This window comes from Thalia democratica, chromosome 1 (assembly GCF_965202585.1).
Source record: "Thalia democratica chromosome 1, ktThaDemo2.hap1.1, whole genome shotgun sequence".
Classification (NCBI taxonomy): Eukaryota; Metazoa; Chordata; class Thaliacea; order Salpida; family Salpidae; genus Thalia; species Thalia democratica.
This window is the reverse complement of record NC_139165.1, coordinates 45,522,212-45,594,300: the sequence shown is the minus strand read 5'-3', so window position 1 is coordinate 45,594,300 and position 72,089 is coordinate 45,522,212. Positions and strand designations below refer to the sequence as shown.

Below are 72,089 nucleotides of genomic sequence, written 5' to 3'. Positions count from 1 at the left end.
ATTTAAGGCTGTAACCATTTTTATTTAAAAAAAATAGTAAGTAGTAAAAAATTTCACATTGAGCCCGGAAATAAAAAATCATTTTGGAACTTTTGTTTGAAAACTTGGGAAAAGGAAATATAGATTGTAATAAATTTATAACTTTAAACCATAATTAAAAATTTTGTCTACAACTCAAGTTATGCTAGTTTTTGCGAGACCGTTTGAAGTGTTTTTGCTTCAAGTAATCTTGATATATTTTAAAACAAGATTAAAAAAATGTTAAAAAATAACCATTCAAACACTACCTTATTTTTTTTCAAATAATATTTCAGAGTATTTTTCTAATAAAAGTTAGTGATATTATTGATTTTTTTGGATTTTTTATTAAAAAAAAATATTAATCATGTTATAAGTTCTTTTTTTTTCTTAACCTGGTGTGATGGAACATCAAATTGTATTTGAAACCGTTTTGTGTTTAAGGGGAAATCCCAAAATGAAACGCTTGAAAATACTGATGAAATTTTAGCTCAGTTGAGTTATGGAGAAAATAATGAGCAGATAAGAAATTCTTGATGCAATGTTGAATAAAGTTAAGAACATTGCTATCTAAACAGGCCACATATAGTGGTTGGGGCATTCTAGCCACAGCCTAGTGCAGTAAACATGTTATTCCAAAATGCACATTTATAGCGCTTGATTGTTTTGTGTAAAGTTTTTAGTTAAGAATGTTTTCTTCTCATAAGTGTCTTCATAATTTAATTTTCAAGCAGTTAATTTTCATTTTTATTTAAAGATTCCAAAATTGAAATTCTTTAATATCTAAATTTGTGTTTCCAGGTTTCAATAACATTCAAAGTATTTTTTAAAGCATAAAGTCTTTAAAATTTACATGGTTCTTTATACTTGTTAGTGTTTGCAGTTGTTCTTTAATAAAATATGTTCATTCATTTGTTACGCCCAGTTTTATAAAGAGTAGCCTTAAGTATTATATATAGTATCAGCATTTAGTATTAGTTAAGTACAAATTTGATTATGGTTTTTGTGTGGTTGTACACTACACTATAACCCTACAATGGTAAACCTTCAAAAGTTGTGAAAAAACGGCCCACATGGACTTAATTAATGTATATATCGATAAAAACTTTGATTAAGCAGATTCTAGTAACACCAACATCTAAAACCAACAACTCATTTTTGTTTTAAATACAGTAATTTTGGAAAATTTATGTTTAATTTCATCCATTTTGAAATTATATAAGTTACTTTGAATGTGGTCGTACTAAGCAAAAAATTTGTATATAATATCTACTAAACATCTACAGCTGTTAAAAAACTAAAATACTTAAATAATGAGTTTAACTTGCCTCTTTTTTTAAATTAAAATAAAACTATTCTTCAATACAGAAAAAGGTATAAAGGAAATGCATTCGAGAAAACTACTTTTTTAAGTCTGATAATTTAGTACTAAAAGGGAATTTTTTTAGCTTGAAAAAATATAATTGATATAATCCTAGGCTACACCGTTCTAAAAGAGATTTACTTATATGGGATTCTGGACAAATTTTATTCCTTATTTCCAGTTAAGCGAAATTTGGGCCCCATGTGTAATAGTACTTATATAAAGCAATACATAAACAAAAGCAACCCACCTTATAAAGTCCATTTTTGGTGAATTCATTTTCTTTATTTAACTTCCTGCGAATTGAAAAAAAAAAATCAAAGCTAAATAAACAACTAAAATTAGCATACACAGAATGTAAGTAACATAAAAATATTTTTTATAATCATCCAAAACAAACACAAAACAGTTTAAGATATCCTTTAAAACATTTACTTTTATAATCTAAACAGCGTTAAACTAACAACAGCTTATCAAGTTGTTCGTACAGCTCGATTGAGTTGTAGAAATATTCCACGTCAGAATCGAGCGTGTGCTGTTGCACCGCACACGTGCCGTACTTCTGAAAATTGTGGCCCCTAAGATGAAAACAAAACGCATTGAATTATGAATCTGAAAAACTAAGCTAATTCGTTTTTTCGGAACAAGATAATTAACAACTAACATTACGCCAACTAATGAAGTAATTATCTACATGTTATAATAAAGATACACGTATGTTGTGTATGAATATGTAAAAAACTTTACTTGAAGTTTGGTGATGAGCCGTGAGTATATGATATCGGATCCCATAAAACACTTAAATTTAAAAAGTTGATCTTAATTTATAAAACAATAAAGGTAAATGTAAGAAAACAAGCAGACATCTGTTGTGAAAATAAATACCAAAAAAAATCATGTGACCATATATCTGACATCCTTATCTGACAGATTTTAGACAAAAAATAGTAAGTATAGAAATCAATCACCAATTAAAAAACATAATATTAAGGTCATATGCTCTTTTTTTCTTCTTATTTTTAGTTGTAAGGTATGTATTAGTTCAAGTCAATTTAAACTTATTCATTTACTAAATAGCCTAATGTATATAGGTTTTTTTTCAATTATATTTTTACTAAAATTATTTCCAATAAAAATAGGTCACCAAACTAATAAACAGCAAATATGTATTGTGTAAATAAAGATTAAGATAATAACATCATGTAGCTATGTTATTAAATAAAAAAATAAATTTTAATTTAACTTTTTTGCTGTGCTAGACACAGCTAGCTTTTAAGCCTAAATTTAACACTTAGACACACCTAGCGTTTTGATAAACACAGTTTAATTAATAAATATAGGAGATAACTTTAAGTAGTAAAATGTTTAAAAAATACTGTTATCAAAAAAAAACTGGTTATTTTTACAAATAAAAGGAATAAAAAAATACTTTTGATATGAAACAGCGTTTATTTTTATTTAGTTTTTGATAAGCAATTGTCAAAACTAATTGTTTAAAATAACTAAATTCTTTGAGGCGAGCTGGTCTTATCAAACTCTAAGAAATTTAAACGCAACATTACTTTCAAACCACAAACTCAGAATACTATCAGAATGTATAAAATTTAGATACAAAAATACTCTAGCAATGTTAAAAACAAGTTCACTCAATTAATCAGTAAAAAAAAGTGCAAAAATAAAATACACATAAGTATTTCATAGAGGAAATTTTCTACTTGCTTACAGTTTTACATTTATAGGTTTTTTATAATTTTCTACATTAATGTCTTAGTGTTTATTTAATCACTGTAATTTGTTTTTTCTTTTTATGTTAGTGTCTTTCAGTTTAAGCGGCTTAGGTTTTAATGCCTAGGTCCTTCGTTGGACAATAAACTTAATAATAATAATAATAATAATACTAGATTGTTTTTACTGCTTAAATACTATTCAAAGTAGTTTGTAATTTATAAGAGGTTGGTTTTATTTTAATTTATAATCACATACAATTAATCCTCCTTAAGTTTAAACAGTTTATTTTACCAAAACATTCCATATTCTACAAATGTATGATTTTTAATTTTGAGTACACGTATCCTTTTATTTTTGAAATTTTGGTTGTAAAAACAATAACCTTTAATATTTTAATAAACGAACATTCTTATTTTTTTAAAACTGTTAAGTAGTACTTATAAAAACTATTAAACTTTTAGTATTTAAAAAAAGTTTTATCTACCAAAAACGGAGAGAAAACTTTCAATGACTTCTATTTATGATAAAATTGACAATGTAAAAACTTGCACCTAATGCTTTAAGAAAACTAGTTATATCTGATAAACTTTGTGCTTTTTTTAAATTTTATACAGAATAATTTACAATATATTCTTAAACCTTTCATATAAAATTTAATTTCAATATTTTTAGAAAATGACTCCCAAATGGCAAAAATTTGACTTTAACTAGTAACAGGGTTGCCACTAGTTTTTGAGAAATTTCTTTCAGGTTTTTTAAAGTACATGTTGTTGGGTCTATTTTTAGTTTAAATTTAACTTAAAAAACTGTGTTAAATAGTATAACAACATTGAAAAGATACTGTAGAGCTACTTTAGATAATTTTTTAGTTAAAAATTTGATGGTAACAAAAATATTATATCTAAAAGATATATTTTTCGTGTCAAATGAAAATTTTACTACTTAACGTTAACATGTAAAATTTTTTTTCAATTCCAGGTTTTTTAGTGATTTTTGTTCAAAATACCAGGTTTTTTTTTCAAAACTTCTCAAATCCCAGGTTTTTCCAGGATTCCAGGTTTTTTGGCAATATATTTTTTTTTTATATCAGAAAACAAACTTAATTTCGTTATTTAATTCTGATATAACAAAATATTTTTCTTGACTAGCTTGTTTAGTATTTTAATAGAGAAATGTATTCATTTACCATTTTTTGTACATTTTTTTACAACTTTTAATAATTAATTTTGCTAAACAAACCTGCATTATGCTGACTATCATCTTAATAGAAATATTAACATACAAAAGAAATAATCAGTATGTAGTTATAATTTAGACATATAGCAGATATCAAATCAGAAAAATTATTTCTTTTAAGTTGAAAAAATAAATAATTTTTCCTAAGTTATAAATAGTTTCAAAAACCTAAAATATTTAACAATAAAACTAATATTACAAATATTTATAAACTTTAATTTCCAATAATATATGCTACTACAAATATATACTTTATGAAAACTCCATAGAACTGCATAACTTAAGATAAAGAAGCAATATTAGTTTTTTTTTTTAATTAATACTTTTCAAACTATTGTTAAAATTGTCACCGTTAAACATAAACTTAAATATTGAAGGTAAACATTTAAGATTAATTTTGTTTGATAATTAAAAACTTCGAGTTTAGAATAGATGGTTATAATTTCTTGACTTACAGCGTTGTAACATATCTCTAGCTTCAATATATTTGATGAAAGAAAAACTTACCAAAGCTCTTTGATAGTAGTGTTACTAATAGAAGGCCAAAACTTTAACATCTTTTGATTGAGTTGTGGATTAGACTGCGAAGTAAATTCTTAGGTAATGTTACAAAATAATAATTTATTAAGCTTAAAAAACTTAACAGCATACATTTATAAATTATTTAAAGTTGTGCACTTTATTAATTAAGTCAACTCTGCATTAATATTGTTTTATAAAATAAAGTTTTTAGATACTAATCGTTATAAACGCTAGTAAAACAAAAAAGCTAAATATTTAATGTAGTAATTAAAACTATTCTAAATTTATTTTTAAAGAACAAAATCTACTTTATTTTAGGTTGAATTATTAGTTGTAACTTGTTTAATATAAATATGATAATGAAATAATAATGAGACAATTAGACTACAGCACAGAACTTGTTTATTAAATTTTGACTTTTTTATACTTTTTACTAAACAATCTGTTAGAATTTGTACATAGATATTTATTGAAAAACATTTTCACAATTTCATATTTAAACAAAAACTTTATTTTAACATTATTTAATTATACTTCAAAAATATATATAGTGACAATAAGACCCAGGATAAATAATGTTTAAAATTTAATCGTAAATATACTTGTATGTAACAAAATTTTAGTGTTCATCATCTTTTTTGCATAGCAAATACATTCAATTAAGCACATGTATAGTAAATATTTTAAAAACACTGTACCATACAGCTTGTAATGTATGTAAACAATCTTTTTTTAGAAACACTTACTTGAATGTTTCTGTGAATAAACGGATAACGATCATCACAGTAAGTCCTCACATGTTTGTTTTTAAAACCTCTGTAAAAAAATTACAATTGTTTGAAAAACAACACTTTCTGATACAACTTTATCAATATTTTAAGTACAAATTATAAATTGGTGTATTAAAAACTTACAGTATAAAATAAACATTAAGTTATTTAGACATTACAACTATACTTTTTTGATACTTAACAAAAAACCTTTCTTGTTTGAAAATTAGAGACATCATTTAAAATCTTAATTCAACAAAAAAAGTGTATACCAAAATTCATTAAGCATATGCTATCTTAACTGTATCAATCTTGTTGTGATAGTTAACCTTAATTTTAGACACCTTAGTCTTAATTACCTTATTTACCTACTATACTTTTTTTTTTAACATTAGATTTAAACCTATGGAAATAGGGGGACTACCTTTTTTTGCAAATTAACCTTGACTTAATTTTAAATAGCTATCAAACAGTTTTTACAACATAAGAGAATTTTTAAATACAAGGAATCAAAGTCAATGAATTTAAATGTTCCTTATGAAAGAGGGTCGGCTGCAGTTGTAAGTTCTAGAAATGTTTTCATTCATAACGTTATGCAAACAAGGTAAAGTGATAATACAGTATTGTATTATAAACATCTATGCCCTTATCCTCAACCTACCTTTCCAAAAAATTTTTAATTTATACCCTTATACCTAATCCACCTTACCCAAATATATATAAAAAAAACAAAAAAGTTTTATTATAAAGTAAAAGTTAGCCAATCAGAATTGCCTTAGATCTGCAGTTGACACAATGAAAGACGCAACCTAAATAGATTTTAAAAAAACCTGTTCAATAAATATATACTCTTTATTTTTATTCTAAGATATTCAAAAAAAAAAATTATACAACATAACAAGTAATATAATTTAAAGTTCATTTAGTAACAAAAATAAGTTTCCTATATCTTCAAAAGACACAAAAAAACTCTATTTGCTGCAATCCTGATAAATAAGACAAATTTCAAGTTTAGATATTTTCTACATTAAAAAAATGATATTATTATGAAAAAACGGTTAAAAGCAACTTTTAACTCGGATAATATTTTACTTAATAAAATTAACTTGTTAAAAAAATTAAAATAACCCCCACCCTTTGGTAAACTTATAAAATTCCAAATAAACCAACATTATTAAACTTCACTAGCTGAATTTTTGTGAAAGCTAGGAAGCTATTTTCTCTGCTGCTTTTTTACATGATTTAACCATGCTGATTTTTTTTTATTGCAAACCTCCAAGGTTGTGGCATCAGATGCACCCTACTGATCAACCAATTACTAAACATGTAAAATACTGAAGAAAAAGAAATTACAGTAAAAGACAAGCATGTTTATGTGTTGGTGGTTTTGAGAGAAAGTCATGTGCCTTTGCCAAAAGATAAAGTGCACAAAGGAGGTTTGGAGGTGAAGTAGATAAAGAAAAATGATAAAACTATGAGACTTCCTGATTGACCAAAATAGACTTATAGATATTTTAAATTTTCTTTGTGCTTTTTCAAAGCATTTAAACAAAGATTGTACTTATGTTTTGTTTATAATTTAACTATGATAAGACTTTGTTTAAATGTTTCCAAAACTTAGTTCTGTGTTAAGAAACTTAACTTATCTATTTCCTCAAAATAGTTTTAAAAAATTTGTCCTTTAATAAGCTAAAGGTGATATAGAGTTAAGTAGCTCATTATATTGTATTTAATAAAGTACTATTATTTTTACACATTGTTTATTACTTAATACTTAATAAACTAAATAAGGAGCTTTTCTTGAGAAATTAAATCTTAAGTTGTAAATACAAAAACGATTCCTTTTATCAATATTATTTCTAAAAAAGTTAAAAACTTTTGTGTAAATTGTACAATGCAGTCTCACACCATTCAAAAAAAAAATTCAATTACTTTTAGCGATAAATGTAATATAATTTTACTAAAAAAATCAAAACTCCATAGATACAAACTATTTCTAAAGGATTAGAGATCATTATGACAACTTCAACTACTAAGAACCAAGGTAATTTATTTTCAAGTGCATATAAGATTTAAAATTTTAAAATGATTTAAACATTGAAAATTTAAAAACAAAATATTATCTAAACCAGGGTTTCCCAAAATGGGCCAAGTGGTCCCCTTGGGTGCCATGACAGAAATTTAGGGACCATGAGCAGTAAAGAGGCCACAGGGGGGCCATGGGGTCATAATTTGAAACTTACACTAAATATTCTGGAGTTGATGATGAAGTGCAAAAAAAAGCTCTTAGGTGTTTTTGATGGTAGTTTTTTGAGTAAACTTGCTGTAGGGGGCAATAGATTTTATAATGTCTTTAAAGGAGGCTTTCTGAAAAAAAGCTTGCAAAAACCTGATCTAAATGCTGCTACTTTATTTCTGTATGACTAAAAAAAAATAAAACTTTGTAAGCAAAATTTTGTTCAATAAAAGTAGTATGTTTAAAAAATATACTATGATTTTTTACATAAAAAGTTTTCATATGTAACAATTCTTTTTAACATGTTCCAACTAAAAAAAAAAGCTTTTTATTAACAAACTTACTGAAAACTTTGAATGATCCAAGATACATTGGTTATAGATGAATTACATGAATTTTGTTCAGCTACCTAAAACATTAAATTAGCAGTTTGATATAGCTTATTAGGCCTTTAGAAGACATACAGAGTCTATATAATTTAAGCTAAAAAAAGATTACAAAAAAAGAATTAAAGAAAAACTTATCATTTTTGTTTTATATATAACATATAATAAATTTCTACATGCAATTTTGGTATTGCCACACATATATGAGTAATTTTTTTTTAATTCCTACCCTTTTTATGTAGTTTAAATTCAGCTAGGCTGTACCTAAAGTATCTGCTGGCTAAGACTAATTTTGTTTACAATTTACACCAGTCAGTTGTCTACATGCTGTCTACAATTTAAACTAGTTTGCTAAAATAAGTTAGTTCTAAAATGGTAATAACATTTCACTAAAACAGTCTAACAGTTACTTAAGATTAACAAACTAACCTATATAATGAAAAAAAATCATGAATTTATATATTAGTCAGCTAAAAAATCTTGTAAAAAATTAAATTATTTGCAACCTAATTAGTATAGATAATAAGAATATAGAAATCAATAAAATAACTAACATTTAGTTCAGCGCATGCATTAGGAAACTGCCGCAGTGTAATCATCATGAAGTCATTGTAAGAATTATTATAATGGTACAACCCAAAACTTAGAATAACTAAAAGGAAGATGATACTTTGCAACGCAAACTGAGTATTCATTACAAAATATATTGCATTAACTATCTGTTTTTTTATTAAACATATGATATCAAAAAATATGCAAAAATCTTAGTTATTTTAAACTTTAATTTAATAAAATTTAATTTGTGTTTTAGTAAATATTTTTAGCCAAACACTTTATACCAATTAATTATTATTTTTTAATTGACTTATTCATCTCAACTTATGTTAGATTGAGTATGCATTAGTAGTACAACAGCTTAATTTTAACAAAAGGTGAATTTTTCAAGCAACATCTATTGTCTACAATTAAAATACAAAAACTAGAAAACAAAACTTTTATAATTTAGATTATTATTGTTTAAATATTTATTTATAAAACTGCTACTAGTTTAATTTTTAAATTTTGTTATAAACTTTGTTATCAAAATTGAACTTTAAAAAATTATTAAATCTTAAAATGTTATAGCCGTCTGATACAACTAACCAATAAACAAAAAAATGGTGCATACTAATCAATTATATTTTTAATACAATAACTTTCTAAATAATTGCAGGGTTTCCAAATATTTTCAGAAAATTTTCTCCAGGTTTTCAAAATTTCTTCCAGGTTTCAATATTTTTGGCAACCCTGTGATTGAATTGTATATATATATTAGTATATAAAACACTAAAACACCAATAGTCTTCATTTTATAATTGTCAGACAAGGTTTACTATTAGAAGTCTTTTTTAAGGCTAGATTTGTTAGAAAAAGTCTTTGCTTGCTGCTTCAATCTTGAAAATCTATACTGACAAAAAACAATAATTGTAACAAAGCTTAACTATAACAAATTGATTAAGCAGTATTGTTTATTACAGGGTTGCCACTTGTTTTTGGCAAATTTTTTCCAGGTTTTCAAAATTTCATCCAGGGTTTCAAAAGTACACATTTTTAGGTCTATTTTTAGTTTAAAATTAAGTTAAAGGTAAAAAAATGTGTTAAATAGTATAAAAACATGGAAAAAATACTGGAAAGCTACTTCAAATGTGTTTTATAATAAAAAAAAAATTTGACAATGACAAAAAATTTTTATCAATATGGTACATTTTTTGTTTCAAATCAAAATTTTCTACTAAACATGTAAAAAAATGTTTAAAATTCCAGGTTTTTCCAGTTTTTTTTTTCAAAATTTCTCAAATTCCAGGTAAAGTGGCCACTAAGTTATTAAAAATAAAATTCTATTTGATTAAGATTTTACTATTAATTGATGATCTCTTTTTTAGAGTGAAACATAAGTTTGAAAATAAAATTTTAAAATGTTGAAAAGTATAAAAATAAAATTAAGAGCAATTTAAAAAAAATTATTCTGAAAAATCTTAATTTCACCAAAACAGAATCAAGTAAATAAGTCAGTTGCAGGCAAGATATTTCTACCTGGGAGTCCAATGCGCTAGTTTGCTAACCCCTGTACTAGCTATGAACTATCAAAACAGTTTTGAAAACAAAATAAAACACAACTAACAGCTTTAAAAAAAACTTTTTACTCATCCAAAATTTTTGAGTACAACAAAATAAATGATTTGCACATTCTTAAAATATTCATAAAAAACATTGTTTTAGCCCAAAAATATAACAACTGTTTCAACTCAAAATTAAATTCCTTTTAGTACAAAAGTTATAAGACTTTAAATAGTAGCTTACTAAAATTAATTTGCTTTATGTGAGCCTTTTTTTTCAGAAGTAGGTTTTTTATAAACACAAAAAAGAATCAATTTAATTTGTACTAATTAATTTTTTTTTGTTCTATCAGCTTGTTGATGCTAAGTATATATGCAAAATTATTATGTCATTTCATATAATGATACTGTTTAAAAATAAACTCTATCTAATCTGTTTTTAAAAAAATAATAAGGTTATTTTCAGTAAAAAATTTATTTAAAACAAAAAAATCTTGTTCAATAAAAAAAAAGCAGCACATTAAAGTAGATCATTTTCTATGAGTATATTTATATATTACAAACTCAAAGCTTTATATAAACATATTATGCATCTATATAGAAATGTACATGTATGATCATTTCTAACAATCTTGATGGCTTACCAGGGTATATTAAGTAAAACTTTTAATCAAAACTTTAATTTTTTTTTCTAAAACTATGAAGAAAGATATAAAATATTTTTATGATCTCATTATGGTTGACTTTCTTATTTCAAAAAAATCCAAAATCTCCTTAAGCAACAACTCTTCAATCAGCTTTGCGCTTATTGAAATTACTTCAGTTATAAAGTTTTGTAAAATTAAAATAGTCTTAGTATTTAAAGTACATTTATTAGAGAAAAATATTTTTATTTTGTTCTTGCGCTTTCTCCTAACTCTTTTTCCAAAGCAAAGCCACTAAAAATAAATTTTTATTAAGTCTACCTTTTTAAAAACTTCTACTTCTTTTGTTCCTAACAAGTCAAAACTATATGCTAGTGTTAGATAATTTAATTTTAAGAAAGCATAGCACTTACAAGTTCTACATTTACACCATACTTGAATTCTGGCAACTACTAGTAAGAGTGTGTGGCAACCCTCTTTATTTAAAAGAAAAATACTTTTTTGATAAAGCAACCTTTGAAACTTGATTGAAAATTGACACAAGTACCAGGATTTACATCAAAGTGTGATGTGTTTTCCAGCCTTCTTGGCCTCAAAAAAGAGATCATTGGCAAGTCTCAGGATCATCAAACTGTTGAGCAAAACAATCCCTAGGCAAAAGGTTGACCTGGAAATCCATTAAGAGACATGGTTAGAGTTCATTTAAAGATGAGAGGTATTTTAGATAGAATCAATATAAGCACTAAAAGTCCTGGAATTCTTTTGTATCTATATATTATAGAAAAACTAAGGAGCTTTACTCTTGTTAATAATTATTTTCTTATGGCAATTGTGAAATTTTGTTGCTGCTGAATTAATCGAGCAATAGCTGTTATTAAAGTTATTGGTGTAAGAAGAGCACAACTTATTAGCCTACAGCAGAACCACAACAGTCCTTTCATAACGTGTCACTTGAGTATAAAGTAAAGTAAAAAATAACAATTTTAACACATCAAGTGCATAAGTTGAATGTGAAAAATTACACTAAAAGTTCTAAATAATGTGATGCTTGCAGGTGAAAGAAAGAATGAAATTTAGAAAAAAAATTATTAGCACTGAGGATATTTTGTCTAGGTCATCATTCAAGTATTTTAAATACTTTTAAAAGATATTTTAAAAGTTTGAAAAAGGAAAATTTATATTATAAAAGTATAAAAATAGGTAGGTATGAAAATGTTATAGAAGTATAATAAAGTTTGAAAGCATATAATAGGTTACGTTCTTTGTCTCAGATGTGACAAAATGTTTTATTCTTTCATTAAATATAATGAAAAAGATTTTTTTTCAGATACTGTCTTCCTAAATGGCTCAACTAGCTTGAAGAGTTCTAAAAGGAATTTCTAAGATTGTAAAAGATGGATAGAATAGAGTCGTAAAGTTCAGTTAAAAAGAAAAGCAAAACCCTTACAACATTTATCACCCCATTCAGAAGGATATAATATACTGCAGAATCTCAGGGTTGTGCACTATCTAGCAATGATTTCAATCTAAACTTTTTCAATTTCAAAAGGTAAAATGTATTGATAACACCTTTAATATTTAATTAGAAATAGAAAACTATTAAATACTAAATAAAAAGTCATGAATGATTTCAATCAATCCTAAAAGATAATCAATGGTGCAACAAGAACTTTTATTGAAACTTTAGACTTGTGAAAACTAACATACCTTAGACCAGACTGGTCAAGTATAGAGAAATAGATTCTTCTTTATGCTCAAAACCTGTGAACAAAAAAGCCAAGTTACTAGACTTTGGCACCACCAGCTGGAAAATGACAGTTATATATTTAAGTTTTTTTGGTCAGAGCAGAGGAGTTAAGCTCATGGTTGACACAGATTAAGCTGAAAAAAATTTCCTGAATTTTAACTAAAATTTTCCTGACTTTTCTAAATCAATACTCTCAAGTTAAACTTATTCTAAAATACACAATCAAACACTTAAAACTATATAAATCTTCCAATCTTATTATTATCCAGGTTAAAACAATTTTGATTAATTTGATCATCTAACTTCCATTACATCACTTTAACAGGGTTGCCACTCGTTTTTTCAAAATTTTTTCCAGGTTTTTAAAGGTACACATTTTTAGGTTTATTTTTAGTTTAAAGTTAAATTTAAGGTAAGAAACAGTGTTAAACAGTATAAAAAGATTTAAAAGATACTGTAAAGCTACTTAAAATTAGTGATGTACCGGACCCACAATTTCGGGTCCGGCCAGACCCGGATCCGGACTTTTTTTTCAAATTAGAATCCGGCCGGAACCGGATCCGGACTTTTTTATCAAATTTGAATCCGGCCGGAACCGGACCCGGACTTTTTTTTCAAATTAGAGTCCGGCCGGAACCGGATCCGGACTTTTTTTACAAATTAGAATCCGGCCGGATCCGGATATCAGACAAAAATGGCGATATCCGGCCGGACCCGGATAGTGAGTGCGGTACATCACTAGAATAAACTAGCCTGAGTCAGAAAGAGGTTTTTAAAAACTGTAAAAAAAAAAAACTTTAATCTAATAATAAGTAGAACAGCTAGCCACAAGGTTTACAAATTTAGGTGTTATCTACAATTAATCTGAAATCAAGTTCTTGAACAAAATACACTAGAAAATTACAAAATATTCAAAACTGGATCAGCTCAAACTCATTCAAAATCTAAATGAAAACTAGCCTGAGTTTTTATATAAAACTAAACTAGCCTGAGGCAGTCTAAGATTTTCTAAAATTCCCAAAAATTTTTAAACTAGCAGGGTTGCCACTGTTTAAGTCAATAAAATTAGCTAGAGTGATTATAATAAAGCCTGAGTCAGAATGAGGTTTTTAAAAACTTAAAAAATTACTTTAATCTAATAATCAGTAGAACAGCTAGCAAAGGTTGACATTTTGGTAAAGTTGTGGACTGGTTGTGGTACACTTAACTTATTAGTACTACCCATCATAGTTAAATCCTACCTTGTTTAATTGATATCTAACAAATACTAAATTATAACTGAGACTACTTTCTATGATCAAACACGACAGTTTTGAGTGATGAATCTTTTATATAAGACAACAAGAAATACTAGCATATACAAAATTATTAATTACTTAGGTAACACTTTAAAAACTGGAAGGTATTTAAATCTATATCAAAAGACTTAAAACAAAAAACTGAAAATTAAATTAAACTATTAGTAAACAAGAAACTGTAAAATTTTTAATAAAATATTAAACTATAAACCTGGATTAAATATTTAAACAATTAAACACCTGTTGAAATATTCACTTTTAAAACAAAACACTACTTACAATAAGCATTCACAAAAACGTTCAAGATATTTTGTTGCTTCAAGCTACACACCAAACTAACTAACTGCTTACATATGAACTGCCTGTCATGTTCTGATGTTTTGTTGCATCAGTATTTAGTTTAACACGTTTCGTCATATGATTTTCATTGGCTTGTACATTCAACCGTATTAACTCTAAATATTCTCTGAGCTCAACTTTAAACAATAAATAATGCAAGTATTCATTCCAAAGTTTTCAATTTTACAACATATGTAAAGAGTTGCATTTCATGAAATGCTTATTTCATAGTTTAAATGTAAACAAATGTAAATTAGTCACGTGAACAAAATGAGCCAATCACGGTAGGTGTTTAGTTTTAACTGACGAAAATGACTCTTATTAATTTACACACGGCTTGTTTTTGAAAAAATACTTTTCAGTATGCTCTTGTTTACTAACTTGATCCAGGTCCGGCCGAATCTCTGTTAGGATCCGGCCGGATCCAGACCCGGACTTTTTTTTCAAATTAGAGTCCGGCCGGAACCGGACCCGGACTTTTTTTTCAAATTAGAATCCGGCCGGAACCGGATCCGGACTTTTTTTTCAAATTAGAATCCGGCCGGATCTGGATATCAGACAAAAATGGCAATATCCGGCCGGACCCGGACCCGGATAGTGAGTCCGGTACATCACTACTTAAAATGTGTTTTTTAATAAAAAAATTTTTGGTGATGACAAATTTTTTTTATCTATATGATAAAATTTTGAGTCAAACCTAAATTTTACTACTGAACATGTTAAAATTCTTAAAATTTCAGGTTTTTCCAGGTTTTTGTTCAAAATTCCAGGTTTTTCCAGGTTTTTTTTCAAAATTTCTTAAATTCCAGGTTTTTCCAGGTTATTTTTGCCTAAATTGTCAAATTCCAGGTTTTTCCAGAATTCCAGGTAAATTGGCAACCCTGCTTTAACCATCTGTGTATGATTGATGTATTTGCAATAAACAGCTCAAACAGCAAAATACTTGTATTTTCTAACTTGATACAGTTCTAGTTTGTATGCATACATATAATCTTTAACTCTTCTTCTGGTTGTAATAGTTTCTCATTTCATACTGTTTTCAAGCAGAGCTTAGTTAATAATTAATCTAGTTCAACCTCAGCCTGGTCATTGTGCAACACAAATAATGGTTGCAACAACTTTTCGAGAGAAGATTTGGCAAGAAATTTTAATCTTTCAAAATAGAACTGGTCCAAACAATCTTCCTTTTACTTGAAGCTCTTGAACTTTAATGCAGTCATTGGACAATTTACTAAAGTTCTAAATTGTTCAATGCTAGTATCACCTTCAGAGTTAGAGCACATTTTTCAAGGCTATAGGGATTTAGGCATGACATACTTTTTATAAATGTACTTCCAATAGCCATTCTGCTCAAAAGATTTTCAACCGCTTTTATAACAAACAATAAATATTTGTTGTTGAAATTTAAGAGATTTTGTTCCTCAACTACGTCTTTTTTCCTCAAATTTGCAAGCAAATTGGTTGCAGCATAACCAAGATCAAGAGCAAGTTTTAGGGAAGCTTGATCATTTAATTCAACCTTGAATAACTGGTTAAGGCTGAGGTTTCTAACTATCACGTCTTTCATAATGATGAACAGCAATTTAATTACCAAGCACAAAATGTTCTTATGCATAAAGGAAGCAACAGGCTGGGTACTCTGGTACAATGTCAAAAAAGGCTGCATAAGAGATATCACATAAATAAAGAAATGCAAAAAAAAATTTGTGTATATATCACAGTTTCACTATGATAGTGTTCTTGCCACAGATCATCAATACTAAAGAGCATAAAAACTCCTTGTTCAAGTAGAGTAGTCGTTCAATATGTTAATAGAAAAATTTTGCAATTTTACAAAGGATATTTTATTAATTTATACCAGATGAAGGCATTGGAAATTAAACAATACTGTAAATTTTTAGGAAAATTTTGTAATTTTATCTGACTTTAAAGGATTTTTATGTAATTTTTTACCATTTGAAGGCTTTGAAAATAAGGAATTTAGTGAATTAATCTGATAAAATCTGACTTTTTTTGTCAAATTTCCTGACTTTTACTGAATTTTTTTCAAAAACCCCCATTTTTTCCTGACTTTTGTCATTTTTTTTAGTTTTTCCTGATTACCTGACTTTTTCTGACCGTGTGGCAACCCTGTAAGCTATACTGGACAAGTTGCTGTTATTGATTGGTAGTTAGAACAAATGAAAAATTTCAAAACACAAACAATGTTTTGCTATTAGACAAGATAAACTTTTTTTAATAACTTTTTATGGTTATATATACCTGTAGTAATTTGAGAAGCTGTTTTTTTATAGATTTAATTTTAATAGGGTTTGCTATCATGTAAACACCAATTCAGAGTTTTAAAATATTCTATTTTGAAGTTTTTGGAAAACTAGTTCAAGATTACTATCAAAAAAACTCAATAATTTTTATAAAAACAAAGTAATATTCTTTATATATAATACTTAATAACTTGTTGTAATACAACTTTTAATAATTTAGTAACTTTTAAAATTGTATGTATTAAAAGAGTCATAAGTAGAGTTAGTAATAGATAAAGTTATGTGTGACCTGATGGTCTAGAAGTCCTACAACAGATTTAAAAACTCTCAAGGTTGAATGTTACAAGAATGAAACTCAGTGGTTGACGTATGTACAAAAAATAACTGTAGTACTTAATATTTATATAGTAACCTTATAATTGAAGATGACCTTTTTATTTTTATTTTTTAAAACCTTATGAGAAATAAAAATATTTAACTATATGTTTATTAATACTACTTATTTATATTTTATGACAAATTGATAGATGTGAATTGAACTTGCTACATGACTGGTAAAAGTTTGTATGTATAATTTTTTATTTGCTTGAGTAATTTTTAAGTATTTTAAAAATCCCCTTAGTGAAAGAAGGGGCTATTGAAATATTGAAACAAAGCTGCCAAAAAACATAAATGACATAAGACAGAGTATTGAGTTTGACTTTTGTTTGCATTTGAAGATAAAAAAAAACAACCATGATTCCGTTCGTTTGGTTTTATTAGTGACAAATTACTGTATTTATAACAAAAAATAGTTTTTTTTAATAACTTTTTTTTATTTTGATATGAATTTAATAAAAAAAAATTTTAATCAAAAATTTTTTAGGGGCTAAGTCTGATATACTTTCTAAAGTCATGAAAAAATATATATATTTTAATACATAAACAATTTTAGAGCTAAAGCTTTTTATTACTTTGATAAACCATGGGACATAGGTGACCATCAGTGACGTCAGCTGTTTACAAAAGTATATACGCAAATCCAGGCTTAGGATCTGAAGACTTTCAAGGATGTTTTCTTTGATATTATTTAAAACAAGTGTACCAGCTATCTTGCCTAGTAGACCGACAGACAGCTAGTATACTAATAAAACGTTGCAGGGAAAATGACAAAGCTGACGTCACTGATAGTTATAACAAACAGTAGGTCGTAAAACGTTAACAACCTTTTGTAGAGCAACGACTACAGGTTTTTCAGTTTTGACTGACTGATAAGTTTCAATAAGAACGAAATCCAGACCTTTGTCTTTTAAAAAATTGTGGTCTGATGATCAAACCTTTATGATAATTTACTTTGTAAGATTTAGAAAAAGTAGATAACAGTTTGAAAAATTGTAAAAAATTACGGATAAGATATACATTTATTAATTAAAAAAATTGAAAAGTTCTTAAAAAAATGTATCAGAATAAGAGTAGCTAAAGTTTTTATTATATTGTACATACTATTAAGTTTTAGCTATAAAATGTTTAAAAAACGTTGAAATTTCTTTAATTGCTTAATAAGTCAGCTTTGATAATGTTTCAAAAATATTTAACAGCTTTTTAAATTTTTAAAGTAAGTAGTGTTGTGTTAAAATATATAAATATATATCTGTATAAGTTGACTTTTACATAAGTTGTTTTTAAAATAGATTAACTAAAATTATCCAATTATAGTTGAAACGTCACGTGTTTTCTTTGTGTGATTGTTTAAAAAATTTACTTTGTTCTTTATTTCGTTCTGAGGGTATGCACTAAGCATTAAAACTAAGTAAACAATTTGAAAATTAGTTGGTTTTTTATATTATAAATAAATATCTATAGATATATATATATATATATATAACATTATATAGCCTAATGCAGATGAAAATAACCATGTCTGTTGGCTGTGCTTAAAAGAATTAACTGCTGCTTTGTATGCGTTGAAAAAAGAGAGTTGCCTAAAGAACAGCAGCGAATTCATATCGTCTTGTCGACATATGAAAAAACTCCCTTAAAATTCATTAAATTTTAAAGTTTTTAATGTTATACTCACTTGTTTGTAGTTTTGTGAACTTTAGTTTGTAGTTTAAAACGAAGTTTATTTTTGCACTGAAATTTGTCCTCTACGAAGTTTTATAATTACGTCTTATTATTTTTAGTTATTTTGTGGAATTTTTTTTATTAATTTTAAGCACGGTGCAAATCAATTTGAACTACAGCTGAAGATTAAAATAATTCAACTTTTTTATGCAACATATGTACTGTTATTTTGAAATTCAAATATTCGCAATAAACTACACATAATTTATTAAGAAAATTTGAGTTTAAAAGTGACAGAACATATACTTCATACCAACAATAAAGTTAAACTTTTTACGAGCAAATGAAAATAAAATTTTTGTAATCAAAATTTTTAAACCTTAAGAAATATAACAATTAATAAAATAAAAGAAAAAAAACTAAGTTATGTGTTTATCTAGGAAAGTTTTATTCGTTAGGTACTGAAAAATTTGTCTTATAGCATAAGAGTAAAAAGTCATTTTAAGCCTAAAAAATAAAGAAAATCAAAATATAAGTAGATGACATTTTTAGACTATAAAAAAAACTATAACTTACTTGATAAAACGAGATATACAGTACTAATAGCAAAAAGGAAAAAAAAAAGAAAATAAGTCAACTCACAATTTCTTTAAAGAAGGTAAAGTTGTAACTAGCTGAAATATTTTTTACCTTGAATATTATCAGCACTTTATGGTAAAAGTATAATTTTTCTTATTTTATTTAATAATCTGGTTGAATCAGTTAAAGAAGTTAAAAAATAAGTAAAAAACTTTATAAATTTTTAAAACGTTTCAAAAAAGTGAATTTGTCCATATACTCAACTTAACTTTTATAAATTAAAATACAAAAACAAGTACTGTAGCATTTATATACTATGCTTTTAATGAGAAAAATAAATAATAATGAATAATAATAAATAAAGGCAAAAATAAATCCTTAAAAAAAAATTTTTTTTTAAGTCTAAAAATGTTTCTGAAAAGAAACAAACAACATTTGTAATTATAAAAAAACAAAAATTTTTTTTTAGGTTTTCTAATAAAAGTATATCAATTTGTTATAAGTGTACTTTAAACAGTAATTTAGCTTACAATTTATTTATATATTTAACTCTCTCTTTAAAAGTACACCCATAACTTAGTGCATCTATCACAAAACTTTTACTTGGGGACAGTAGAAAAAAAAAATAAAAGGAAGTTTATAAATATTCTAAAGTAACTCAAAAAAGCAATATTCAAAAATTATCTAAAGTTGAGCCAGATAGAAAATGCTCAAACTTAAACTGAACCACTGTTATTGTAACCAAAAAAATCAATTTTTGAATTAAAGTTTTTTGGATATGAACGACAATTATTGTTAACTCCTTAAACAAAAGAAAATATACGAGTATAATGATTACTTATGACTTTTATAATCAATATTTAATAAATAGTTTTTAAGTTCATCCAGGAACTTTCCAAAATGACTTACATTTCTTAAACATAATGGTAGCTTAGTCCATAATTTGCTACATTGGTAGGCTAGCGTTTTGTGACTATTTTCGTTGTTGTATCTAGGTAAAAAAAACATTTGTTTCCGAAGACATCGTATGATAAATATGAATATTTTTTACACTTTCAAAGTAATCATTAATGAAACCTGGTAACAAACTATTGTTAAATTTAAACATAAAAAGATTTAGTTCGTATAGATATTTTATACCTTTTTGTTAGTTCTAAATTTTCTAACATATATTTCATATTATTTATAAAGTATGCATCTAAGTGCTCTGTTTAAGTATCATTTATGCTTTTTTTTTATTTGCTCCTTCTTAGCACAACAAATCACATTTAACATTGCTCAAAAATAAAGAACTAAATATGAAATATAATGCTTTTTTATTCAAGAAGTGTCTTGTCTTATATACCACACCCAATGCTTTTTGTAATTTTGTTTTGTGGTTTATATATGTTCTTAACAGTTTAAACTATTTTCTACAATTTTTCCCAAATATATATAAGTATTTGTCTTTTTTATAATTGTTTTACCTATTTTCACATTAAGATCTATATTTTTCTAAAAATATCTTTTTATTGATGTAAAAGCATACTTCTGGTTTTACCAAGGTTTAGTTTGAGTTTGTTTACCAGAAGCCAATCTGATACCCTACTAAGTTATGTGTTAAAGTTTTTACAGTCATTTAAGTATGTTTCTTTTGTGAATGTTTGTTTAATATTGTACCATCTGCAAAGTTGAGGATGCTAAGATTAATATTATTCTGTAAGTCATTTATATGTATTAGGAATAACAAAGTAACTTAACACTGAGCTTTGTGGAACCCAACTCCACTTTTTTTCACAGGTTGACTCATATTCTCTAAAGCTAAAAACTGTTTGTCTTCCATCTAGATTTGAACTAATTAGTAGATGCATAATGCCTGTTGAACAATAACACTCCAATTTCCTTAGTAAGATACTTCTATCTATACTATCAAGTGCTTTGTTTAAATTTAAAAAGACTGCAAAAACTGCGTCTTTCTTCTTAAAATTGGACAGTACCCCTTGAAAAATTCAGACAAAGCTAAAGTAGTTGATAACACTCTCTAAAACTAAACTGAGAATTATTTAAAACATTATTTTTAAGAAATACATCTGTACAGGTAATTGTAGACTACTTTTTTAATTAATTTATTTAAATAACAAAAAAAACTTGGTTAATTAATTCACTGAATACCTAATGAATTGGTCGACAAAAAAACCTAAACTGACGATCTGATCACAAACTATACCCTTTGCAACAATGAACGTTTTTTGAGCAAATGCGAGTTACAACATGTGTAATAAATCTGATCTTTGTTGTCTTTATTTAATGTACACCTAACCATTTTTGCACTCCACGTTTGGCGAATTTTGAATAATTGAGAGACCTTTTGTTTATTGGCTCGTGAAAAATTAGTTGGCGATCGACAATAACTGAGCAGTAGTGTTATTCGTTCTTTTAATTAAATTTGAAGTTATTTAGTGGTGACATTATATAAAGATTGACAGCCTTTTCTAGATTTATTAAGTAACGAGCTTTTTAAATGATACAGGTGTTAACTTGCTTAGAGTTTTGAGCAACATTTTAACATCAACAAAAACAATTATACAACTATTTTATGATAAACGTACAGCTAATTGTAAGACGTGGAAAATTTTCTAGCTAGCAAGCCAGATTTACAAGAATAATTCTTTTTCAGGCTAGAAATATTAAAAAAAGTCATGGCGATCAAGACAAATTTTAAAATAACTCAATTAAAAAATATTAAGCTTTTAATTTTACTAATATACTTATTTAATTAACACTAATTTTTGTACTTTATACTTTAAAGGTGGCAATCAAAGTTCTCAACTTAAATAAAAGAAGAATGATCAATAATAAATTTTATTATTAACACTAATTTTTACTTAAAACCAAACTAGAAACGCATTTAAAAACTTTTTTTGTAAAAATATTCAGTTTTATTTGTTAGTTATTAGTAGCATAAAAGAAATATACACTGATGGCCATATTTTCTGCTGGCAAACCTTAGCTTAATACTGCTACAGAAAATAAATTTAAAAAAAACACTATTAACAAAGTTTTATCCGATATTTTTTGAACTTAAAAACTCACTTTAGATATTAAAAAAATAGTTTAGATCAATTTTTTTGTTGTTTTTAGCACTACTTCAAATCTAATAGAAACATCTCATAAATAATAAATGTCTTATAACAATTTGTTAAGATAAATATTCTATTGTAAAAAGATAAAAAACAGTTAAGCAAAAAATTTTATGATGAAAATTTCAGTTTGACTGAAATAATACTTCATTCCCCTTTTCTTGAGTAAAGTTTTTATTTCAATGCATATTTTATTTGCAACATCTTTATCATGACTTTCTTATTACAATGAACAATAGCAATGGAAATTTCCTTAGAAATAAGTAGTCTTTATTCATTACTTTTACTATTAACAACTTATTAAATATATACTGATGGTAGGTTCTCAAAAGCGATTGGATAAACCTTAAAACATATTCTTCGCTAGTTTTAATAAACTGAGTAAACAAATGGACTTTAGTCCAATGATTCGGTAGAAATGTCTTTATTTGTTCAAGTCTATTAGAATCAACAGCTCAGTACTTTAAAATTACAATTAAAAATATTTTTGAGTCAAAATAATCTGTTTAACAGGTAAAATATTAACTTCGCTCCAAACTTTTTTTCCAAACACCAGAAAGAAGTTATTTATGATAAATGTTTAACAGCATTATTACAAATTGAGCCTTATTTTCATAGATTGTTTGTATTTATCTCCTCGAACTCAATTTGAGAATTCTAATTGCCGCACTTAAAAACGTAAATACGCTATATTGTAACCAACTAAATTACGTGCTTAATCAAAAATCTGAAAGGTTAAAAATAAAACAATTTAAAGCTTTTAAAACAATTCTTTCGTTTTAAAACAACGTATTTTTGAATATCTATGCGTTTTAAGCGAGGTCAAGATAGTTTTAAAACCTTTATAATCATTTTGAAAAATTCTTACAGCTTATATTCTGTTATTTTACCAAATTAGTGTACTTATAAAATAAAATCACTTAATAAAACATCTAATTAAGATACAATCGCAACATATTTGATACAAAAATCTAGCAAAAATGTTTTTGCGCAATCGTTAATCAAAGCTCAGGTTTTTTATCGCTCATTCATGCTTTTTCAAAAATTAATGCTGATAGTCGTAGGGTGCAGTCTAAAGCTAGTTATATATAAATAACTAACGACTTATTCAAGTATATTATTTTATATTTTTTTTTCAATATTTCACATATTATAAAACAGTATACTTTCTAAGATATCAGTCATACTTGTGAAAAAAAATTGAAAACTTTTATAGACTGCACAAATTTAACAAAAGTTATAAAATAAATTTTTATTTTACAAAATAATTGACTTTGTAATAACTACAACTTATTGTATTCAACAAACCAGGTTTTATTTATTTTTTTAAACTATTTTTTTTCATTGACAAAACGTATTTTTAATGAAAATAACTTACTACTTTTTAAAATATTGTTTAACTAAAAAAAGTTATACTTATTGCGTCAAAAAAAGACAACGTTTAAACTTTTCTATGATTTGTTGAAAATTTAATTTTATCACGTTAGTCTTAAATAGTAAAATTCTAAATACTTTTGTAAACTAGAAAACATGTTATGTACGAATACAGCAAATAAGCTTTTATCAAAAAGTATTACAAAAAACAATTATAGTTTGTACTATTTTTTTAAAGTAGTGATTTTAAAAAGTCGACACAGTGTAATATAAACAGTGGTCCAAGCTTGAAAAAAAAAACACAGTGCGCAGAACAAGTGTGGCCTAACTTTTAAGCGAAGTAACTTTCGAACTCCTCGATGGACTGCTCGTCGGGAAAGCACTGTCCGAACACTTCGAGTAGCAGTGGCTCCTCGCGCACTGATTGGTCGAAATCTGCCAGCGACACGCGGCCGTCGTGGTCCTTGTCCTGGGGGAGTTTGGCATCAAGTTAATGTAAAACAACAGAGCGGTACGAATAATTTCGGTACGAACAAACCTGCTTTGTTTTAGGAGGCATTGAGAAGAAATTATCATAAAAATATAAATAAAAAAGCAGTTCTAGATAAAAAAGAAAACTAAATTAAAACTTTTTTGTAAGTACTACAAGATTTTACTACAAAAGCATGTCGACAACAGTTCAGTTTTAGTTTTGATGATATTGTTTGTTGGTGTTACAAAAAAGTGTTAAAAACGAGTCAGTAGTATTAAACCTACAACATTCTATAATTACACTTTTGATATTTTCAATAAGACTATAGTTAGTAGAAAGAACACATATTATTTACTAAAATGTATAAGCGAACTGGTTTCATTATAAACTAAATATAGATAAGTTATAAAAAGGTTTTTAAAACAAAAGCTTTAACTTAAAAATATTTTCATTGCAAAAGTTATTTCAACACTAAAACAACGAACAAAATAAAAACTGTGCAATCGTTTTAATTTAATAGTTTATATAAATAGCTCTAAAAGTTAATTATGAACGTAACAATTACTAATGAATTAACAACGACGGACTAAGAAAAAAAGTATAAAAGGTGTAAAAACTTTTGAACTCACGCAAGTACACCGAAAACTTCAAAACAAAAACTAAACAAGGGTAAAACGCAAGGGTGGCCAATGCACACTTCACCAACAGAAACCTCAACATCCAATATAAGTTACAAAAAAGTGAGCGTTTTGTTAATTTTTAGTACACAGCAGTGTTTATTGAATTAACATTTCATTACTAACTGGCTTTTGTATAAATTTTTATTCAGCTTGTATATTGTAATTTTATAAATTACACTGACTGCTAATACTTTTTTCAACACATCTAGCCTGAAAAATGTTAAAGTAATTTATAAAAAACAATACTATTTATACAATATATACTAGCACAATGATATCACCACTAATGAAAGCTGTAAAAATTAAAGCCGCATAATAAGATAAAAACATTTAATTAAACCTGAAAACTATAGAAATAACAAGTAATGAATTAAAATAAATTATGTTCTGTAAAATCGAAACTTTTTTTATGTTTTTAGTGTTGATAGCATCATTAAAGTCTTAAACTGAAAAAAATGATAGGTTTACATCAAAAGTTTTATTAAACTTAACTTAAACTTTTAATTTAAATGTTTAAATTTAAAAATAAAATATGATAAAGTACCTAAGAATAATTTTCAACTTTGCTATCTAAACTGGAAAAAAAAAACCTTTGAAACCATCATGTAACAACATCAAATGTTTTCAAAGACGATATTTTTCCTAGTGACCTAGTGATTTGAAAACGGTCATTCAAAAACAAAAACATCAAAACAGGAAAGAGCACCATTTATAGAAACAAAACTCTCGCAAAAACCATTTAGAAAGTTCAACATATAACTCCATATCAAATTCAACCTACCATTTTTTTCAGGGTGATTTCAACGATGTCCTTGATGCCCTCATCCGGATCCTCCTCCGAAGGCTGCTTGATCAGGCACGACTTGAGCATCTGGAACATTTCCTCCCTTGATATGTGCCCGTCTCCGTTCAAATCGAACACTTCGAATGCGTCTGTAACGGGTTTAAAAAAAATTATAATTAATTTTCTACTGGATGCAAAACAAAAACAAACTGTAATGTTGAATAATGTTTCACTTATGTCAATAAACTTGTCAATGTATGAAGTTAAAATTAAAAAAAAAATAACAAAAAATATACTCTAAAAACTAAAACATATTTATAAAGTTTCAGTATATCCCAAGTTGAAAAAGTTCTTCAAAATTCAATATATTGTATTAAAAAGTTAGTTTTGTGTCAGTAGATCAAAGTTTTTAATTAAAAAAAAAGTCAGAGAAGTTTTAATAAATTGTAGTGGTTTGGTGGATTGAAATATCTTTAGTAATTATAAAGTTAAAAGTCAGTTTTAAATACAAGTACTGAATATCTTAAGATATATTAGATACAGTTTATAAGAATTAATTAAAAAAATATCTGATGGAGTTTATAAAAAATTCAAATGAAATTAGTTTAAAATTTACAGTTTTTTATCATTCACGTAAATTAAACTTTAAAAACTAACTTCTCCTAAGCATTAAATTAACTTTTAATACTTTAACAGTTATAAATAAAAAAATAATACCTTTAAACTCATAGCTTAGACAAATTATAACTTAATTTAAATTCTTTTAAATAAAAATAAAGGATGGAAATACTTTGAACCTCAAGTAAAATGTTTGAAATGCAATTCAGTTGGTTAGAAAAACTTTAACAAAAGCAAAGACTTAACTAAAAGCTAATATTTGAAAACATACTTTAAAAGCCAACAAACAAGCTAACATTGTATTTTTTCAGGGAGTGTTCCACGCAATATGACCGCTAAACCTTCAACCCATTCGTTTAAACCCACAATGGAATCACTGTCCTTGTCAAAAGCCTTGAAAACTACAAAAAAATATTTGTATATTGCGTATAAAAAACATTCATACAAGTTTAAAGAAAACAATATGCTAAACTTTTTTAATTCAAAAATAAATTACAATGCTGTTTGAAGAAGAAAAGTTTGATTTGAAAAACGAACTACTAATTTAAATGTAATCTGTTTTGAAAATAGTTTATTAAAGAAACGGATACAAAAGTAAATGTTAAATTTTAGAAAAGAACAAACCAGCATTAGTTAACTAAAAACACGTGCCAAATGAGACTAGAGACAACAATATATAGAGTAGTTAACAAACTAGATCAGTTTATGTATTACATTTAGCAATAATAGTTTGAAAAAAGAACTAAGATATTTTCAAACATAAAAAAGTATAATGGAAGTGTTAATCTTAAAGTTTTAGGAAACATTTTTAACAAACTGAATATAAAAAAATTTAAATTATTAAAGCTAAACTTAAAATAATATGATAGGAATTCTTTCAAACAACAATTTTTCATTGCTACTATCTATAGATATACTTAGTTAAAGAGTATGTTAGAAATTAAAATTATTTAAAAATCTAATATATCTTAATCAAAAACGTATATCAATACTATTCCAAATTAAAATTACCTCTGTCCATCAAAATATCTTCAGTCATATTAAATTTTTGATGCAATACATCACGGAAATGGCTTCTTTCCAGTTTTTTACCATCATTCCACTGCAAGTAAAAGTTAACCAGCATTTCAATTTCATCTTTGTTGACTGTTTATATTAAATGTCTTTTTTAAAACTAAAAGTTATCTCTATAGGATAGGTACACTAAAATACATGATATGTTATGTTGTTACAAGCACAAAAACTAAAAACATTTAAAAAATAATTTTAAAGTACATATAGTAAACATTGTAAATTTGTGTAAAATATTTAGTAAAACAGGGTTGTTATTGTTTTTTTGATTTTTTTTTCAAGTTTTCTAATTTTTTTACAAGTTTTTCAGACATTGTTCCAGGCTTTTGAAAGTACATACTTTTCAACCATTTTTATTAGAAAGATTCAAATATTAAATGTTTTGATTTTTAGAAAACAAATAAAGAGACTCAACTACTAGAGGAGAATTAATACATTAAAACAGTTTTTTTTTTTAGTTTTTTTGTTATAAAATTTACATGTTTTATTTTTTTTAAACTCTGTTCCGACAGAATTTTTTAAATATTGCAAAGAACATTTTCTGAAAATTTGAGGTCGTTATCTCAAAAAACGTAGTAGGAGATCGATTTTTAGTGATTTCTAGTTATTTGCTGTTTCAGTTTGCGCCTCCCATAAGGATCCTATTGTTGCCTCCAACTTTGACCAACTATATCTCAAAAATTATTTTGAATCTTTTAAATCTGTAAAAAGCAACTTGTAGCTTAATAAAAACTATATAAAATAAGATCAAAAACCAAAAAAGGGTGTTTACCCCCCCTATGCCCTTAAATATAATAAAATGGCACTATAGTATATTTTCTACCTCGCTTGATTATGTTCTGTTATTAAATTGTGCATTTTGATATGTGCCTAATGTGTGTAGATTTGCGGGAGGTAACTGTACTTTAAATGCTAAAATTATTTTTTTTTTTAAGTTTAAAAACTCAAATAAAAAAAGTCAGGTTTTTCTTTGATTTATGTATAAAATTCAAGTTTTTTTTTTATTTGCAAATTTCAGATTTTTCCAGGTCTTTTTTTGCTTAACTTGTCAAAATCCAGGTTTTTCCTTGTATTTCTAGATTTTCTGGTTTTATAGCAACCCTGATTAAATAACCTAATACTATTTAGTAACAAACAAAAATTAAACTAACTCTAACTTATAGTAATGTATATTTTGATAAATTTTAACTGAATATCTTTTAAAATATTTTTTTAACCATTAAACTCTATAATCATACTTTGTGTTAGATTTTTATATACAAAAACTGTACATAAAAAATTGTGTTCTACTAGATCCAGCAATGATCAACTTGAAAATAAGTTTGGCCAGATCCAGATCATTTATAAAAACTAATAAAGTTTCCAGCCAGAAACAGATTTGAATGGATTTTATAAATGGTAGAATCTATTTATAGCTATGGTAGAACACTAAAATATATAAAATTTTTACTTAAAATACAGCTTATGAATGTAAAAAAAAACAATACATTTTTTAAATCACAGCTTATGTCTAGTAGAAAATAAATCAGTAAAAGCTTGGTAAATTAAATCAAAAAACATTTTTTGATAAGTTAAAAAAGTTAAGTGTTTAATTTTAGAATTAATTTAAGTTAGTGTCTACTAAAAACAGAAAAAAATTACATTTAAAGCTTATAGTAAGTATAAGAAAAACTAACAATGGTTTTGTTTCACTGATCCAAATACATGTTCAACAATTTTGTTATTTCTTTTATCCCGTTTTGGTTTCATACTAGTAATGTACTTGCTGTAAAGTAATATTATCTGTTTCTGTTTTCTACCTAAAAGTTATATCTATATAAGACTGTAATTAAAAATGTGCATTTAAAAAAGTTTTATTGGGTCCAGAGAAAAAATACCTATATACATTTTTTAACACTACATTTTTTGATTTAATACCAATTGACTTCTAACACAAACAATTCTTTGTTTTAACAACTAAAAATTTAAAGGAGTGTTGTTTAATGTCAAATTTTGATAAGACTCCTTAAAAACTTGAACTTTACTAAAAACAACTCATACAATTACTTTTTCAGAACATAAGCTATTATAAATTGATATCTTATACAAACATTTGTTATATAAACAAATAAAAGTTTTAGACATTTTGTTTAAAGTTATCACTTAATAAAAATATTCTATTTTTCATTCTTATTTATGTATTTTTGAAGTAACAACCATTTGAACTTCTATTTAAAATATTATAAATAGTAACTTTTGAGTATAAGCTTTAATTATTAAAATCATAATACAAAAATAACATTACATAAATACCTAAAATTTTGCATTCAATGTTTAATCTTAATGAAACTTTATTATTGTGGTCCTAACTAATGCATAATAATGTTTTTATTTATGTAACCTTATGACTTAAAACAAAGGTCTACAAATTGTAGCCTAGAAAATTTAGCCCAATAGGATACGAATTTGTTAAAGATTTATAAGTATATCAGTGTTTTTTAAGATACTTTATCACAGAAAATTTGAAAATGCTGTACTTAGTTCTAAAACAGAAAAATTGTATTTCTAGTACATTTATACACATTGGACTATGTAGTTAAAGCAGGGTTGCCAATATTTCCAGGTTTTATAAATTTCTTTCATGTAGTTAAAGAAAAGGTTTTTTGGTCCATTTTAGTTTAAAATAAAATTCAAGGTACAAAACTTATAAAATAATATAACAATACTAAAAAGATACTATAAAACTACTTTAAATGTGTTTGAAAATTTTTTTTATAATATATATCTTTTATACATGATGGATTTGTTGTATCCAACCTGTATTGTAATATTATTTAAACATTGTTTACCTTAAATTATATTTTATACTAAGATAAACCAAGAAACCTGTTCTATAAAAAACCTGAATAAAATTTTAAAAATCTGAAAAAATTGGCAACCCTGTTTTACCTAAATAGATTATAGTTTGAAGTGTTAAAAAGCATTAGAAAATAAAATATTTCTGTTTTAGAATAAATAACAAACTTTTTCTAACCTTTTTTATTACTTTTCATGTAAAAATTGTTTAAGTTCAAGGATTTTTGGCAACCCTAGTAGAGATAATTGCTCCTTATGAACAATAGTTTTGTATATAAACTAAGTTAATAATTTTTTATACACCTAATTTTTAATTAAAAGATATACTGCCTTTTTTTAAATTTTGATAATTGGTCTAGTTCCCTACTTTTCTAATTGAAAATTTTCTGATTTGAATGATTGAAATCTAGTATTTGACAACTTAAATATATTAAAACTGATTAAAATTTATTGTTTTTGCTGTTTTTTAGTTTTGTAGTATTATCAAAAAAAAAACTGTTTATCTTCACAACCAACGAACATTATGGTAACTTTTTATATAAATTAAGATAAGTACAGGTGTAGAAATGTATTACATATATTATTATTTTATAAGTAAACTTTCATATTACACAATTGTTTTCTTCATCGTTTACAAAATTTATACACTATTAAAAAAAAAATATCTTACATTAATTAAAAAACGGTTACATTGGAAAACTGAAAAATTTTAAATGTTATATTTTACCGGAGTAGGTTTCTACACATATTATATATATATATATATATATATTTAATATGTATTTAATTATGTATCTTAAGACGCGTATTAAACGCAGAAACAGCTGTCCCAAGCAAAAGTTTATTTTGTGTATTTTAGTTCTATATATATATATATATATAAAAGCACTCAAAGCATTTGGTCTATAGACTTGAATCAAGTCACTTGATGTACAAAAAACCCTTCGGTTATTGAGACGCACACCACGGGTACCTTTTAACGTTATGTCCAGGAAAACGAATACCATATTTTAAAGAATTGCAGTATAAAACAATGATTCACGAAGTAAGAACTCTAATTAATACAATTAAATTTAAAGTATAAAATCAGTTTATCTTAATTTTTTTTTTTTTTAATGTTGTTTAAAGCTCTGATTATAGTTGCAAAACATCTTAAATTGTTAAATAAAGTGCTAGTAAGCTCTATAGTTTGTCAAACATAGATCTTAAACTGTCCAGCTTCAGCAGCTGGACTCCAGCTAATAGTTTTAAAAAGCTTAATTTATTAAATATTTATTTATTACGGCTCGGAAAAACTAAAACTAAATAATTTATATAATTTAAGCTTATTGTGCATTTATAGCCTGTAAGGTCGAATGCATTAGTTGACACCAGAGCGTGCTTTGACTGATTTCCTGTTTCCTTATGTTATTATTACTTATTATTTGTATTATTTCGTTACAAAAAAGTGGTTTTGAATGATAACACAACTTGAAGGAACTTTTGACGAAATTACATGTAGTTTTAATTTTAAGAACATAAAAAAAACCGTAGTTTTTGAATAGTTTAGTATAATTTTTTTGAACCAAGTTGTTAAATAATGGTTTACATTTGTTGTTATGTGGTTTTCAAAGAAAAAAAAATTGATCTTTAGTAAAATTCAGTTTTTAGCTAAATTATTTAAACTTAAACTGTTTAACTAAATGTTTTCTTTTTTGAATATTTTTAAATAAATTTTTCTATTAATGAGACAAGTAAGTTAATAATTTTCATCAGTACTTTGTTTTAAGTTTCTTATGTATATAAAATACTTTGTTTTTATGTCAGCTTCACAATGTATTAGCAAAATTTTTACATTTTTGATAAAAACAGGAACTAGGTTTATATATAAGTTTGTGTTTACTAAAAATAAAAGATCTGGATTACATATTAAGACTTTGCATTTTGTTTTACTGATGTTTTATAACTGTTTAAACTTTTAATTTTTTATTTACCTGAGATTTTTTAGACAGTTATCTAGTAGAGAGCTTTATTATATTTCAATGCACTTTACTAAAAACTTTTACATGAAGTACTCTACTATTGAACAAAAAATTGTGCAATCCCACTGAAAAAGTCTAGACACACCCCTGGTTGACACATATATTTACATAAAATTTAATTGTAGTTATTTATTTTAATTAAGGTTAAAAACGTTTACCTCTCATAAAGGAATTTGAAAAAGTTTAATTTAAATGTTTGTCTTTCTGAACAAAAACTTTTTTTAATACTTTTGAGCGTAGTTACCAAGTTTTCGTTAAATAAAAAGAAATATTAATTAACAAAAATTTTCACAGGCTTTTTACCAAGTTAACTTTTACAAAAGCATTAAAAATTAGATTTTTTTTATGTAAAAATTACTTCAAAAAGAGCTAAAAAAATAAATGTTTCGAACCTTAAACACTTAAAACGAAAAAAGTTAGTTTTTTATTTTTATTATTTAAATTATTTATTTTAATAAATTTTTAATATCTAGTATAAATAGCTGGTACTTAAATCGTTTTAAAGTTTTAAGAGAAACAAAAACAGTGCATTAATTTTTATTTATAAGCAACTTTGTTAAAGTTTTTAGAAACTAACATGCAAGCGAATAAAATAGTTTTTGTACTTCTTGAGTTTGGTTGTTTTATAGTAATTAAAATATTTAATATTTTTATCAACTGAACAAGAAAAAAACTTAATGAAAAGGTGTTAAAAAAAAACGCTAGGTCCTAGTACACTTGTTAAATAAATGTAACAATGTTTAAATGAGACTTTTATTTATTTTATTGAGTTATTTATAATCATCAACAAATCTAGATGCAACATAAATGATACGTTATAGAAAAAAACTACAAAAATTAAAATTAAAGTTTTATAGAATAATTAACTTGCTAAAGAACGCGTATTAAACGCTAAAACAGTTGTTTGAAGTAAAAGTATAATTTGTTAACTAAATTGACCTAAACAAATAAATTTAATTTTCAATTAACTAATGTCAAAGTTCTTCTATGTAAATTATGAGCAACGCTTAGTAAATCTTAAATAAAAGCATCTCTCTTTGGTTTTGCTAACAAATGATTCAGTATAATTTGCACTAACTAGTAAAGCAAAATAAAGTTTTTTAGCCAATTTTTACAATTTTTTCAAGTGTAAACATTAAAACGAATTAAGCAACACTAGCTTTAGACATTCAACTTCTAAAATAATAATGTACAAGAGTTTTATTTTTCAGCTTACTTTAAGTTATTAGTTTTTGATTTCTTTGAAGTAAATGTTTTAGTTTTTAGGGTGACGTTGTTAGTTTTCCTTTGTTTAGCTTGGCAATATTTTTTAGATAACTGGTTTTAAATGTTTGAGGATTAGACAGAGAAATCAAAGATAACTGCAAGGAAAAATGTGTAGTTAATGACAATTGTTTATTAACAAATGTTATTCTTAGAGCGACCGTAGTAACAGCGGAGAACATAAAGCAATACTTTGGGTCATCGGGTTTAACGTATAAAAGCAGTCACAAGAGAAATTAATGTTCGTTTAATAACAGAAATTAAAAACTTAAAGCAACCCTCTAAAAATATAAATAAATTTAGACTTTAATATAAGCTCGAAAATTTTTTGACATGGCTGGACTACTTTTAATATAAAAAAAGTGAGTGCATAAGATTAAATATAAATAAAGCTTTTAATAAAAAAAACTTTTTACTAATTTTAAAGCATTTTTAAGTGTTATTTAAAATATTTTTTTTTTCAGAACAAACTTTAACTAATAAGTAAACTCAACAAAGAAAACTTTTAAACGGCATGCTGCTTAAAAAAAATAATCAAATCTTTTTTTTTTTGGTAGTACAACAAATTTTTTTTTGTATAACTGCTTTCATTAAGAATTACGATATTCAAATCAATAAAACTTGTTTTAATAAAAATTTAAATAAAAAATATTCAGAATAAAAAAAAATATCTCTTATAAAAAAAGTATAACTTTTATAACAAATTTTCATTCTAGTTTATATAGAATCAGTAATTTAAAAATAACATAAAATTTTTAAAAATGTCCTTTATTGCCTATGTAGTTTTCAAATAAAAAAATTAAACAATTATGTACAACTCTAGATTATAAACATAACCTACTTTTTAAATTCATCGCTGATTAGTATAAATTAAATTAAAATATTTTTGTTATTTGAAAAAAAAATATTTAAATAAAATATATAAAATAACAAGTTTAAGAATTTTCAGATATTAAAATTAAAAAAGCTGTTTCGTTTATTCAATTTTGTTTTCGAACGAAAAAAAAAGCACTAAAAATTTTGGTCTAAGGACTTGTACGAAAATACCTTACGGTTATCCAATCATAAACCACAGAAAAAGTTTAGTTTGTAGTCCAGAAAAAAATGTTTAATTTCTAAGAACAAAATTAATAAAACTGAAAAAATAATTATCAATTTTAACATCAATAAACTTTATTATGTTTTACACTAATACGTTATGATTTGATAAAAAAATTTTTTTTGTTGCATACATGTAGACAACATAAAAGGTTAATAATCTATTGCAAAAAAAAATTAAAAAAACGTTTAAAATGACTTTAAAAAAAAAAAAAAAATTTTTACCTGAAAATTCAAATTTTTTCAAAGCTTTTAAGGGATACTGTGTTTATTGGTCGTAGTTTTAACAATAAACTTTTCTAAAAAACTACATCTTTTTAAAACAGATAGTTTTCAACTGCAAAGCAATGAATTCAGTGATACAATAAAAAGTGTTTAAATGTTTCACAAATTTTACTCGTGTCTAATCGCTTAGAGGCAAATAGTTGGGAATCTTTTGCGAAGAGATTAATTACTTGCGTTTAGATTGAATGGAACTTCCCTAACGGATTTCGAAAACCACCTAAGAAATCACCGAAAAGAATGTACGTTACGATGACATTACGGTTATAAAAAAAATGTTCTTAGTCTACTTTAAATTATTTTAAATTTGAAATTTTTCGGTTGTAGATTTGTTAATTTCATATTTATTTGTATTTTGTTTTGTTATTAAAACCAAACTTATTTAATTTAATATATCACATGAATTTTTTAAATGTTACTTAAGGAAATAATCATTTAAGCTTAATACAAAGATTGTATTTAAGAACTAACCTTTTAAAAAAAGTAATTCAAACTGTATGTTAGCTAACTTTTGTATAAGCTTTACTTTTAAATAATGATTTTATGAACTAAACATTTTTACAGCTACTTTTGTTAACATTAAATGTGAGTTACAATAAAAGAAAAAACTCTGAAAGATATTTATCAAATATAGAAGGTCTAGTGGTTAAAAAAAAAAAACTTAGAAATTATTTAGAAACGTATAAATTTTAGACTAACGCAAAGAAAATTTTTTGTTATAAAGTTATGTTCATTACTATTACTTTTACGACATATAAAAATTTCACAACATAAAGTTGAAAATTTAGTTTTTTTAAAACCATCAAAACTTTAAAAACCAACTTTGTAAGTTAAATTTTATATAATCTAAGCGGTAAAAACAAAAAGTTTACGTATAAAAACAACAAAATAAAAAAATGTAATTAATTAAAATTAGAATAGAAAAATTATAACAAAATTAAATAAATCTAAAATAGGCAAAATACTTTATTTTTCTACTGAAAATTTCCCCATCACGATATATATTCTCTTAGGTAAGACTCGACGCCTTACCATATGGTTTCCGAACAACTTTAGGGATTTTTTTTCAAAATTAAAACCACTTAATCATGAATTGCAATGCGTAAATTTCCTAACCATTTGCCCTTAAGCGTGTGAAAAAGAGTATAAATGAGTAGGAAATTTTAATATTTTTCATAGTATTGATGTTTTTACCGTTAAAAAATTAGAAACAATCTATGTATTAGAGTGTGTTTGTTATTTGTAAAATGTTTAAAGTAAGTTTTGCAAGTTTGAAGCTCTTAAAGACTACTAATAAACAAATAACCAGTTTACATAGGTAGCTGTCAAATTTGCACGAGCGTACAAAATTGCACGAGGGGACAAAATTGCACGAGTGCACAAAATTGCACGAAGACAATTTTGCACGAGGAGATAAATTTGCACGAAGATAAAATTGTACGAAGACAATTTTGCACGGAGACATTTTTGCACTGGTTGAACTTTTTTTTTTTAAATTTTTTTATCAATTTTCATTTTTTTAAATTAGTTTAAGCTTTCATTGTACTATCACTGTTACCCCTAACCCTTACCCTCGGTCGGTAACTTATTTTTTCATTCTTTTTTTTACTTTTTATTATCACTTTTACCTCTAACCCTTACCCTCGGCCGGTAACTTTTATTTATTCATTGTTTTTTTTCTATCACTTTTACCCCTAATTCTTACCCTCAGTTGGTAGATTTTTGTAATTTAGATATTTTTGTTTATTATTCATTTTTAAAAACTTTTTTCAATTATTTTCTATTTTAATTTTACTATCAGTGAAACCCTTACCCTTAACTATGGTCGGTAAATGCTTTATGTTTTTTACTAGTTTAGTTTTATTTATTTTTTTCAATTTTTTATTAAAAATTTTTTTTAATTATTTTAATTTTTTGTTATTTGTTTCTATTATCACTGTTATCCCTGATCGTTACTCTCAGTTGGTAACTTTTGTTTTAATAAGTTTATTTTTTTATTTTCTTGTTTTTTTTTTATTTTATTTTCATTTTATTAGTTTTTTATTATCGTGCAAAAATGACCCTTCGTGCAAAAGTGACCCTCTGTGAAAAAAAGACCCTCCATGCAAAAGTGTCTTCGTGCAAAAATATCTCTAGCTTCTAAAATTCTTCCTCTTCGTGCATATTTGTCCCGTTCCCTGTTATTTGCTTTCACTCAAAAGTATATTTTTACAGTGATTATCACTTAATAAAGTTTAAGTATAAAAATGAGGGTTTTGTTTTCGGTTTTTCTCACGGCTATATTGCTTCTTGAACGTAAGTTGTAATTAATTATTTTAAGTTCTATGCAAACCTGTTTAACGCATTTTAAACTTACCAACATTTTAAACATACAAAACGACGGTTTTAATTTAAATGTTTTTTTGAATTTGATAAGTTAAAGTTTGTTACTAACAAATAAAAAATAATGAGAATGAAAATCTTAGAATAAGTATAAATCGTAAAGTTTAAAAGAAACTTCAAGTAAAACAATTGACAGTAACATATATTATATATCTTTTTTAATTAACACATTTAGTTATAGTTTACAAAGCGGCTACTCTCGGATGATTTTTACCAGAAATAAATGCCGCCGAAGAATATATAAATATCATTAAAAATGATAAGAATATGATATTTGTATTTGCAATAGTGTATACGTTTTAAAACTAAAAATACAATTCTTAATAAAACACGTCTTATTAATACAAAACTTCTTAGTTACTTGTAAGGAAAGTTATATAATTATTTTTATTGTAGTGACAACAGCAAGAATAACTACAGCGGACGAGAAAAAAATAGGAGAGTGTTTTGATAAATGTTTTCCTGTGCCAGGTTGCGTGCCATGCAGAAAATGCTTTTACAAATGCAGTTAGTGTTATTTTTTTTTACATTTTAAGTTGTATATCAGTCAATTGTTCAAGTGTGAATTTAGGTCTGAAGTACAGATCGTATTTATATGCTTCAAATATTGAGTTATGTGTTTAAATACGTGATGATTAGTAGATGTTTTATAAGTTTTTACATTAACTTGATGTAAATACTTAATCATATATGTATCATAAGATATTTATTTAACATTTTAGAAAAGTTTTTATTTTAAAACTCTTCATAACAATCTAATGTGAATTGTAGTTGTAAAAATAAGAGCTAGTTGTAAACAAGACAAAAGTCTCTTACATAAATTAAAAAAAAATTATTCGTATTTTATAAACTTAACTAGTTTAAAACGATCTTTTCTTAAAAAACAAAAGTTCTTTTGTATTATACTAGCTTACAATAGTCATTTACCTATGATATATTATTGTCAAATTATTCTAATAATCTAATAGTACTAAATCAACCCTTATAACTTTATAGTAGTTAAAAGAGAACCTTTTAAAAAAAATTCACTGTAAAACCATTAGTTTTTTTTTTCTTCAAAAATTTTCAACTACAATCAAAACATACCATTACTTTTTTGACTATTAAATTTTTGAGGGTTAGTTAAATGGTTTAAAGCACAATATTTATGGAAACAAATTTGTTGACACTTGTGCTTATTATAAAAGAATAATAATAATTTTATTTTCTACTTCTTCAATTATTATGTTTAGTAAATAAGTATCTATTAATATAATGAACATTTATGGAATTTCAGACTTATAAAACATTTTTTTTTCTTAAGTCTTGGAATATTATGAGAATACTTTACAATTTTGTTACATTTAGTTTCTAACAAACTGTATTTTATCTTTAAAGAAGGAACACCTTTACCTAAAAGTAGACCATGTATAGCAAATTGTAGAAACAATTGCAGTAGCTGTCCAAATGTCTTCGAACGCATTCCCGTTTGCCTGAAACTTATTCAATCTCTACTAAAAGTAAGTTTAAAAACTAAAACACTTATACTTAAGAGTTTTGATAAGTATTTTTGCGGTCTTGGTAGCATTTCTTATCTAACATTTAGTTTAACCCTTTTATTTGTTTATATAAATATTTCAGCACAGACACAGTTTTATTTATTGAAATTTTTCAAAAATAACTTATGGGTTTCCCAAAGTGGGCGATATCGCCCTCTGGGGGTGATTTTAGTAAATCGAGGGCGATAACTAGTAAGGGGGCGAAAGGAGAGGGGACACGATTTAAAAGTTTTGGGCAGTTATAAAATTTTAACTATTTATCACGATATTTTACTAATTTTAGCTTGTTAACTAATATTTAACTTTGAGGTAAAACTTAAACAAAAAAAGCCCATTTTGTTTATGTAAAATATGAGTCCTTTTGTTGATGTGACGGAAATCCCCCAATATTTTCTGAGTCAGCATAAAAAATATAAATATTTTATGTTGTAATTAGTTTTTAATATGTTTGGGTAAGGTCGGTTAGGGTTAAGGGTTTAAATAAATAAAAAAAAATATTTTTGGTCAGGTGGGATAGGGTTAACGATATAAAAAAAAAATTATTGATGATTCAGCAAATATTAGGGGAAACACCTTTGCTTTGAAATCGGACCTGTAAAATATAAAAAAAAAAATTAAGTGCTTATGACTCCTATTTTCAAGTAAATTACATATTTTTATTCATACTTTCCTCATTTAACAACTTTATAGGTCATAGACGATCGGAATCCCTCTTAATATTTCATAACCTGACATCTATGGTATTTGGGATCATAAATGGTTTGTAAAAATATATGTTATCTATTATTAACTATCACTTCATGATATTTCCAATTGTTTTTTGAAAAGTCACTTAGTAAGACTAAAAAATTAAATTATACAGGGTTGCCACTTTACCTGGAAAAACCTAGAATTTGACAATTTAGGCAAAAAAAAAAAAAAACTCGGAAAAACATTAACTGATTCATAACATTATTGCACTATAACATATAGAAATTTGTCTTAAAAAAAAAGTTAATGATTTTTTGTGTTTGTACTTTTTGATTTTGTTCAAAGTGCGAACTCAAGCGGAAGTCTACTGTATTTATTAAGTTGTTTATGTTTCAAAGCTGTTAATAGTTTTGTTTTGACTTAGTTAATTTTGTAGTTTGTATTTGTCGTTTTACATTACACTAAAAGTTTTTATAGCATAGTGATTAAGATATTTGTTTGAAAGATGTTTATTTGACATATTTTATGGTATCACTTGTTTAATTTATATAAATAAAAAATAGTTTGATAACCATTAAAGTTTTTATTTCAAAAAAGTTTTTTTTTGGTTTTAAAAGAGTATCGGTTTGAGGTCTCTATTTGAAATAACTTACTTTTCACTTTAAAAGAATTTAAAGTCAATTTTATTTTCTAACTTGATTTATTGTTCTTAAAAAATCTATATAATAAGGAATTAAAAGTATTACTACAACTGTTTTTTTTGTTTTATGCTAACTTAAAATACTTTAACAACTAAAATTTGTTATTTATTTAACAATTTAACCCTAGCTTTTAGTTTTTCACTATTTTCCTCTGTTAAATTATTATAGGCGGCTGATAGTTAGAAAAAAATAATTTTCGAACAGAATTAATTAAGCCATCAAAAAGACTGCTACAATTACAAAACAAAATTTTAGTCTAATTAAAAGTTTTTTAATTGATTTCTTTCTGTCCACAGAATTAACTGTAAAACTTTTAATTGTTATTTTTTTGAATTAAAAAATGATATATATTGTTAGAATTAAGGTTTAGTTTTTCAAAGGTTATTCCAAGTCAAACTTTATTTCCTGTTATTCTACTACGAAACATATAGTTTGAAAATTTTAAAATTAAGTTTTAAACTTTACAACTAACTTGCTTATAATATCTCTCAGCATTGAAATTAATAATTTTACTGCATTAACAGAAGCAATTGATGAAACCACTTTTCATGTGAGATAATCAACCAATCGGTCAAACTTCCTCAACCTAGAACAGCAATGATGTATTAATATTTATTTCGTTATGTGTAAAATAAACTGTTCGTTCTATTGTAGTATTTTTAATCTCTGGTATAGTAATTTTACAGTATGCTTATTTATAAATAATTTAAGTATATTGTGCGGCTTAAATAAGTTAATTAGAATTAACTTCTAAATTTCCGAAATTCGTTATATGAGAGATTATTATAATGTCAGGTTTCAGTTAAGATTTTAGTTGGGTAACGTACAGTCCAGATCCAGTCAAATTTCGGCCCGTTTAGTAACTTGAAAACTACTGTGCAAAACAAATAAAATTTAGTTTTTTGATACTTAGTATCTTGAAATACGCTTTCAATTTGGTTGTCAGTTCACAATAGTACTTCCTAGATCACTAAATACTAATACTAAATCATTATATTACAATTTTGCTCGAGCTTTTTAATTTTCTCTTATGCTAGTTTTTTAAGTTATGCAGATCGCAAATACATTTATTTAACAAGTCGACATTAGAAATGATTCTTTAGTAAATATGACTTGCTGACTAAAAAAGTTGTCCACCACTAACCTAAAGGTTTAATTAGTTTCAAAACAATTTATATTTAAACAGAATTGATTACAGATCAAACAAGGCATTTTAGTAATTAAGTACTTTAGAACATTTTACTGGGCTTATAAGAAATTAAAAATAAATTATTTTCTCAAGCCCTGTAAATTATTTTGAACACAGCCCAAAAAAAGATGCATAAGGAGTACCAGACTAAATTACATTTTAAACACAACTTTTTTGACTCAAAAGTGCGTACTCCAGAAAAAAATTACTTTATATAATCATGGAGGAGGGGGGGGCGATTTTATTTTAAATTTCTGAAAAGGGGGCGATTTAGTAAATGAGTTTGGGAAACCCTGCTCTATAGTTTGTTAAACGTAGATCTTAAATTATCCAGCAGCTGGACGCCAGCTAATCTTTTGAAACAGTTTAATTTAATAATGATTTATTTATTACGGCTCGGCCTTGAAAAAACTAAAACTAATTATTTTATATATATAGATTAAACTTGTAATGCAATTAAAGCCTGTAAAGTCGAATCCATTAGTTGACACCAGGGGCGTGTTTTAACTGGTTTCCTGTTTCCTTATGTTATTATTATTTGTTATTTGTATTTTTTCGTTATAAAAATGCGATTAAATATGGTTTTCTTTTAAAATATTTTACTAAAAATCAATATAGTTGATTTTTAAATTTAGTAAAGTTTAATCCTTATTTTTTAAAGAACTACGTTAAAACGAGGTAGTTTTTAAAGTTTTTTGTCAAAAAAAAACTATAAACTATACAAAAATTGTAAAACTATAAAAATTGCACACTTAAAAAATGTAACTTTTTATTAAAAATTATCCAATAAAACGTGTTTAAAAACTTTTGATGAAAGTACATGTTGTTTTAATTTGAGGAACATAAAAAAAAAACCGTAGTTTTATAACTTGTTTTTTTTAAACCAAGTTGTAAAATAATGGTTCACGTCTGTTTATATACTGTTTTAAAAACATAACTTGTTTTTTAATTAAATTGAGTATTTAGCTAAATTAGTTTAACTTAAACTGTTTACCTAAGTGTTCTTTTTTTACAAACCATTGAATAATTTTTTTCTACTTATGAGACAAGTAAGTTAATAACTTTGATGAGTACTTTGTTTTAAGTTTCTTATGTATATAAAATACTTTGTATTTCATGTCAGCTTCACAATGTATTGGCAAAATTTTTACGTTGTCAATAAAAACAGGATCAAAAAGTTAGGTTTATATATAAGTTTTTGTTTACTAAAAATGAAAGAACTGGATCACATATTAAGACTTTGCATTCTGTTTTAGTGGTGTTTTATAATTGTTTAAACTTTAATTTTTTATTTACCTGAGAAATTTTAGACAGTTATCTATTAGAGAGCTATGTTATATTTAAATGGGTACTACATGCATACTATTAAAAGCTTCTACACAAAATACTCTATATTGAACAAAAAAATTGTGACCCTACTGAAAAAGCCTAGACACACCCCTGGTTGACACATTTATGAACAAAAAAAATGTTTGTAGTTATTTATTTAAATTAAAGTCTTTAAAGTTTACCTCTGATCAAGGAATTCGGAAAAACTAAATTAAAATATTTGTTATTCGGAACAAAAACTTTTTTTTAAAAACGCTTCGTCCAAGTACACTTAATAAATATGTGTAATAATGTTTAAATAAGAGTTTTACTAATTCCATTGAATTGTTTTTAATCAACAACAAATCTAAATGCAACATAAATGATACGTCAAAAAAAAAAAATAAATCAAAAAGTTAAAATTAAAGTTTTATAGAATAAAAAACTTGCTAGAGAACGCGTATTAAACGCTGAAACAGTTGTTTGAAGTAAAAGTTTTTATTGTTAACTAATTTGAACTAAAATAAATTTAATTTTCAATTAACTAATGTCAAAGTTCTTCTATGTAAATTATGAGCAACGCTTAGTAAATTTTAAATAAAAGCATCTCTCTTTGGTTTTGCTAACAAATGATTCAGTATAATTTGTACTAACTAGTAAAGCAAAATAAAGTTTTTTAGCCAATTTTTACAATTTTTTCAAGTGTAAACATTAAAACGAATTAAGCAACACTAGCTTTAGACATTCAACTTCTAAAATAATAATATACAAGTGTTTTATTTTTCAGCTTACTTTAAGTTATTAATTTTTGATTTCTTTGAAGTAAATGTTTTAGTTTTTAGGGTGACGTTGTTAGTTTTCCTTTGTTTAGCTTGGCAATATTTTTTAGATAACTGTTTTTTAATGTTTGAGGATTAGACAGAGAAATCAAAGATAACTGCAAGGAAAAATGTGTAGTTAATGACAATTGTTTATTAACAAATGTTATTCTTAGAGCGACCGTAGTAACAGCGGAGAACATAAAGCAATACGTTGGGTCATCGGGTTTAACGTATAAAAGCAGTCACAAGAGAAATTAATGTTCGTTTAATAACAGAAGTTAAAAACTTAAAGCAACCCTCTAAAAATATAAATAAATTTAGACTTTAATATAAGCTCGAAATTTTTTTGACATGGCTGGACTACTTTTAATATAAAAAAAGTGAGTGCGTAAATTTAAATATAAATAAAGCTTTTAATAAAAAAAACTTTTTATTAATTTTAAAGCATTTTTAAGTGTTATTTTAAATAATTTTAAATGTTTCAAATTAAAAAAAAAAATTAACTAATAACTAAACTTAACAAAGAAAACTTTTAAACGGCATGCTGCTTAAAAAAAATAATCAAATCTTTTTTTTTTTTGGTAGTACAACAAATTTTTTTTTTTTGGTAGTACAACAAATTTATAACTGCTTTCATTAAGAATTACGATATTCAAATCAATAAAACTTGTTTTAATAAAAATTTAAATAAAAAATATTCAGAATAAAAAAAAATATCTCCTATAAAAAAAGTATAACTTTTATAACAAATTTTCATTCTAGTTTATATAGAATCAGTAATTTAAAAATAACATAAAATTTTAAAAAATGTCCTTTATTGCCTATGTAGTTTTCAAATAAAAAAATTAAACAATTATGTACAACTCTAGATTATAAACATAACCTACTTTTTAAATTCATCGCTGATTAGTATAAATTAAATTAAAATATTTTTGTTATTTGAAAAAAAAATATTTAAATAAAATATATAAAATAACAAGTTTAAGAATTTTCAGATATTAAATTTAAAAAAGCTGCTTCGTTTATTCAATTTTGTTTTCGAACGAAAAAAAAAGCACTAAAAATTTTGGTCCAAGGACTTGTACGAAAACACCTTTCGGTTATCCAATCATAAACCACAGATAAAGTTTAGTTTGTAGTCCAGAAAAAAATGTTTAATTTCTAAGAACAAAATTAATAAAACTGAAAAAATAATTATCAATTTTAACATCAATAAACTTTAATATGTTTTACACTAATACGTTATGATTTGATAAAATTTTTTTTTTTGTATTATACATGTAGACAACATAAAAGGTTAATAATCTATTGCAAAAAAAAATTAAAAAAACGTTTAAAATGACTTTCTAAAAATAAAAAAAATCTTTTACCTGAAAATTCAATTTTTTTTCAAAGCTTTTAAGGGATACTGTGTTTATTGGTCGTAGTTTTAACAATAAACTTTTCTAAAAAACTACATCTTTTTAAAACAGATAGTTTTCAATTGCAAAGCAGTGAATTCAGTGATATAATAAAAAGTGTTTAAATGTTTATCAAAATTTACTCGTGTCAAATCGCTTAGAGGCAAATAGTTGGGAATCTTTTGCGAAGAGATTAATTAATTGCGTTTAGATTGAATGGAACTTCCCTAACGGATTTCAAAAACCACCTAAGAAATCACCGAAAAGAATGTACGTTACGATGACATTACGGTTATAAAAAAATGTTGTTAGTCTACTTTAAATTATTTTAAATTTGAAATTTTTCGGTTGTGGATTTATTAATTTCATATTTATTTGTATTTTGTTTTGTTATTTAAACCAAAACTCTTTAGTTAGCTATATCACATGAATTTTCTAAATGCTATTTAAGGAAATTATCATTTAAGCTTGATACAAAGTTTATATTTCAGAACTAAGCTTTAAGAAAAAGTAATTCTAACTGTATAATGCAAACTTTTGTATAAGTTTTACTTTTAAATAACGATTTTATTAATAAAAAATTTTTTACAGCTGCTTATGTAAACATTGAATATGAGTTACAATAAAAGAAAAATTTTGAAAGTTCGTTATTAAAATTAGAATTTCTAATAGCTTCAAAAAATATAAGAAAACTTTGAAATGGATAAGAAACTTATAAATTTTAAACTAACGCTGACAAAAATTTTGTTAAAAAGTTATGTTCATTACTACTATTTTAATGACATACAAAAATTTCACAACATAGAGTGGTAAATTTAATTCTCAAAAAAACATTAAAACTTTAAAAACCATTTTTGTTAGTTAAATGTTATCTAAATCTAAGCAGTAAGAACAAATAGTTTACGTATAAAAATAACAAATTTATACTCAAAGTTGTATTTTAATTTTTTAGGTCCGATGAAGAAAAAAAATAAAATAATGTAATAGATTAAAATTAGAAGTAAAAAATCATAACAAAATTTGATAAATTAATAGGTAAAATAATTCATTTTTCTACTAAAAATTTCCCCTTCACGATATACAATCTCTTAGGTAAGACTCGACGCCTTACCATATGGTTTCCGAACAACTTTAGGGAAATTTTTTCAAAATTAAAACCACTTAACCATGAATTGCCATGCGTAAATTTCCCAACCATTTGCCATTAAGCGTGTGAAAAAGAGTATAAATGAGTAAGAAATTTTAATACTTTTCATAGTATTGATGTGATACCGTTAAAAGATTAGAAACAATCTATATATTATATGAGTGTGTTTGTTATTTGTAAAATGTTTAAAGTAAGTTTTGCAAGTTTGAAGCTCTTAAAGACTGTTAATAAACAAATAACCATTTTACATTGGTAGCTGTCAAATTTGCACGAGCGTACAAAATTGCACGAGTACATTAAATTGCACGAAGATAATTTTGCACGGAGACATTTTTGCACTGGTTAAATTTTTTAACTTTATTATTTTTATTTTTTTATCAATTTTCATTTTTTAAAAATTAGTTTTAGCTTTCATTGTACTATCACTGTTACCCCTAACCCTTACCCTCGGTCGATAAACTATTTTTCAATTTTCTACTTTATTTTTTAATATCACTGTTACCCCTAACCCTTACCTTCGGTCGGTAACTTTTATTTATTCATTGTTTTTTTTACTATCACTGTTACCCCTAATCCTTACCCTCAGTCGGTAAATTTTTTTAATTTAATTAATTTTGTGTATTTATTAGTTTTTTTAAATGTTTATTAGTTGTTTCTTATTTTAATTTTACTATCACTGCTACCCCCAACCCTTAACTTCGGTCGGTAAATGTTTTTAGTTTTTTTTTAGTTTAGTTTTATTTATTTTTTTCAATTTTTTGTTAAAAACATATTTTTTATTGTTTTAATTTTTTGTTATTTATTTTTATTATCACTGTTACCCCTGATTCTTACCCTCAGTTGGTAACTTTTGTTTTAATAAGTTTATTTTTTTATTTTCTTGTTTTTTTTTCCTTTTTTTTTATATTTTTTTAATTTTTTTATTATTGTGCAAAAATGACCCTTCGTGCAAAAGTGACCCTCCATGCAAAAGTGTCTTCGTGCAAAAATATCTCTAGCTTCTTAAATTCTTCCTCTTCGTGCATATTTGTCCCGTTCCCTGTTATTTGATTTCACTCAAAAGTATATTTTTACAGTGATTATCACTTAATAAAGTTAAAGTATAAAAATGAGGGTTTTGATTTCGGTTTTTCTCACGGCAGTATTGTTTCTTGAAGGTAAGTTGTAATTAATTATTTTAAGTTCTATGCATACCTGTTTAACGCATTTTAAACTTATATGTTGCATATTTACAAAACGACTGTTTTAATTTAAACGTTTTTATTTGAATTTGATAAGTTAAAGTTTGTTACTAACGAATAAAAAATAATGAGAATGAAAATCTTAAAATACGTAAAAAGCGTAAAATTTAAAAGAAACTTCAAGTAAAACTATTGACAGTAACATATATAATAAATGTTTTTTTTTAATTAACACATTTAGTTGTAGTTTCCGAAGCGGCTACTCGTGGAGGATTTTTACCAGAAATAAATGCCGCCGACAAAAATTTTAAGTTTAAATAATGAATAAATTGGTTATTAAAATCATTAAAAATGATAAGAATATGATATTTGTTTTTGCAATAGTGTATACGTTTTAAAACTAAAAATGCAATTCTCAATAAAACACGTCTTATTAGTACAAAACTTCTTAGTTACTTATAAGGAAAGTTATATAATTATTTTTATCGTAGTGACAACAGCAAGAACAACTACAGCGGACGAGAAAAAAATAGGAGAGTGTTTTGACAAATGTTTTCCTGTGCCAGGTTGCGTGCCATGCAGAAAATGCTTCTTCCGTTGCGGTTTGTTATAGTTTTTGTACTCTTTATTTTACTTTTGTTTTTTTAGTAAAGAAACAGCTACAAAAATCTACCTCACGCGACGCCCCTGGCCACAAACACACAATTATAATTTTGGCTATCAAGTACTTAGGGTCGTTAAATGACTTAAAACACAAAATCACCAAAAAAAAGTCTGTTAACATTTAAGCTTTTTATAACAAACAATAGTTATTTAAAATATTTTCTACATCTTGAATTGTAAGCGTAATCAATAAATTTATAATAACAGTATGGACATTATGGACTTTCAGACAAATTTTTATTTTTTATTTTTTGGATATATTAAATACTTTATTTTTTTCATTCAACTGAGAATATTTTTTTAATCTTTTTAGGAGAAAACGAAGAAATATTACAATGTACATTGATTTGTAGAAACCTTTGCAGTAGATGTCCATTTGCCTTTAGCTGCGTTTCCAGATGCGTACAACAAAACCAACTTTTAATAAAAGTAAGTTCAAAATTAAAAAAACTTATACTTAAAATTTTTATAAAAACAGTGTGCTCAGGTTTTTAATGAAATCTTTAACTATTTTAATGCAACGAAGCGACTGTAGAATTTATCGGATATTTTAATTTAATTAGAGAATATACAAAAACTTTTCGGTGATGTTACAAATTTTGTAGAAAAGGGAAAAATGAGGATAAATGTGACGGTATTGATAGAACAGGGGTGTTCAGTCGGCGGGCTAGAAGTGTGACAACTTTGTAATTGGCGGACTGGTTTTAATACATGAGAATTACTTAAGTACCCAATAATTTTCGAATATACAGTAATTTTATTTGGTTTTTTTTTAAATCCAGTGCAAGTTTTCAAGTCTTCCGTAAATTGTACCTAAGACTTTTTTTTTGCTCTCTATTTCAAATGCCTAAAAAATCTAGTATAAGATTCAAAATCTGGTTTTTCAGATTAGATTTACATGCTTGAGGGCAGTGTTCAACTTAAATTTTGTAAGATTTGACGGGCCGGTTACTTTAAATCTGTGAGCTAGATCTGGCACGAGGGCCGTACGTTGCTCATCCCTATCTTAGAGTAAATTAAAAGCGTTTTTCCCATTAGGGCTGTGTTTTCTAATTGTCAACGAGAATAGCTAAGGAGCCAAACAACTACAACTTCGTTTGTGATTACAATTTCTAATTTCTAAAAACAGAAAAGTTTAATCCACATCAATAATTTTGTTTAGTCTTTCAGTTAGTTTAACGTTCTGATGAGAAGTTTTTACAAGGTTTCAGAAAACAATTCTTATCGCAGATTTGTTTTAAAGTTTCTAAATTGTTTATAAAATGTTGTAGAACAGTCACAGTTTGATTTATTATAATTGTTTTAAAATAACTTATGCAAGATAAGTTGGCGATTTATCTGAATTTTTGTCATGTTTACAATAACTAAAATTTGACTTTATCATCTTAGATAAAAAAAACAGGCAACAACCCAACATAACAACTTCTTTTCCGGAACCAATATCGAGCCTTTAACTAGTTTTGATTATTATGAAGACCAAGATGAAGACTTCTTTGGTGTTACTGAATCACCAAGCTACGACTACACATTTGAGAACACAGACATCAGTAACCCAAGTAAAACCGTATTTATGTATATTAAACTATTTTGTTGAGGATAAGTGATTAAAATTGGTAACTAACTTAATTATAAATAAAAATAACGATATGACTATAAACAAATGTACGAATATAAGATTTTTAATTGAAGGTATAATAATACAAGTTTATTTGCATTGTTTTTAATAATCTGTTTAATTGTAGCTTCCCAATCGGATACTTTTGAAAGATCTTTATTTGGTCCCAATCTCGACGACGAAAAATGTTGAGTTTAAATCATATGTATTTTAATTTGTAATCAACATCATTAAAAAATAATCAGAATGAGAACACTATTTTTACAACAATGTATAAACCTTTTAAACTAAAATAAATGCATCTTAAAGTAAGTATGAATAGTACAAAACTAAATATTTATTTATAAATATAACTAACTAAAAACTTTAACTGTAGTGACACCAGCTGAGAAGAAAAAAATAGGAGAATGTTTTGATGAATGTTTTCCTGTGCCAGGTTGCGTGCCATGCAGAAAATGCTTGTACAAATGCAGTTAGTGTTATATTTTTACATTTTAAGTTGTATAGCAGTCAATTGTTCAAGTGTGAATTTAGGTCTGAAGTACAGATTGTATTTGTATGCTTTAAATATTGAGTTATGTATTTGAAAACGTGATGATTAGTAGATGCTCTATAAGTTTATACATTAACTATTGTAAATAGTTAATCATTTATGAATCATTACATATTTATTTAACTTTTCAGTAAGTTTTTTATTTAAAACTCTTCCTAACTATGTAATGTGAATTGTAGTTGTAAAAATAAGAACTAGTTATAAACAAGACAAAAGTCTCTTACATAAATCAAAAAAAAATCATTCGTATTTTATAAACTTAACTAGTTTAAAACGATCTTTTCTTAAAAAACAAAAGTTCTTTTGTATTATACTAGCTCACATTAGTCAATTAATCTGTGTAGTATTATGGTTTTTAAATTATTCTAATAATCTAATAGTACTAAATCAACTCTTATAACTTTATGGTAAACTAAAGAGAACCTTTTAAAAAGGATTCACAGTAAGATCATTTTTTTTTTTTTAATTACCAACTACATTCAAAACATACCATAACATTGTTGACTATAAATTTTCAAGGGTTAGTTAAATGATTTAAAGCTCAATATCAATAGAAAAGAATATGTTTACACTTATGCTTTATGTAGAAGAATAACAACAATTTTTTTTTACTTCTTCAATTGTTATTTTTAGTAAATAAGTATCTATTAACATTTATGGAATTTCAGACTTATAAAACCTTTTTTTTCTTTTTTTTTAAGTCTTAGAAGTTTATTAGAATACTTTACAGTTTTGTTACATTAAGTGTCTAATAAACTGTGTTTTATCTTTAAAGAAGGAACACCTATCCCTAAAAGTGGACCATGTATAGCAAATTGTAGAAACAATTGCAGTAGATGTCCAAATGTCTTCGAACGCGTTCCCGTTTGCCTGAAACTAATTCAATCTCTACTAAAAGTAAGTTTAAAAACTAAAACACTTATACTTTAAAGTTATGATAAGTTATAATAAGTATTTTTGCGGTCCATGGTAACATTTCTTATCTAACATTTAGTTTAACAATTTATTTATATAAACATTTTAACACAGTCACAGTTTGATATTGATATTATTTACAAATTGCTTATGTAAGGTTATTTGGCACTTCATCTAAACTTTTTTTTATATTTATAAAAACTAATACTTATTTACGTCATCCAAGAACAAAACAAACGCGACCACGACGTCACAAACAACAACCCAACCTAACAACCTCTTTTCCGAAACCAATACCGAGCCTTTCACGATTTTTTGTATTTTGAAGGTTTCCTCAATGCTACTGAATCACCAAGCTACGACTACACATTTGAAAACACAGACATCAGTAACACAAGTAAAACCGTATTCATGTATATTAAACTATTATGTTGAGGTTAAGTAATACAATTATTTGCTAACTTAATTATAAATGAAAATAACGATATGACTATAAACAAATATACGAATATAAAGTTTTTAATTGAAGGTATAATAATACAAGTTTATTTGCATTGTTTTTAATCATTCTGTTTAATTGTAGCTTCCCAATCGGATACTATTGAAAGATCTTTATTTGGACCTAATCTCGACGACGAAAAATGTTGAGTTTAAATCATATGTATTTTAAATTGTAATCAACATTGTTAAACAATAATCAGAATGAGAACACTATTTTCACAACAATGTATAAACATTTAAAAAAAAAAAGCATCTTAAAGTAAGTATGAATAGTACAAAACTAAATAGTTATTTATAAATATAACTAACTGAAAACTTTAACTGTAGTGACACCAGCTGAGAAGAAAAAAATAGGAGAATGTTTTGATGAATGTTTTCCTGTGCCAGGTTGCGTGCCATGCAGAAAATGCTTGTACAAATGCAGTTAGTGTTATATTTTTACATTTTAAGTTATACAGCAGTCAAATGTTCAAGTGTGAATCAGTGGCGTAGCGTGGTATTTTGGTCAGGGGGTGCGAAAATTTATTAAAAAAAAAATCCCCTAAGTTAAAACTTTTGTAATTAGCTATAAAAAGTTCTTTTTATAAGTTTTATTATTGAAATAAATTCATTAAGCAAAATTAGTTCGAAGTAACTGTTTTAAAAATTACTTATGTATTACAAAGTTAGACAATTAAAAAAAGTACATATTTCTTTAGAATTTTTATACTCGCACAAATGTAACTTAGTAAATAAAAATTGTTATAACCACTTACAGTAAACTTTATATCTTTAAAAATAATTGTATTCAATAAAACGAAAGTATCTGTTTTATTTACGAAAAAAATTTCAATCTCTTTAATATACAATACAACAGTGATAACAACACCTCATTGCACACAATTTAAATTAAGTTACACAGAAGTTAAAATAGACCAGCTTTATAACTGTTATTTCAACTTCAAATTTGTAAATTTGTTAAAAGTATACTTTAAAATTTTAATTCATCTGATTGTATTTGTTTAAAATAAAAATCACAAACAAAGTTTATTTCTCATAGGCCGACACGCTTTTTCTTGTATGTTTACAAAAATAAAGATCATAAAACTAGCAGTAGTCTCAAAATTTATTGTAGCATAAAAAAAAATTAAAATTGTTTAATTTTCCTTTAAGGGTGACGTATTTTTGTAAACTATTTGTAGGAAAGTCTGTCATAAGGTATACTAGTACGGTGCACTAATTAATTTCGTACGTTTTGAGTCTAAATCTTATGAAGTTAATGGAGTTTAAAAATTTTTCCTTACGGAGTTTTTCATCAATATCATTAATATCATGCGCACCGAACAAGTATATTGGATAATTTCCCTAACATGTCACTAATTGGTATCCAAAATTTCGTTTAACTTTTCGAATGCTAGATAAACACAGTTGAAAAAAGGTAAATAAGGCAAAAAATTAAACAATAAGGGACAATGATATTCTTTTTTTTTACTTCTTTTCTTTTTTTGGGTGGCACGCATGCGCCAGTGTCCCTCCCTACGCTACACCCCTGATGTGAATGTAAGCTTGAAAAACAGATCGTATTTATATGCTTTAAATATTGAGTTTTGTGTTTGAATACGTCATGATTAGTAGATGTTTAATAAGTTTTTACACTAATTTGTTGTAAACACTTAATCATTTATGATTAATAAAACATCTATTTAACAATTAGTAGGGTTTTTATTTTTAAACTCTTAATAACAATGTGATGTGAGTTGTAGTTGTAAAAATAAGAGCTAGTTATAAACAAAACAAAAGTCTCTTACATAAATAAAATAAATTTCATTCGTATTCTATAAACTTAACTAGTTTAAAACGATTTTTTCTTTAAAAACAAAAGTTCTTTTGTATTATACTTGTTTAAAATAGTCAATTAATCTTTGTAATGTTATGGTTTTTAAATTATTTTAATAGTCTAATAGTACTAAATCAACTCTTATAACTTTATGGAAAACTAAAGAGAACATTTTTGACTATTAAATTTTTAAGGTTTAGTTAAATGATTTAAAGCTCAATATCAATTAAAAACTATTTGTTCACACTTATGCTTTTTGTAAAAGAATAATAATTTTTTTTTTCCAATTCTTCAATTATTATCTTTAGTAAATAAGTATCTATTAATATAATGAACATTTATGGAATTTCAGACTTATAAAACCTTTTTTTTCTTAAGTCTTAGAAGATTATGAGAATACTTAACAGTTTTGTTACATTAAGTGTCTAACAAACTGTATTTTATCTTTAAAGAAGGAACACCTATCCCTAAAAGTGGACCATGTATAGCAAATTGTAGAAACAATTGCAGTAGCTGTCCAAATGTCTTCGAACGCGTTCCCGTTTGCCTGAAACTAATACAATCTATACTAAAAGTAAGTTTAAAAACTAAAACACTTATACTTTAAAGTTATGATAAGTTATGAAAAGTGTTTTCGCGGTCCTTGGTACTATTCTTATCTTACATTTACTTTAGAATTTTGTATATATAAATATTTTAGCAAAGTCACAGTTTGATTTATTGAAATTATTAAAAAATAACTTATGTAAGGTTATTTGACGTTTCATCTAAATTTTTGTCATAATTTATAACAACTAATACTTATTTACGTCATCCAAGAACAAAACAAACGCGACTACGACGTCACAAACAACAACCCAACCTAACAACCTCTTTTCCGAAACCAATACCGAGCCTTTCACGGTTTTGGGTGATTTTGAAGGTTTCCTCAATGCTACTGAATCACCAAGCTACGACTACACATTCGAAAACACAGACATCAGTAACACAAGTAAAACCGTATTCATGTATATTAAACTATTTTGTTGATGATAAGTGATAAAATTAGTTACTAACTTAATTATAAATGAAAATAACGATATGAGTATAAACAAATATACGAATATTAAGTTTTCAACTGAAGGTATAATAATACAAGTTTACTTGCTTTTTTTAATTATTCTATTTAATTGTAGCTTCCCAATCGGATACTTTTGAAAGATCTTTATTTGGACCTAATCTTGACGACGAAAAATGTTGAGTTTAAATCATATGTATTTTAAATTGTAATCAACATAGTTAAACAATAATCAGAATGAGAACACTATTTTCACAACAATGTATAAACATTAAAAAAAAAATGCATCTTAAAGTAAGTATGAATAGTACAAAACTAAATAGTTATTTATAAATATAACTAACTGAAAACTTTAACTGTAGTGACACCAGCTGAGAAGAAAAAAATAGGAGAATGTTTTGATGAATGTTTTCCTGTGCCAGGTTGCGTGCCATGCAGAAAATGCTTGTACAAATGCAGTTAGTGTTATATTTTTACATTTTAAGTTATACAGCAGTCAAATGTTCAAGTGTGAATCAGTGGCGTAGCGTGGTATTTTGGTCAGGGGGTGCAAAAATTTCTTTCTCAAAAAAATCCCCTAAGTTAAAACTTTTGTAATTAGCTATAAAAAGTTCTTTTCATAAGTTTTAATATTGAAATAAATTCATTAAGTAAAATTAGTTCGAAGTAACTGTTTTAAAAATTACTTATGTATTACAAAGTTAGACAATTAAAAAAAAGTACATATTTCTTTAGAATTCTTGTACTCGCACAAATGTAACTTAGTAAATAAAAATTGTTATAACTACTTACAGTAAACTTTATATCTTTAAAAATAATTATATTCAATAAAACGAAAGTATCTGTTTTATTTACGAAAAAATTTTCAATCTCTTTAATATACAATACAACAGTGATAACAACACCTCATTGCACACAATTTAAATTAAGTTACACAGAAGTTAAAGTAGACCAGCTTTATAACTGTTATTTCAACTTATTACAAATTTGTAAATTTGTTAAAAGTATACTTTAAAAATTTAATTCATCTGATTGTATTTGTTTAAAATAAAACTCTCAAACAAAGTTTATTTCCCATAGGCCGACACGCTTTTTCTTGTATTAACAAAAATAAAGATCATAAAACTAGCAGTAGTCTTAAAATTTATTGTAGCATAAAAAAAATTTAAAATTGTTTAATTTTCCTTTAAGCGTGACGTATTTTTGTAAACTTTTTGTAGGAAAGTCTGTCATAAGGTATACTAGTGCGGTGCACTAATTAATTGCGTACGTTTTGAGTCTAAATTCTTATGAAGATAATGGAGTTTAAAAATTTTTCCTTACGGAGTTTTTCATCAATATCATTAATATCATGCGCACCGAACAAGTATATTGGATAATTTCCCTAACATGTCACTAATTGGTATCCAAAATTTCGTTTAACTTTTCGAATGCTAGATAAACACAGTTGAAAAAAGGTAAATTAAGCAAAAAATTAAACAATAAGGGACAATGATATTCTTTTTTTTTACTTCTTTTCTTTTTTTGGGTGGCACGCATGCGCCAGTGTCCCTCCCTACGCTACACCCCTGATGTGAATGTAAGCTTGAAAAACAGATCGTATTTATATGCTTTAAATATTGAGTTTTGTGTTTGAATACGTCATGATTAGTAGATGTTTAATAAGTTTTTACACTAATTTGTTGTAAACACTTAATCATTTATGAATAATAAAACATCTATTTAACAATTAGTAGGGTTTTTATTTTTAAACTCTTAATAACAATGTGATGTGAGTTGTAGTTGTAAAAATAAGAGCTAGTTATAAACAAAACAAAAGTCTCTTACATAAATAAAATAAATTTCATTCGTATTCTATAAACTTAACTAGTTTAAAACGAATTTTTCTTTAAAAACAAAAGTTCTTTTGTATTATACTTGTTTAAAATAGTCAATTAATCTTTGTAATGTTATGGTTTTTAAATTATTTTAATAGTCTAATAGTACTAAATCAACTCTTATAACTTTATGGAAAACTAAAGAGAACATTTTTGACTATTAAATTTTTAAGGTTCAGTTAAATGATTTAAAGCTCAATATCAATTAAAAACTATTTGTTCACACTTATGCTTTTTGTAGAAGAATAATAATATTTTTTTTCCAATTCTTCAATTATTATCTTGAGTAAATAAGTATCTATTAATATAATGATTATTTATGGAATTTCAGACTTATAAAACATTTTTTTTTTCTTAAGTCTTAGAAGATTATGAGAATACTTAACAGTTTTGTTACATTAAGTGTCTAACAAACTGTATTTTATCTTTAAAGAAGGAACACCTATTCCTAAAAGTGGACCATGTATAGCAAATTGTAGAAACAATTGCAGTAGCTGTCCAAATGTCTTCGAACGCGTTCCCGTTTGCCTGAAACTAATACAATCTATACTAAAAGTAAGTTTAAAAACTAAAACACTTATACTTTAAAGTTATGATAATGTATGATAAGTATTTTTGCGGTCCTTGGTACTATTCTTATCTTACATTTACTTTAGAATTTTGTATATATAAATATTTTAGCAAAATCACAGTTTGATTTATTGAAATTATTAAAAAGTAACTTATGTAAGGTTATTTGGCGTTTCATCTAAATTTTTGTCATAATTTATAACAACTAATACTTATTTACGTCACCCAAGAACAAAACAAACGCGACCACGACGTCACAAACAACAACCCAACCTAACAACCTCTTTTCCGAAACCGATACCGAGCCTTTCACGGTTTTGGGTGATTTTGAAGGTTTCCTCAATGCTACTGAATCACCAAGCTACGACTCCACATTCGAAAACACAGACATCAGTAACACAAGTAAAACCGTATTCATGTATATTAAACTATTTTGTTGATGATAAGTGATAAAATTAGTTACTAACTTAATTATAAAAGAAAATAACGATATGACTATAAACAAATATACGAATATAAAGTTTTCAACTGAAGGTATAATAATACAAGTTTACTTGCTTTTTTTAATTATTCTATTTAATTGTAGCTTCCCAATCGGATACTTTTGAAAGATCTTTATTTGGACCTAATCTTGACGACGAAAAATGTTGAGTTTAAATCATATGTATTTTAATTTGTAATCAACATAGTTAAATAATGATCAGAATGAGAACACTATTTTCACAACAATGTATAAACATTTTAAATAAAAAAAAATGCATCTTAAAGTAAGTATGAATAGTACAAAACTAAATAGTTATTTATAAACATAACTAACTGAAAACTTTAACTGTAGTGACACCAGCTGAGAAGAAAAAAATAGGAGAATGTTTTGATGAATGTTTTCCTGTGCCAGGTTGCGTGCCATGCAGAAAATGCTTGTACAAATGCAGTTAGTGTTATATTTTTACATTTTAAGTTATACAGCAGTCAATTGTTCAAGTGTGAATCAGTGGCGTAGCGTGGTATTTTGGTCAGGGGGTGCAAAAATTTCTTTCTCAAAAAAATCCCCTAAGTTAAAACTTTTGTAATTAGCTATAAAAAGTTCTTTTTATAAGTTTTAATATTGAAATAAATTCATTAAGTAAAATTAGTTCGAAGTAACTGTTTTAAAAATTACTTATGTATTACAAAGTTAGACAATTAAAAAAAAAGTACATATTTCTTTAGAATTCTTATATTCGCACAAATGTAACTTAGTAAATAAAAATTGTTATAACTACTTACAGTAAACTTTATATCTTTAAAAATAATTATATTCAATAAAACGAAAGTATCTGTTTTATTTACGAAAAATTTTTCAATCTCTTTAATATACAATACAACAGTGATAACAACACCTCATTGCACACAATTTAAATTAAGTTACACAGAAGTTAAAGTAGACCAGCTTTATAACTGTTATTTCAACTTATTACAAATTTGTAAATTTGTTAAAAGTATACTTTAAAAATTTAATTCATCTGATTGTATTTGTTTAAAACAAAAATCACAAACAAAGTTTATTTCTCATAGGCCGACACGCTTTTTCTTGTATGTTTACAAAAATAAAGATCATAAAACTAGCAGTAGTCTTAAAATTTATTGTAGCATAAAAAAAAATTAAAATTGTTTAATTTTCCTTTAAGCGTGACGTATTTTTGTAAACTTTTTGTAGGAAAGTCTGTCATAAGGTATACTAGTGCGGTGCACTAATTAATTGCGTACGTTTTGAGTCTAAATTCTTATGAAGTTAATGGAGTTTAAAAATTTTTCCTTATGGAGTTTTTCATCAATATCATTAATATCATGCGCACCGAACAAGTATATTGGATAATTTCACTAACATGTCACTAATTGGTATCCAAAATTTCGTTTAACTTTTCGAATGCTAGATAAACACAGTTGAAAAAAGGTAAATTAAGCAAAAAATTAAACAATAAGGGACAATGATATTACATTCTTTTTTTTTTTACTTCTTTTCTTTTTTTGGGTGGCACGCATGCGCCAGTGTCCCTCCCTACGCTACACCCCTGATGTGAATGTAAGCTTAAAAAACAGATCGTATTTATATGCTTTAAATATTGAGTTTTGTGTTTGAATACGTCATGATTAGTAGATGTTTAATAAGTTTTTACACTAATTTGTTGTAAACACTTAATCATTTATGAATAATACAACATCTATTTAACAATTAGTAGGGTTTTTATTTTTAAACTCTTAATAACAATGTGATGTGAGTTGTAGTTGTAAAAATAAGAGCTAGTTATAAACAAAACAAAAGTCTCTTACATAAATAAAATAAATTTCATTCGTATTCTATAAACTTAACTAGTTTAAAACGATTTTTTCTTTAAAAACAAAAGTTCTTTTGTATTATACTTGTTTAAAATAGTCAATTAATCTTTGTAATGTTATGGTTTTTAAATTATTTTAATAGTCTAATAGTACTAAATCAACTCTTATAACTTTATGGAAAACTAAAGAGAATATTTTTGACTATTAAATTTTTAAGGTTTAGTTAAATGATTTAAAGCTCAATATCAATTAAAAACTATTTGTTCACACTTATGCTTTTTGTAGAAGAATAATAATATTTTTTTTTCCAATTCTTCAATTATTATCTTTAGTAAATAAGTATCTATTAATATAATGAACATTTATGGAATTTCAGACTTATAAAACATTTTTTTTTCTTAAGTCTTAGAAGATTATGAGAATACTTAACAGTTTTGTTACATTAAGTGTCTAACAAACTGTATTTTATCTTTAAAGAAGGAACACCTGTTCCTAAAAGTGGACCATGTATAGCAAATTGTAGAAACAATTGCAGTAGCTGTCCAAATGTCTTCGAACGCGTTCCCGTTTGCCTGAAACTAATACAATCTATACTAAAAGTAAGTTTAAAAACTAAAACACTTATACTTTAAAGTTATGATAATGTATGATAAGTATTTTTGCGGTCCTTGGTATTATTCTTATCTTACATTTACTTTAGAATTTTATTTATATAAATATTTAATAAAGTCACAGTTTGATATAATGAAATTATTAAAAAGTAACTTATGTAAGGTTATTTGGCGTTTCATCTAAATTTTTGTCATAATTTATAACAACTAATACTTATTTACGTCACCCAAGAACAAAACAAACGCGACCACGACGTCACAAACAACAACCCAACCTAACAACCTCTTTTCCGAAACCAATACCGAACCTTTCACGGTTTTGGGTGATTTTAAAGGTTTCCTCAATGTTACTGAGTCACCAAGCTACGACTACACATTTGAAAACACAGACATCAGTAACACAAGTAAAACCGTACTCATGTATTTTACACTATTTTATTGAGGATAAGTGATTTAAATTGGTAACTAACTTAATTATAAATAAAAGTAACGATATGACTATAAACAAATATATGAATAATTTAATTAAACGTATAACAATATAAAATTACTTGCTTTTTTTAACTATTCTATTTAATTGTAGCTTCCCAATCGGATACTATTGAAAGATCTTTGTCAGGACCTAATCTCGTCGACGAAAAATGTTGAGTTTAAATCATATGTATTTTAATTTGTTATCAAGATCATTAAAAAATGATCAGAATGAGAACACTATTTTCACAACAATGTATAAACATTAAAAAAAAAAAATGCATCTTAAAGTAAGTATGAATAGTACAAAACTAAATAGTTATTTATAAATATAACTAACTGAAAACTTTAACTGTAGTGACACCAGCTGAGAAGAAAAAAATAGGAGAATGTTTTGATGAATGTTTTCCTGTGCCAGGTTACGTGTCATGCAGAAAATGCTTGTTCAAATGCGGTTAGTGTTTTTTTTTACACTTTAAGTTGTTTAGCAATGAATTATTTAAGTGTGAATGTAAGCTTGAAGTACAGATCGTATTTATGTACTTCAAATATTGAGTTATGTAGTTGAGAACGTGTTGATTAGTAGGTGTTTCATCATAATTTACATAAACTTGTTGTAATAACTTATCATAACATATTCATTCAACATTTTAGAAAGGTTTTAATTGTAAACTCTACACAAAATTCCAATGTAAATTTTTGTTGTCAAAACAAGAACTAGATATAAACAAGACAAAAGTATCTTATATAAGTCCAAAAATATTTAGTTGTAAATTATAAACTTGACTAATAAATTTTTTTTTTTTTTAAACTAAAGTTCTTTTGTTTTACACTAGCTTACAATAGTCAATTAATCTTATAACATTATAGTTTTTAAATTATTCTAATAGTTTAATAGCACCAAATTAAACTTTAAAACTTTATCGTAAACTAAAGAGAACCTTTTAAAAAGATTCAAAGTAAAGTCGTTAGTTTTTTTTTTACAAAAATTTTCAACTACAATCAAAACATACCATTACATTTTTGACTATTAAACTTTTAGGGTTTAGTTAAATGATCAAAGCACAATATCAATGAAAAATAATGTGTTCACACTTATATTTTTTGTAAAAGAACAATAACTATTTAAATTCTTTTCTACTTCTTCAATTTTTATGTTAAGTCAATAAGTATCTAATAATAAAATGAACATTTATGGAATTTCAAGCCAACAAAAACTTTTTTTCAATAAGTGTTTAGAATATACATGAGAATATCTTACATTTTTGTTTCCTTATTTTTCTAACAAACTGTGTTTTATCTTTAAAGATCGAACGCCTATCCCTAAAAGTGGACCATGTATAGCAAGTTGTAGAAACAATTGCAGTAGCTGTCCAAATGTCTTCGAACGCGTTCCCGTTTGCCTGAAACTAATACAATCTATACTAAAAGTAAGTTTAAAAACTAAAACACTTATACTTAAGAGTTACGACAAGTATTTTCTCGGTCGTCGTAACATTTCTTATCATACACATTTACAGATTAATTTACTGAAATTATTTAAAAATAAATTATTTAAGATTTATTTAGCGTTTTATCTCAACTTTTGTCATAAAAAAATACTTACAAAAACTAATACTTATTTACGTCATCCAAGAACAAAACAAACGCGACCACGACGTCACAAACAACAACCCAACCTAACAACCTCTTTTCCGAAACTAATACCGAACCTTTCACGGTTTTTGGTGACAATGTTACTGAATCACCAAGCTACGACTACACATTTGAAAACACAGATATCAGTAACACAAGTAAAACCATATTCATGTATTTTAAACTATTTTGTTGAGTTTAAACGATTAAGATTAATTAACTGTTTAATTAAAAATAAAAAGAATGAGATGACTATAAATAATAAACTAATTCAAAAACTTTTAAACAAAAGTTAAATAATAAAAAGTTTAGTAATAAAAAGTTTTGTTGTTTTACATTGTTTTTATTATAATGTTCAACTATAGTTTCCGTAGCGGGTACTAGTAGACCAATTAAGCAAGAGTTCAATGACACCTGCAAAAATGTTTATTTTATTTTTATTTGAGTTATATATTATTAATTATGTAAAACTAAGAGCATCAAATATATATATATTAATTTATATATTTGATGCTTTTATTTAATAAAATGCTTAAACAAAGCTTGAAATGTTCAATGTACTTCAATAAACTCGAAAAACAATTTAAATATATTTTTAGATTGGGGTGAATGGGTAATTTCTGGTCAGTGCAGTGTTACCTGTGGAGAAAATGCAGGGGTGCAGTTATACACTCGTACCTGTGTGAATGGCGAAAATGGAGATGACGGCTGCAACGAGGGAGAAAGTGAAAAATTAGAAAAGTGCGTGTCAACAGATCCTTGTCCTTCCTGGTCGCCTTGGTCCGAATACTCGGCGTGCAGCGTAACTTGTGGCGAAGGAGAAAGAATAAAAACCCGAGTTTGCAAAACATCTGATGAAATTGTGAATGGGGCTTGTCCAGGAGAGGATAATGAAACAGATGTTTGCAATAAATGTTTGTAAGAAAGTCTAGTGGTGTTTAAAAATCATAAGTTAGCTAAAATTCTGAGTTTTTTTTACTTAAACCCTCGAAGAACATTCATACTATTACACCTACACTACTGCTTATTTTAATTTTAAGCTTTGGTACTTTAATTTTTAAGCGTCTAAGGAAGTTTTTTGTATCAGAATTGTTTTATTAAAGAGGATCTTCATTTTAATTTTTTCAAATTGAAATGTACAATAACAATTTCAAGATTAATTTATATTTATTAAAGCGCGTACTGTAGGCTTATAAAAAGAGTATAAAACACCTATAATAAAATACCGCAAGACTGAACTTTGAAATAAAATTATTTCATCACATATGTTAGGTTAATTTTTTAATGTAAACTTTGTAAAAGTTTTAGGTTCTCATTTAATAACAATATTAGGAGTAATTTGTGCTGTATACTTACTTTTAAACTTACCTAGCGCAGCTACTAATAAAAGAAAAAGAAGCATATATGTATATTTCAAAACTAAAAAGCATAAGTTTTAAGATTACTTTTTACTTGAATATTGAATAGTAAAGCATATAAAAGAAGAAAACACAAAAAGAAATAAAAATTTTCAGTATAAAAAAAATATGTAATTAAAATCATTGTAGTAATGAGTTTACTTTTTTCTAAACTAGATCCGTGTCCTACTTGGTCTTCTTGGAGTGATTGGAGTGGATGTACTGCTTCATGTGGAGGAGGAGTGCAAACATCATTCAGAACTTGTGTTGGTGGCAACCAGGGTGAAGACGGTTGCCTTGGTAACGACATCAAGATAAGAGTTTGCGCAGATAAAAGTTGCCCATGTTAGTTTGAATTATGGAGTATACTTTACGATTACGTTTAACATATAAGGTAAATAATATATTCGTAAATTTAATAGTTTTTTATAAAAACAGATTTGTAGAAATTGTACCGTTTTCAAAACCAATGTTTCATTTGAGAATAAACATCTACTAAACTAATAAACAAAAAGTTCATTGAATTTATTTTATGTGTTTTAAAATAACATTTTATTAAAAAAACTAAAATATTTTTCGTTTCCAAAATAAAACATTAAACATTGTAAGTACAAACATTTATCTATCTAAAGTTTTAGAAATTTCTAAGTTAGGAAGAGTACTTTTAAACCGTATTAAAGCAAACATTGTTAGCAAGCTTTAAAACCTAAAACATTATTAGTAAAAAATTATGTTTTTTAAAAAACTATATTGTTAGCTAAAATATAAGATAGTTTATTAATAGAGTAAAAACTTTTAAATTGTTTATTTGTTAAAGAAAAATAACTATAGTTATGATATTTAAAAATTAACAAAAAAACTCTTAACTGCCTTTCTATGATTATTGAAATTATTTTATGTGTTTTAAAATAACACTTTATTAAAAAAACTAAAAAATTTTTGTTTCTAAAATAAAACTTTAAACATTGTAAGTACAAACATTTATCTAATCTAAAATTTTTAGAGATTTTATGTTAGAAAGAATATTTTTAAACCGTATAAAAGCAAACATTGTTAGCAAGCCTTAAAACCTTAAACATTATAAGCTATTCCTACAAGTAAAAATTTATGTATTTTTAAAAACTATATTGTTAGCTATAATATAATATAGTTTTTAATAGAAGAAAAACTTTCAAATTGTTTATTTCTTAAGGAAAATTAATTATAGTTTTTTAAATTGATATTTAAAAACTAACCGAAAATTCCTAACTGCTTTTCTATGAGTTAGTTTCAAAAATACTCATTTTAATATTATAAAAAGAAAAATTACTAGTACTGTCTCACAAAATATGATGAAACTTTAAATATGTCTTTGTAATCATAATATCTAAACTCAAAAAAAAGTAGTTTTCAATGTTTTAAATCAACTAAATGCCAAAGAAAAAGCATTTTAAATATTTTAATGCATTTCAGTTTGGGGTGAGTGGGCAATTTCTGGTCAGCCCAGTGTTACCTGTGGATATGGGGTGCAAAGGTACACTCGTACCTGTGTGAATGGCGAAAATGGAGATGACGGCTGCAACGAAGGAGGAAGTGTAAAATTAGAAGAGCTCGTGTCAACAGAACCTTGTCCATCCTGGTCGGCTTGGTCCGAATACTCGGAGTGCAGTGTGACTTGTGGCGAAGGAGAAAGAATAAAAACCCGAGTTTGCAAAACATCTGATGAAATTGTGGATGGGGCTTGTCCAGGAGAGAATAATGAAACAGATGTTTGCAATAAATGTTTGTAAGAAAGTCTAGTGGTCTTTAAAAATCATAAGTTAGCTAAAATTTCGAGTTTTTTACTTAAACACTCGAAGAACATTCATACTATTACACCTACACTACTGCTTATTTTAATTTTAAGCTTTGGTATTTCAAACTTAAAGCGTCTAAGAAAGTTCTTTGTATCAAAATTATTTTATTAAAGAGGATCTTCATTTTACTTTTTTTTAAATTGAAATGTACAATATCAATTTCAAAATTAATTTATATTTATTAAATCGCGTACTGTAGGCTTATAAAAAAGTATAAAACACCTCTAATAAAATATCGCAAGACTGAACTTTGGAAAAAAAATATTTTATCACATTTATTAGGTTAATTTTTCAACGTAAACTTTATAAAAGTTTTAGGTTCTCATTTAATAACAATATTAGGAGTAATTTGTGTTGCATACTTACTTTTAAACTTACCTAGCGCAGCTACTAAAAAAAGAAAAAGAAGCATATATGTATATTTCAAAACAAAAAAGCATAAGTTTTAAGATTACTTTTTACTTGAATAATGAATAGTAAAGCATATAAAAGAAGAAAACACAAAAAAGAAACAAAAATTTCAGTATATAAAAAAAGGATTTAAATCATTGTAGCAATTAGTTAACTTTTTTCTAAACCAGATCTGTGTCCTACTTGGTCTTCTTGGAGTGATTGGAATGTATGTACTGCTTCATGTGGAGGAGGAGTTCAAACATCATTCAGAACTTGTGTTGCTGGCAACCAGGGTGAAGACGGTTGCCTTGGTAAAGACATCAAGATAAGAGTTTGCGAAGATCAAAGTTGCTCATGTTAGTTTGAATTTTGGAGTATACTTTACGATTACGTTTAACATATAAAGTAAATAATATATTCATAAATTAATAGTTTTATATAAAAACAGATTTGTAGAAATTGTACCGTTTTTAAAACCAATGCTTCATTTGAGATGAACATCTAATAAACTAATAAACAAAAAGTGTATTGAACTTCTTTTATGTGTTTTAAATTTACACTTTTTTCAAAAAGTTAAAAAAATTTCGTTTCCAAAATAAAACATTAAACTTTGTAAGTACAAACATTTATCTAATCTATAACTTTAGAGATTTTATGTTAGAAAGAATATTTTTAAACCATATAAAAGCAAACATTGTTAGCAAGCCTTAAAACCTTAAACATTATTAGCTATTTTTACAAATAAAAAATTTTGTATTTTAAAAAACTATATTGTTAGCTACAATTTAAGATAGTTTATTGTTAGAAGAAAAATTTTAAATTGTTTATTTCTCATAGAAAATTGACTATAGCTTTCTTTATTGATATTTAAAAACTAATCAAAAATTCTTAAATGCTTTTCTACGAGTCAGTTTAAAAAATACTCATTTTAATATTATAAAAACAATAAATATAAGTGCTGTCTCACACTAAGTTTAAATTTCCCCTAATCTTCCTAAAAATTGTCAAAGGAAAGATATTGCAAACATAAAGTAATTCTGATTAAAAAAAAAAATTCTTAGCGTTATGAAACTTTGAATATATCTTTGTAATCATATTATCTAAAACTCAAAATTAAATTAAAGAGTTTTCAATGTTTTAAATCAACTAAATGCCAAAGAAAAAACCTTTTTAATATTTTAATGCACTTCAGTTTGGAGTGAATGGGCAATTTCCGGTCAATGCAGTGTTACCTGTGGAGAAAATGAAGGAGTGCAATTGTACACTCGTACCTGTGTAAATGGAGAAAATGGAGATGACGGCTGCGACGAAGGAGAAAGTGAAAAATTTGAAAAGTGCGTGTCAACAGAACCTTGTCCTACCTGGTCGGCTTGGTCCGAATACTCGGAGTGCAGCGTGACCTGTGGCGATGGTACTAAAAGAAAAAACAGGTAAACATAGTTTTATGATTAATTAGTTTTAATATTCATTAGTTTTTTAAATTATATATATTTGATAACAACGTCCATGTTATGAGTAAAAATCCCGTGAAGTTTATTAAGAACAAGTGTTTAAGGTATGTTTTTATTATTTATAACACGAAAAAGATATTTTTAATAATCAAAAGAATTAAATTACAAATACTTTAACAGAGATAAAATATGATTGAAATCGTCTTAAATTAAATCTTATAAAAAAGCAAAAAATATAAACGATAAAAGAGGTATTTGTTTTGATATAGTAGTATTTCAATATTTAAAAAGTGCAATGTTTATTGAACGATAAAAAAGAGTGCTTAAAGTAATTGGTTTTAGGAGCTGGTGTACGAAAAAACATTTGGCTATTGAGTCGCACACCACTTGGGTACAGCTCAACGTCTTGTCGACAACATTAAATTAAAATATAACCTGAAAATTTGAACGTTATTAACGTAGTTAAAGTATTATTACACAACTAAACTGCAGCTTTCAATTTTATATAGGTTTTGTCTGTACGGGTTTGAAGAAGAGAATGGTTGCACGGGATTTAATTCTGAAATTGAACAATGCAACTTGGGAGATTGTTCAACATCTTCAAAATGTGACTTGAAAGCAGATTCGCGTTCTAGTTGTCCTTTTTACGTATTGCGTGGATACTGCCAAGCTTCAAGCGAGGCGTACACTTACATGCAACAATACTGCGCTAAAACTTGCTGTAAAGTGTTTGAAGGTTTGTAATGGTTTACTATGGAAAACATATATGTTAAGTTAAATAGGATACCAAGAAAATATAAAACTTAAGACTAAGGTTTTTTTATTTAATATTAAAAAGTTAAGCAATAAAAAAATAGTATGTTTCAATATAGTATTATATAGTATTTATTACATGAGATATTTCTTAGTTAGTAAATAGATGCTATATTCAAACTTAATTTAAACGTTCTAAATCAAAATAAGTTTTGTTTAAGTACCTAAGTTATGTTGTTCTAATTAAAAGTTAATACTTAAGTTAATTGATTTTAAAATAAATTCTGGTTGCGCTTATGTTGACTTTAAAAATAAATAAATTAAATATTTTTTAATAAAGTAAACATTTGACAGATTCAAACTATTATCTGTGCGTGGATCTAGAATCCTCACAATATTGCCGATTATACAAAAGATTTTGTTTATCTAATTCTATACAAAGGGTCTGCAGAAAAACGTGCAATAAATGTTAAACCTTAATAATAAAAATGTTTTTATCTACTTAATAACAAGACTTATGATGCTTTTGATAAAATACTGACGGCCTAAAATACCCACGAATCTCTTTTGTATTACAATGCTGTTTCTTTTAAGAATTTAATAAAACTTATTTTGGTTTTACTTTCAAGTATTTTCAAGAGTCTTAATTAAACAACAATAAAACATTAAATCTAAAACGGTTTATTTTATACTTATATTTTATACCTTTTTAAACGTTTGCATCAAAATAGCATCCTATAGAGATGAAAGTTTTGTCAATTCATTACACAATTCCTTTACGTTAACATAATGCAATGAATACCAATGCACATTTTAAAATAAACAAAAAGTCTTTATATGACTTACATTCTTTTTTATCTTTACAGGAAATTAACTTTAAGCAGCTTTTAAAACATTACTAAAATTGAACAATTTTTTAATCAAGTTACGTTTTTATTTTTTTCTTGCAGCATTAAATTTTTAATAATTTTTGAGACTAATTTTTCATATATTCGCAAAAGTGTTTTTATTTAAACTAAAAACTTTAAAATAAGACTAACAGTTATAAATATATTGATATATAATAAAACAGCTTGTAGATTTAAAAAAGTTTCTTAAGTTTATAAGATGTTATTTTAGTGCTGCTTTATTATTACTTTCATTATTTGTTGTTTTTGTTATGCGTATGTTTCTACTAAAATCTGTTTGAAAGTCAGTCGTTATAAAACTAACATTTTTATACATTTTTTTATATAATTTAGTTCAATAATTTTTTATGTAAAAGCTTTATAAGAAATAAACATTTATGGTTTTAGTTTTAAAGTGAAATAGCAACGAGTTTAATTATTATTGATTTATTTTTAATCTTATTATACATTTTAATTTAAATCTCATACTACAAGATTTTATTTTTATGACAGAAAATATAAAACGTTTTAGTTCCGTTTTAGTTATATAATTTTAACACATTTTCTAACAAAAGGTCTTCGTTTTATACAGTTGCACTTAAAATTAAATTAGAAAAAAAAAAATTGTTCTAATATTAATATAGTTTTTAGATAAAATGAGTGGACTTGTAAAACTTGTTGTATTAATTTTGAATGTATAAATTTTTGTTTAACTCGCACAGACTATTATTAGTTGAATGTATAAAGAAAGTAAACTGTTAATTAGCATAAGTAAATGAAATATGTAATAACAACAAGTTCTTATTTTTTAAGTTTATTAGTTTTAATGAAACAGTATTTAGTAAATTTTAGTAATGTTTGTAAAAACAGTTTTAATTTTATTGATAAAAGCTACAAAATAAAATAAAATCTTAGCAAAGTTTTATGAATTTTTGTATGCGAAATAAAAAACTTTTTAAAATTATTATAGTTTGTTAGTTTTTTCTGATGACTAAAAACACAATGTTTTTTTCTTAATAGTATTTCAGATATGCTTTTTAGTATACAGTAGTTATGTTTGTTAGACTAATGATGAAGTAAAATTACTGACATTTTGAAGGTCTATCAAACTTGCAAACTTGCCTGCTATAACAAATATAAAATTAAATGAATAATTTTTTTTAATGATTGCATAATAGTTTACTAATAGTTTTTAAATAATAAAATCTAGTTATTGAACAAAATTATTTTCTATCTTATCAGTAAAATTAGTTTTTTACGACTTTTCCATTAAGTAGTTAAAAATATCTTAATTAAATAACTAAAGCATAGAGTTTGCTTTGCTTGAAATGCTGTATTTAATTACAGCTATTGTTTTATTTAAATAATCATACTTAAAAAAACTAGTTAGTTAAAACTTTATTAAAGTCTAAAGCAGGGTAATTGTTATGGGAAATTTTAGAAGTTTAGTGGGTCATAAGCTGTGAAAGGGGATGCCATGAGAATAAAATTTGAAATTTACATTAGATATTCTAGAGTTTAAGAGCAATAAAAAAAGTATTTGGTGTGTTTAAGGAAAGTTCGGAGGTCGCCATAGCCTTATAAAAACAGTTTGTGAAACCCTGGACTGGAGTGTAGTGTTTTTTAATTTTGTCTGTATTTTACGAAGTTTAAAGAACATTTCATTTTAATTTTTATATCATAGTTTTGATTTTGAACTTTCGATTAGTATTAAATACAGAAATAATTTAATTTACGTAGGGATAGTAAAAAAGTACTATCGTACACAAGCGTGTAGCTTTTATAAATCGTCAACGAAACAAGCATTTCAACTTTTTCATATGTAATTCTTTATTACAAAAACTACTTTTTTTTTCAAATGTTAGATTAAAAACAAAAAATATAATCTTGAAGTAAATTATACACCAGCTAGAACACTTAGCAATTACAACCTAAAGCTAATTATCTGTTTTTATTGAAAAACAACTGAACTTTTCTTTATGTATTTATTCTTTTTTATTTATCAACAACTATAAACATGGTTTTTGAACTCAATTAATGCACACTTCTGTAAAATAAAGTTTTTATTTTGTGTTTTAAGTCATTAGAAACTTTTAAAAGCTATAATTTTCTGAAAAAATTTCAAAATAAATATTGTTACAAATATCAAAGTAAATATAACAAAGATAAGCGTAATATTTTAATTTGTTGAGCTTATATTTTGTTGTATCATTTTATAGAACATTTGTCCATTTGACCAGATGTCTCGGACTCGATAACCGAAAAGTTCTTCGTGCACTAAATCCTGGGACCAAACATTTGAGCGTTTTTTTTTGTCGTTCGATTGTCATGACAATGTCAAAAATGTTTTATTATTCACAGTTACTATTGCTTATTGAACGATAAAAAAAGACTCTCAAGAAATTCGGTTCAAAGATCTGCTGTACGAAAAAACCTTTCGGTTATCGAGTCATACACCAGAACAGTTTAACGTCATGTCCAGTATTAACTTCTTAACTTGTTTGTTTGCGGTACAAAGGTACAATTTAAAGAGTACTGTTGCTCCTAAATAAGTAAGAGCTTTATAGGAACATTTTTCGTAAAAATGTACTTTGCAACATTTAGCTTGATTAATCATTAGTTTTTAAAATTATGTTTTTAGCTACTTATTAATTTTTTTAATACAGAATTATTTCAGTGAAGCGATAAAACTTGAAATTTAAAAGTTTTGTTTGAAGTCTAAGCAATAAAAACATAATTTTGTGTAAAATTAAATATTTTTCTTGAATTGAACAAAATATTTAAAGCTTATACTTGAAAATAATTCCTATCACCACGCTAAATCATTATATATTAAACAGCTTTATGAGCGTTCAGCGTAAACAAGTTTTAGATTTATCTTATAAAGAAAAAAGTCTTTATTACAGGTATAGTAGTTGTTATAAAAAAAAATTAATATTTTTCAAAGCTTGCTAAAAAGAAGAAGGACAAACTAATACTTTATATAATTCTAATAAAAACTGTATAGCTCAAAACTAACTATTTTTTAAAGTTTTACTTTAATAAAAAGTAATTTTTACTAAATGAATTTACATAAAGAACTTATAAAGATTTTTAAACTTAACTTAAAAATTAATTTTGAAAAAATAAAATCAATGTATATAATTTATTAAAAGTAATACAACTTTGTACACAAAGATTAAGTACTAATACAAATAAGCTATATTCCATTATTTTTTTTTTATAATTTAAAGTAAGTTTTCTAAATATAGCACAACTAGTTTTTTTAACACTTAGATTATTTAGATATTCTGAAAACTCTTTTGTATTGACAGCTTATAAAAAACAGTATTGTAAATAGTTCATGTCTATAACATTTTGAGCTTTCTTGCTTTGCTACGAACCAAGAGGTGGGAACATCAAAACTAAACAAAATTCTTCAAAAAGACTTGTTCATTTTTATCTAATATGGCAGTAAGTTTAAGTTTCTATAGCAAAAAAAAATTGTATTTAAAAAGGGTATAAGGTTTAATATCAAAAACTCGTACAAC

At 25.5% G+C, this 72,089-nt stretch overlaps 4 protein-coding genes across 7 annotated transcripts in view; 2 read left to right on the top strand and 2 right to left on the bottom strand.

The window, feature by feature from the left end:
- The window catches only part of LOC145842944 (ribonuclease T2-like), an 11,547-nt gene extending 2,573 nt beyond the window's left edge, over positions 1 to 8,974 (bottom strand). The window contains exons 1-6 of the mRNA XM_082950421.1: positions 8,814 to 8,974; positions 8,218 to 8,282; positions 5,614 to 5,683; positions 4,853 to 4,926; positions 1,846 to 1,959; positions 1,632 to 1,677 (exon numbers count right to left, since the gene is read on the bottom strand). Of these exons, the coding sequence (XP_082806547.1) occupies positions 1,632 to 1,677; positions 1,846 to 1,959; positions 4,853 to 4,926; positions 5,614 to 5,683; positions 8,218 to 8,282; positions 8,814 to 8,954 (510 nt within the window). The 5' untranslated portion in view covers positions 8,955 to 8,974. The remainder of the gene's footprint in view (positions 1 to 1,631; positions 1,678 to 1,845; positions 1,960 to 4,852; positions 4,927 to 5,613; positions 5,684 to 8,217; positions 8,283 to 8,813) is intronic.
- Positions 8,975 to 23,796: 14,822 nt separating this feature from the next.
- Positions 23,797 to 29,160, bottom strand: LOC145831675 (calaxin-like). 2 transcript variants are annotated; one of them, XM_082938990.1, is made up of 5 exons: positions 29,064 to 29,160; positions 27,328 to 27,462; positions 26,613 to 26,717; positions 25,696 to 25,847; positions 23,797 to 24,231 (listed from the first exon to the last, which is right to left on the bottom strand). In XM_082938990.1, exons 1-5 carry the CDS (start codon positions 29,134 to 29,136, stop codon positions 24,094 to 24,096), a joined length of 603 nt encoding a protein of 200 aa, XP_082795116.1. In that variant the 5' UTR covers positions 29,137 to 29,160; the 3' UTR covers positions 23,797 to 24,093. The 2 variants fall into 2 exon arrangements, with proteins under 2 accessions (XP_082795116.1, XP_082795124.1); XM_082938998.1 differs by having other exon boundaries at positions 24,213 to 24,300.
- Positions 29,161 to 36,072: 6,912 nt separating this feature from the next.
- Positions 36,073 to 40,845, top strand: LOC145842760 (uncharacterized). 3 transcript variants are annotated; one of them, XM_082950250.1, is made up of 5 exons: positions 36,169 to 37,181; positions 37,665 to 37,775; positions 38,646 to 38,767; positions 39,497 to 39,565; positions 40,722 to 40,845. In XM_082950250.1, the coding sequence occupies exons 1-4, from the start codon at positions 37,133 to 37,135 to the stop codon at positions 39,521 to 39,523; spliced, it is 309 nt and encodes a 102-aa protein (XP_082806376.1). In that variant the 5' UTR covers positions 36,169 to 37,132; the 3' UTR covers positions 39,524 to 39,565; positions 40,722 to 40,845. The 3 variants fall into 3 exon arrangements, with proteins under 3 accessions (XP_082806384.1, XP_082806376.1, XP_082806368.1); XM_082950258.1 differs by lacking the exons at positions 36,169 to 37,181; positions 39,497 to 39,565 and adding an exon at positions 36,073 to 36,142; XM_082950242.1 differs by lacking the exon at positions 39,497 to 39,565 and having other exon boundaries at positions 36,171 to 37,181.
- Positions 40,846 to 47,136: 6,291 nt separating this feature from the next.
- Positions 47,137 to 67,663, top strand: LOC145836474 (uncharacterized). Its single transcript, XM_082944275.1, has 26 exons — positions 47,137 to 47,219; positions 47,735 to 47,845; positions 48,220 to 48,335; positions 49,309 to 49,462; positions 51,573 to 51,632; positions 51,818 to 51,913; positions 53,759 to 53,880; positions 54,126 to 54,297; positions 54,482 to 54,541; positions 54,726 to 54,821; positions 56,674 to 56,795; positions 57,041 to 57,212; positions 57,397 to 57,456; positions 57,646 to 57,741; positions 59,604 to 59,725; positions 59,970 to 60,141; positions 60,321 to 60,380; positions 60,567 to 60,662; positions 61,517 to 61,638; positions 61,845 to 62,001; positions 62,443 to 62,757; positions 63,418 to 63,585; positions 64,693 to 65,001; positions 65,657 to 65,824; positions 66,661 to 66,898; positions 67,429 to 67,663. The coding sequence occupies exons 1-26, from the start codon at positions 47,171 to 47,173 to the stop codon at positions 67,661 to 67,663; spliced, it is 3,648 nt and encodes a 1,215-aa protein (XP_082800401.1). The 5' UTR covers positions 47,137 to 47,170.
- Positions 67,664 to 72,089: the final 4,426 nt, after the last annotated feature.

Bases quoted from the DNA above. Each gene is read 5' to 3' on its own strand.
- LOC145831675 (XM_082938990.1), bottom strand. From the start codon at position 29,136: ATGAAACCAAAACGGGATAAAAGAAATAACAAAATTGTTGAACATGTA. The intron at 26,718-27,327 runs GTAATTTTAATT...ATTTTTTTGTAG, and splicing joins AGATATTTTGATGGACAGAG to TTTTCAAGGCTTTTGACAAG. The intron at 24,232-25,695 runs GTAGGTTGAATT...AAACTCCCCCAG, and splicing joins AAATCACCCTGAAAAAAATG to GACAAGGACCACGACGGCCG.
- LOC145842760 (XM_082950242.1), top strand. From the start codon at position 37,133: ATGAGGGTTTTGTTTTCGGTTTTTCTCACGGCTATATTGCTTCTTGAA. The intron at 37,182-37,664 runs GTAAGTTGTAAT...TTTTTATTGTAG, and splicing joins GGCTATATTGCTTCTTGAAC to TGACAACAGCAAGAATAACT. The intron at 37,776-38,645 runs GTTAGTGTTATT...TTATCTTTAAAG, and splicing joins AAAATGCTTTTACAAATGCA to AAGGAACACCTTTACCTAAA.
- LOC145836474 (XM_082944275.1), top strand. From the start codon at position 47,171: ATGAGGGTTTTGATTTCGGTTTTTCTCACGGCAGTATTGTTTCTTGAA. The intron at 48,336-49,308 runs GTAAGTTCAAAA...TAAAAAAAACAG, and splicing joins AAAACCAACTTTTAATAAAA to GCAACAACCCAACATAACAA. The intron at 63,586-64,692 runs GTTAGTTTGAAT...AATGCATTTCAG, and splicing joins CGCAGATAAAAGTTGCCCAT to TTTGGGGTGAGTGGGCAATT.